Source organism: Vombatus ursinus, unplaced genomic scaffold (assembly GCF_900497805.2).
Source record: "Vombatus ursinus unplaced genomic scaffold, bare-nosed wombat genome assembly UNPS02013010.1, whole genome shotgun sequence".
Classification (NCBI taxonomy): Eukaryota; Metazoa; Chordata; class Mammalia; order Diprotodontia; family Vombatidae; genus Vombatus; species Vombatus ursinus.
In genome coordinates, this window is record NW_020952788.1 from 6,668 (window position 1) to 59,401 (window position 52,734).

At 47.0% G+C, this 52,734-nt stretch overlaps 3 protein-coding genes across 3 annotated transcripts in view; 1 reads left to right on the forward strand and 2 right to left on the reverse strand.

The window, feature by feature from the left end:
- LOC114040374 (claudin-19) overlaps nucleotides 1–4,776 on the reverse strand; it is an 11,088-nt gene extending 6,312 nt beyond the window's left edge. The window contains exons 1-3 of the mRNA XM_027858466.1: nucleotides 4,554–4,776; nucleotides 1,487–1,651; nucleotides 1,165–1,249 (exon numbers count right to left, since the gene is read on the reverse strand). Coding sequence (XP_027714267.1) covers nucleotides 1,165–1,249; nucleotides 1,487–1,651; nucleotides 4,554–4,776 — 473 coding nt within the window. The remainder of the gene's footprint in view (nucleotides 1–1,164; nucleotides 1,250–1,486; nucleotides 1,652–4,553) is intronic.
- A 9,534-nt stretch (nucleotides 4,777–14,310) lies between these two features.
- Nucleotides 14,311–35,035, reverse strand: LOC114040373 (prolyl 3-hydroxylase 1-like). The gene is made up of 15 exons (XM_027858465.1): nucleotides 34,507–35,035; nucleotides 31,371–31,523; nucleotides 30,420–30,609; nucleotides 29,919–30,050; nucleotides 24,982–25,121; nucleotides 18,863–18,952; nucleotides 18,525–18,577; nucleotides 18,206–18,327; nucleotides 17,073–17,200; nucleotides 16,799–16,894; nucleotides 16,214–16,364; nucleotides 15,978–16,095; nucleotides 15,787–15,862; nucleotides 15,333–15,473; nucleotides 14,311–14,852 (listed from the first exon to the last, which is right to left on the reverse strand). Exons 1-15 carry the CDS (start codon nucleotides 34,996–34,998, stop codon nucleotides 14,694–14,696), a joined length of 2,241 nt encoding a protein of 746 aa, XP_027714266.1. The 5' UTR covers nucleotides 34,999–35,035; the 3' UTR covers nucleotides 14,311–14,693.
- Nucleotides 35,036–35,786: 751 nt separating this feature from the next.
- On the forward strand, nucleotides 35,787–44,537 carry LOC114040372 (uncharacterized protein C1orf50 homolog). The gene is made up of 5 exons (XM_027858464.1): nucleotides 35,787–35,859; nucleotides 35,944–36,077; nucleotides 39,853–39,939; nucleotides 40,869–41,000; nucleotides 43,200–44,537. Exons 1-5 carry the CDS (start codon nucleotides 35,793–35,795, stop codon nucleotides 43,380–43,382), a joined length of 603 nt encoding a protein of 200 aa, XP_027714265.1. The 5' UTR covers nucleotides 35,787–35,792; the 3' UTR covers nucleotides 43,383–44,537.
- Nucleotides 44,538–52,734: the final 8,197 nt, after the last annotated feature.

The following is a 52,734-nucleotide window of genomic DNA, read 5'->3' on the forward strand; positions in this document are numbered from 1 at the left end:
AAGTTTGGATTCAGTCAAAGGGCCGCACTTGAGGACCTAGAGGGCCACATGTGGCCTCGAGGCCCCAGGTTCCCCACCCCTGGCTAGCACATAGTAGGAGATTAATAAATTATTGAATCAGCCAATCAACTCAGAAAAGGCTGGGCTGGCTGAATTAGAGACAAGATCTGTAGGACATTGATAGTCATTCAGGCTGTAGGAGGGAGGCAGCAGTGTGTGTGTGTGTGTGTGTGTGTACATATATACACACATATATGTATACATATATACACACATATATTTTTGAAATCACATAATTTATTATTAGAAAACCTGAGTTAGAATTCTGGCTCAGACCTATTAATCTATGTGATCTTGAGCAAGCTCTCTTTCCTCTCCAAGCCTCAGTTTCCCCATCCATAAAAAGGGAATAATACTTGCACAGTCCCCCAGGGTAATTTTGAGGGAAAGTGCTTAGCAATCCTGAAAGCACTATAGATATGTGAGTTGTGATTATTATTGAGGGGAGGCCAGGATTAGGGTCAAGAACTCCATCACTCTGTGACTTTTCTCCAGCGTTTGTTTCTTTCCAGCCCTGTCTGTTTCCCTGCAGCGATTAGCAGTAAAACCTCTTAAAACCTCAGGAAAGGTTGTGTGCTGAAGTAGGGGGAGAGGTGGCAACCAGGCGTCCCTCCCTAGAGACAGAGAAAGGTAGGGCCAGAAGGAGGGAGGGGTGAGAGCAGCAGAAATCCAGGCCTGGGGGCCAACAGCCAAGTCTGACACTTGTGGGTAGAAGGAAAGAAAAAAAAAGATGGGGGAGATGGGACAGTGGCCTGGGAAATCTGGGGGGTGGGGAGAGGACAGAAGCTTTGTGTGTGTTAGTCTGAACTCCCCAGGGAAACTGAATTCTACTATATTTTCTTTTTTTCATCCAGTAAATACAGACTACTTGATTGATTGAATAGAAGAACCACCTAGAATGGGGAGAGGCCCAGGGCCCAGATCCTTGACCAGTCCTGGGAATAGAAAAGCATGAACATAGGGGCTGGGAAGGAAAGGACTGTGGGTTCTAGGTGGACACAGACTCCCCTGAGGCTAACAGGATCCTGAGCCAGCATGTTCTCCTCCTCCATCCACCTCCCCCCCCAGTCTACCAAATTCCCTCCCCTATCCAGGCTTCCTCACCTGGCATTGACCGGTGTGCTGGGATTGAAGAACTCCTGGGTTACCAGAGTGGCGTACCAGGAGACTGCAGTCATTGTGCAGAGCCCTGGGGACAGAAAGGCCCAGCTCAGTCCTGTTCTGGTTTCCTGGTGCCTAGGTCAAGTCCCTCTCCCCACCCCCCAGGGAGCTCCTGTGGGACTCCAGGCATGACACGGTTTGCCAAACACAGTCCAGAGACCAACTGCTTCTCTCCAGTGGGGGCAGAGAGGAGGGGGAGAGGTCAGGAGGGGGCCATTGCTCAATGCTGGGCATGTGGCTACACCATGGGGGAAGCAGGACTTACCTGCCAGGACGAAGAGGGCACCTCCCGAGATGGCGACCCGGTCCTTGGTCACGGGGTTATTGTCTCCTACCCGGGTGCATTTCATGCCCACCACACTGATGACCACCCCAATGAAGCCCAGGAGCACAGAGACCACCATGAGAGCTCGTGCCGTCTGGATGTGAACTACAAGGGAAAGAGATCGGTGATGCTAGAGGATTCAGCCTGGTTCCTGTTTGTCCACATCCCCTGCTCTAATCCTCCACATCCCTTATCCCTATCCATGCCCTGTGCAGCCCTGCTTCCCACCCAGGGTCTTCCACTCCCTTCTTCCCCTCTCTGTTTCATTCCTTCCATGGGAACACTGCTCCAGCCTCAGAAATGCAAAAATGCACGTCAGAGCTGGAAGAAAGCTTAGAGATCATCTAATCCAACTCATTTAACACATGAGGAAACTGTGGCCCCCCCCAGGAGGGATGTGATTTACCCAATGGCTCACAGTGAGTGATCGGGACAGTGGAGATTTGAACCTGGGTCTCCAGACTCACATACGGTAATCTTGCCAATTTCCTCCCAAATCCTATAGAAATGGGGCTTTTGGAGGTAAGCCACTCTCTCCCTCTCTGTTTCCCCTCTGAGGGCTCTGGGGTAGGACACAGCCAGTAAAACACATGGGGGATAGGGAGTCATCGTGATACCATGCTCATGTATGCGGTCACATGGCTATGACATCACGTGCTATTTTAGGACTTTTCTTTTTCTTTGTTTGTTTGTTTGTTTGTTTTTTAAACTCAATCTGTTCAGCCTCTTACACACTTGACTCTTGGAATCACCCTCATCGGCCAATAGCTCTGCCCTCAACAAGGACAGCTGAGATTGCTGGAATAGTCGAAGGTCTATGAAACCCTTTACATTTATTATCTCACTGGGTCATCACAGCAACCCTATCAGATAGGTATTATCGACAGAGTACTGTTATCCCTAATTTAGAGATGTGAAAACTGAGGCTCAGAGAAAGCAGAGGCCCAGACTGACCCACCAAAGGCTTTTCAGAAGTCCTAGTGACATGAACACAGTTGCATCAGACACACAAATAGTGGCCAGTTAAGTGGCTAGCTCAAGGTAGCAGAGCTAGTGGGTGATAGGGGTAGACACCGGACCCCAATCTCTCTTGATTTCAGCTACAGTATTCTACACACACACACACTCACCAATGGACCTTTCTACCCTCTGCTTCCTTCTTTTGATCTTTTTAATGTCAGCTGTCAGAGACCTGGGAAGGTCATTGACTTTGGAGTCCAAGGACCTGGGTTTGAATCCTAACTGTGCCATTGACTCCCTATGTGACCATGGTCTAGTAACATTAGTTCTCTGGGGCTCAGGCTCCTCATCTACAGTGGGTTGGACCTCTAAACCCATGATCCTTTAAACACCTGTCCTGTTTCCCTTCTTTCCTTTCTCCCCCGTTAGAGTGGCCAGCCACCTTTTCCAAGGAACCTTTCTAATTTATACAGATGAAGCAGACAGATTTCCCTGCCCCAGCACTGTGAGGACAGAGGACCAGCACGGCTGTGCCCCCCACCAAAATACCCCTGCCCTTTAATGGAGCTGTTTGTATGTCCTATACAGCTGTGTTCACATCACTGGGACTTAAAAAAAAAAATCCTTGGTGGTCAGTCTGGGCCTTTGTTCAGAGCACAAGAGCCACACCTAGGCCTGAGCACAAGCATTATGTGTGGTGGGTAAGGACAAACGAAAGGGAAGCCAGCCCTCAGGTGGGTGCCTCCCAGGAGAGAGGATCAGCACCCAACCCCACCTCCCAAGTGTTTTCATCATTAGGGCTAGCAGACAAATCCCAAGGGGAAGAGAGCTACCCTGGGACCAAGCCCAGAAAAAGCTGAGGATGCCCTAGGGGCCAAATGCTGGAACCCTGTCCTTGTCTGACTAACAGGCACAACTCCAGGGTGCGAAGGGCCAGGGAGCAGCTGCCAGTACTAAGGGAGAAACTAATTCCTCCCAGTCTTCTCTGACCTCCACTCCCTCTCTCAGACCCTGGCCTGCTCCCCCAATCTTCAGGACCCCTGCACCCCTCAAAGAGCCCACTTAGCACCAACACCATCACTGCCTTCTCCTCCAGGGCCTCTGGAGGAATTAAGGGGCTGGGGAAAGGGGAGAAATTGTGAGAGAAGTAACTCATGGAATGGAGACCGTGCATGTCTAAAGGGACTGTGTTGGTCTGGGTGCACCTAAGAGTGGATGCTTGCTGTGGATGGCAAGATGAGAATCCACCTTTGCCACCAACCTGCTCTGTGATCAAATGAAGAAAGTCACTTGCCCAATCCAGATCTTGGTTTCCTTCTTGTTAAAATGAAGTAGGTTGGAATAAGCCCCTTTCCAGCTCTGACCTTCGAAGTTCTAAAGGTTCTTCTAGCTCTGACATTCTGTGTTCTAAGGGCCCTCCCAGCTCTGACATTCTGTGTTCTAAGGGCCCTCCCAGCTCAGACATCCTGTGTTCCAAGGTCCCTCCCAGTTCTGACATTTCGTGTTCTAAGGACTCTCTTAGCTCAGATATTCTGTGTTCTAAGTTCTTTTCCAGCTTTGACATTCTGTGTTCTAAGGTCTGATGTTCTATGTTCTAAAGCCTTTGAAGGCTCTGAAATTCTACACTCTCACTTTCTATGTTCTGTGTTCCAGGGTCACTTACAGTTCTAACCTTGTATATTAAATCCCTCCTAGCTCTAATAGTCTCTGTCCGAAGGTTATTTCAACCCTGGCTTTTTATGTTCTGAGGGCCCTTCCACACTATTCTACAGCTAGGAATATGTATGATTATGAATCTTACATATGTAAGAATTATGAACGGTGGGGGGCAGGAATGTCTGATGCCAGGGGCACGGGGACGGCAGGGGGCTTGGGGCACTGCTCTTTTAAGCCACACAGCCTCCTCCCATCCCACCTCAGTGAACCCCACCAGGTACCCCAAGTTCGGTTTTTGCCCCCCTCAAGCCCCACAGCTGTTTGGGATGTCAGATGCTGGGGCCAGAAGAACAGGGGAGAGAGCAGGAGGAGCAGGGGAGGGAAGTCCTACCGTCCAGGGCGAGCAGAGAGTCATAGAGCTTGCACTGCACCTGGCCGGTGCTCTGAGAGGCACAGGACATCCAGAGTCCCTCGTAGAGGCCCACTGCTGTGATGATGGCATCTCCCGCATACGAGGACTGTTTCCATTGGGGCAGGGCTGTGCTGGCAATGATGCCCACCCAGCCCCCCAGCGCCAGGAAGTAGCCCAGGAGCTGGAAGCCAGAGTTGGCCATGGCCCAGATCGCTCAGCAGCCCGAGGTGATGGCTCAGAGCAGGGTTGGGGTCCTTGTGGGGACCGGGGGCATGGCCCCACGGGGCTTCTCTTCTGGAGGACAGCTGAGGAACTCGAAAACACTTAAATGGCAGTGAGGGAAGGGGGTGGGGGGCGGAGGGCAGCGGTGGCAACAGCAGTAGCTGCTCCGGGCTCCGTCTCCAGAATGCAGGGGGAGGTGGGGGGTTGGCAATGCCGAGGCACCGCCCACTGCAGCCTGCCTGGGACATAGCTGAGTCCCGAATCAAAGTGGAGAACTGCCCCAGGTCCCTGAGCAGGGGGATGGAGTGGAACATGCGGCCATAGGCAGCTTCCTAGGGAGGCAACCCTAAGCCCCCACCCCCAGTCACTGAAGGAGAGGTAGGGGCCCAATGCACCATCCATACTCTCCTACCCAAAGGGAAACCACTCTGGGGCTCACAGGACCATACATCTGGAGCTGGGAGGGCGCTTAGAGTCCAACCCCCTGATGTTACAGAAGAAGATCTGAGGCTCAGAGAGGTTGTGCCTTGCCCAAGTGCTAGTAAATGGGAAAGAGTAGATTGAAACCCAAGTTTTCTGGCCCTAAATCCACTGTAATATCTTGGTTCTAGAATGTTACAAAGAACCGTGGAACCACCTAGTGCAAACCCATTAGTATACAGACGAAGGCACCCAGAGGAGAATGACTTGCCCAAGGTCACATAGCTAGTAAGCGATTTGAACACAGGTCTTGAGGCTCCAGGTCCAGTGTTTCGTTTGTTTTTTTCTGGTCATGGTGGTTGTTTTTCCCTACCGCACCGCACTGTGCTGCCAACGATTGCTGCTTCTAGAATTCTCTGACCTTTGGGGTTTCCTATCCTCAGAATCTAGGGGCAGGAAAGAAGTTGCATTTCTTCTCTTTGCAGGAGGTAAGACTGGAGATAGGCATCCTGGAGAACTTCCTTGAAGCACAAGCTGCTTGGAGACCTCTAAACCTAGGCTCCCCATTCTTGGGTTAGGGGAGTCCACCTAGGAGGGCCCCAATCCCTCTGAGAGTATAAACTGGAGAAACTGAGGTGCAGAGAAGAGGGGAAGGCCCCAGAGCAGCCAGGAAGGAGGATGGCCTGAGGCTTGGCTCTTAGCCAACTTGAGGCCTGGTTGGGGGTGGGGGGGAAGGCAGCACCAGTCCTTCCTGGCATTAGTCTGAAGGTGGATTGTTCCAGCCCCCTAATCCCCTCCCCAGCAGCTGGATTAGCAGCTCCTGCTGGGACCCAGGCCCAAGCTGCTTCTGCTCACCAATCCAGGGATGGCCTGGGGGAAGGGGAACCCTGACTGCGATAAACAGCCATAACAATTCCTCAGGCTGGAGGGACGAGAAAATTGAGGGAATCTTAAAGGGGGGTGGGGGGGGTGTTGTCCTCAACGCTCCTCCCACCCCACCTCCAGGCTGGGCATCACACCTCCAGCGGGAGACTTGCCCTGATCCAGAATATCTGGAGTCGAAGACCCCACAACCAGCCTGAGCTTGGAGGAGGGGGCAGCCACGCCCTCTCAGGCCCTGGAGTCTGGGTTAGGAGCTCAGCAGTCCTGCCCCCCTCCTTTCCTCCCACAGCCGGGGAATGTTTAACTGCCCTGGGCCTCATTAGAAATCCCCTCACGCTCGGACTCAGAGGCTCTATATCCATGCTGTTGGGGGTTGAAATGTGGGCCCCACAGCCTGCCACCCATTCCTGGTAGCCTCTACCAGTAGCCCAGTCCTGGCACTGGTCACCTCTTAGCTCCACTTCATTCTCTAAAGTTTCTATCAGCTGCCTACCTCACCTTGCGTATGCCAGCTTGAGATTAGGGTAGATAGTCTCTTCCCCTTGTACTGGGGGGCAGGGAATAGAGGTCCTGAGATATTTCTACCTGAAGAACTGGGGGAGGATGGGTTTGACTCAGCTCCAGAGCTCTCTCCCCACCCCACCCCCCAGGAGCTCTGGGTCCACAGAGTGCTTGTCTACAAGGCCTGCTCCCTGACATTCCTCACATGACTATGCAAAAGAGGAGGGTGCCAGGCTGTTGCCGGACAATAGCATCAGTGTGCCCAGGACCCAGGCGTGGGCCTTGTGGTATGGTCTGGCGCTCTGGCCCAGCAGGCAATGAGAGTGGCCCACCACCCACAAGGTCAGCAGCTGTCCTCCAGCTCCCCAGCTCTCCCATAACCTCCCCCCAATCCAGGATGGCCCCAAGGTAGATTCCCTGCCCAGGCAGCACAAGATTAAACAAATGGGGGTCCTGGAGGTCCTCAAAAGGCAAGGTGAGGGAATGAGCAGGCTCAAGGAGTAATTCTAGGCACCCATCCACCCCAAACACTAAGGCCAAACCTATAGGGTCTGAGTGGTGCTAGGTTCCTCACACTTCTAAGAAAATCCACTGTGAGGTAGCAAGAGTGTCAAGCACTATTATCCCCTTCATGGATTAGAAAACCAAGGCACAGGGAGGCCCGGTGAAAGTCACAGACCCAAGGTCACCCTCCCAGCCCCCTGCGTGTTGGAAAAACTAGAGTTTGGCTTCTCCCAACTCCCAGCACCAGGGCTGGTTCTACTATACATCCCTCAGTCCCGTAGGTCATGAAGATGGGGTCTCACAGGACCTACATTTTACACTTTGGATTTATACATTCCCCAAATCCTGCTTTCGCACCCTCAAATCAGCATGGCTTTGTGCTTAGCCATCCATTTCCCATTTTGTCCAGTGCTCAGCACAGTGCCTGGCACAGAGTAGGCACTTTTTTAATGTCCGTGAACTAGATGTCCTTGTGGTTTGTCTGTCCTGCGTAAATGTAAAATATTTGTCCTTCATACAACTAGCCTCTACATATCTGTGCATGTATACGTATGTATATATATATATATATATATTTCTCTCTATATATACACACACACATACATGTATACACACACACACACACATATATATACACATGCACATATTAATGGATATGGGGGCAGCTAGGTGGCACAGTGGATAGAGTGCTAGAGTCAGAAAGACCTGAGTTCAAATTTAGCCTCAGATACTTACTAGCTGTGTGACCTTGGGGAAGTCACTTAACCTCTTTTTGCTTCAATTTCCTCATCTGTAAAATAGGAATGATAACAGTACCTAATTCCCAGTGTTGTTGGGAAGATCAAATGAGTCATATTTGTAAAGCTGCTCTGCAAACCTTAAAGTTACCTAAATGCTAGTTATTGGTATCATCACTTCTGACCAAGTCATTCTGAATTTACAAAGGGAAGCAGCAATCAATAGGAACCAGAATGGCTCATCAATCATGCTGTGTTTACCCAATCTCCTTTTTGCTCTGATTGCTAAATTGACAGATGAAGCATCATTGTCATAAGTAGCATTTATATAGTGCTTTAAGGTTTGCAAAGTACTTTACATATTTTATCTCATTTGATATTATCTAGTTGCCAGATGAGGAAAATAAGGGAGACAGAGGTTAAGTGACTTGCCCAGGATCACACAGCTATTAAGCATTTGAAGTAAGATTTGAACTCAGATCTTCCTGACTGCAAGGTTAGTACACTTCCCACTGCACCACTAGCTGCCTGGATTTTGGCAAAACATTTCACAAAATTTCTTACAATGTCCTTGTTGAGAAGGAGAGAGGTGAGTATGGTAGGGCAGAGCAGGAACTAGTTAGTTGAGGACCAGACTCTGAATCAATGTTAATCTAGAGGGAGGTCTCTGTGGAAATGTTCCAGTTGGCATCTGTATTTCCTTAAGAAGCAGTGTGGTGTCATGGAAGGAGAGCTGGCCACAAAGCCAGGAAGACCTGGGTTCCGATCTCACCTCTGTCACACTCTGGTTGTGCTGGAGAACTCTCTAAGACTGTAAGTTTTAGAGAAGATGTTTTGTCTGCACTGGTTAAAGGGGTTTCCTCCCCAGGGGATTTCCTATATCAATGAAATCCCAGATCCAGTCCCTGTCTTCATCAACGACTTAGACAAAGACACAGAAAGCAAGATTACCCAAATTGCAGATGTATAACTGGGAGGGATGGCCAACAAACTGCATAACAGAATGGAGAATCACAAAGATCTTGGCAAGTGAGCACAATTGGTCAATGCTAATTAGAATGAATCTAATTAGATAAATAGTTTAAAGGAAACTCATGTTAAGTCTCATACTTGGGTCCAAAAATCAGCTGTACATGCACAGGATGAAGGACATATGGCTAAGCCGCAATTCCTGTGAAAAAGATCTGCAGATTTTAGTGGACTGCAAGTTCAATGAACCAACAGTGGGACAGAGCAGCTGAAGAAAGTGCAATTTTAGGCTGCACTAATGGAAGCAATATTTAAAAAGGGAGCAGTGATAGTCCTGGTCTTTGCCGTGATCATACCACACCAAGAGCGCTCAGTTCATTTTGGGCACCATATTTGAGGAAGGGCTGGAGGAGGTCTGGAGCAGGCAAGTAGGGGTGAAAGGACTTCAAACCATACCATGAGAGAGTCCAACGGAAGGAACTGGGAATATTTACCACCTTCGTAAGGAAAGAACTGAGGGCACGTTCTGTCTTCAAACATTTGAAGAGTTCTCATGGAGCAACAAGATCACATTGGCTCTGCCTGGCCCCAGAAGGCAGAATTGGAAGTGCAGGAGAAGGGGAAGAGAAACAGATTAAGCCAAGTGACGCCAACACGTGTTTATCGAGCACCTGCTATATTCTGGCCATTTTGCTAAATGATAGGGATACAAAGAAAGACAAAAGCAGTTCTTGCCTTCAAAAAGCTCACGTTCTAATCAGGAGACGACATGCAAATCATACATACCTACATACATACATATATGTTTTACACACACGTATGTTTATATGTAGGGGGAAGAGGATATTTGGAGGCAATGTCAGAAGGAAAGCACTAGCATTAAGGGAGACTGGGACAGGCTTCTTAGAGAAGGTGGGATTTTAGTTGAGGCTTAAAGGAAGCTGGGGGGCCAGCCAGGAGGCAGAGACAAGGAGGAAGGAAGGAGACAGTCAATAAAAATGCAGAGTTGAGAGGAGGAATGATTGAAGAGTAGTAGCAAGATTAGTGTCACTTGATCATATATGGAGAGGAGTAAAGTGTCTGAAGTTGAACAGATAGGAAAGGGCCTGGTTATGAAGAGCTTTAAAAACCAAATATTTTATTTTGGTCCTGCAGATAATAGGGGACCACTGGAGTTAATTGAATAGGGGTGTGGGTGACATGGTCAGACCTGTGATTTAGAAAGATCCTGTTGATAGTTGGATGAAATGTATTTCTGTACCCAACTCTGTGTGTGTGTGTGTGTGTGTGTATTCTTCCTTCTTTTGACCAGTTCAAATGAGAGTGAAGTTCAAGCGTTAGCCACTACCCCACCCCTCTTTTCTGTTTGTTTAGATGTCTACTTGTAGGTGCTGATAATGTGAGATAATTTCCCCTGACCTTCCTTTCACTCACCCTCCACCATACCTCTTCCCCTCTGTTCTTTTCATAAGATCAAGATCGTCAAGACACAAACCATCAAGACAGAACATTCTCAGGCCTTGTCTAATTAACCTCCCTCTATGAACCCTGATGATGATAATGGAGTTCTGAGGGGACACATGTATCAACTCCCATTATTTCAACTTATGCTACTTATCCTTGTTTAGCTCTTTATCATTGTTCATTCACGTTTATTTTTAATCTTCCTCTTAACTTCTGTGTTTGAACTTTATCATTTCTCTGCAGCTCTGATCTATTTATTAGGAATGCTTAGAAATCCTGTATTTCATTAAAGGTCCTTCCCCCCCCCACATAGCATTATACTTAGTTTTGCTGGGTATGTTATTCTTGACTGAAGCCCATGTCCTTTGCCTTATGGAATATCAGATTCCAAGTTCTCTGTTCCTTTATAGTTGTGGCTGCTAAATTTCGTGTGATCCTGACTGGCTTCTTGATACTTGAATTCTTTCTTTCTGGCTGCTTGCAGCATATTTTCTTTGACCTGAAAGTTCTGGATTTTGGTTATAATATTCCTGGAAGTTTTCATTTGGGGGTTTCCTTCAGGAGGTGAGAAGTGAATTCTATTTCCATTTTGCTTTCTGGTTCTAAGAGATCTGGGCAGCTTTCTTTCAAGATTTCTAGGCTCTAAGATGTCTAGGCTCTTTTTTCATTTATGACGATCAGATAGTCCAATGATTCTTACATTTTTTCTCCTTGATCTGTTTTCGAGGTCAGTTATTTTTGCTAAGAGATAACTTACATTTTCTATTTTTTCAGCCTTTTGACTTTGTTTTAGTATTTCTTGTTGTTTCATGGAGTCATTGGCTTCTCTTTGTTCCATTCTTGGTTTTCAGGGAGTTTGTTGCTTGGGCAAGGTTTTCTACTTCTTGTGCCAAGGTATTAATTCCTTTTCTATTTCTTTCTTCCATAGCTCTCATTTCTTTGCCAATTTTTCCCCTCAAGTGCTCTCATTCCGTTTCTAAAAACCATTTTAAAGTCTTTTTAAAACTCTTGTTTTTAGGAGCCAAGATGGTGGAGAAAAGGCAGGGGCTCACCTGAGTTGTCCCCCAAACATTCCAAACACCTTTAAATAATGCCTCAAAGCAAATTCTAGAATGGCAGAGCCCAAGAAAAGTCAGAGTGAAGCAATTTTCCAGCCCAAAACAACTTAGAAGGTCAGTAGGAAATGTTTGTTAAACCAGGGTGAGAATGGAACATAGTCAAGTGCAGGCAAATCAGCAGTAGGTGTTGGAGGTGACTGAATCAGTAGGGGCAGTGGCAGTTTCTGGATCTCTTGACACACAGATGCTAAGAGGGTCAGACAACTGGTAAAAGGAGATTAGAGAGGTCCTTTTGCTGGCACTGGGGGCAGGACTCTGTTGCATTACCATATCTGGATCTGCATTACAGTCCTGGGTCTCAGTCCCAGGGCAAGGAGGAGCACTAGCACACCAGAGCTTGTAGCTGCTGGGGAGTGGGGACCCTAATCACAGTTCCAGGATAGAAAAGGGTACATGTAGTCACTCACAGACCAGTGTACAGTACAGGAGAGTAGTAAACACACCTCTCCCTAGATCACACCATTTTGGAAGAACTGAAAACTTACAGGTCCCCTGAAAACAGCTGCCCAAAAAATCTAAAGCTCAGGAAGGTGCCTCCTCCACTTTGGAAGCAGAGCCCCACTTTAGCATAAAGTTAAAAGTCAAGAAATAGGCTGGAAAATGAGCAAACAGCAGAAAAAATCCTGACTATAGAGTTATTATGGTGACAGGGAAGATAAAAAACACAAACTCAGAAGAAGACAACAAGTCAAAACTCCTACATCCAAAACCTCCAAGAAAAATACGAATTGGCCCCAAGCCATGGGAGAGCTCAAAAAGGATTTTTAAAATCAAGTAAGAGGAGTAGAGGGAAAAATGGGAAGGAAATGAGAGTGATGCAAGAAAATCATGAAAAAAAAGAGTCAACAGTTTGGTAAAGGAGGCACAAAAAATACTGAAGATCAGGATTTGGTCTGGTGCATTTTCTCATTAGGTTTGGAGGAATTTGTGGTCAGGAGCTCACTGCACTGCTTTCTTTCACTGCTCTCTTGGTCCTACCTTGAATGGTCTTCTTTCTTTAGGACACCCTCAATGCTGAATCTAGTTCAGGAAGAACCCTGGACTGGAAGTTAGGAGACCTGGGTTCTAATCCTGGATCTGCCACTTCCTGTCTGTCTGAAAGGCCCTTCTCTCCCTGGGCCTTGGTTGCTCAGCTGGACACTACACCTGCAGGCATGTTCCGAGGATCCAAAGGTAATGGATGTGAAAGCATTTTGGAAAGCAGAATGTTCTGCAAACTCGAACAACTGCTAGAGAGATTTATTCAAAATAAAACAAACAAAAAACCATAGACTCCTAGATATTCTCTATGTAACATCTAATAATAATAATAATGTAGTAGCTAATGTTTATATAGTGCCTACTATGTGCCAGGCACTGCATTAAGTACTTCACAAATATTATCTCATTTGGTCCTCACAACAACCCTAGGAAGTAGGTGCTGTCATCATTCTCATTTCACAGATGCGGAAACTGAGTCAGGTAGTGGTGAAGGGACTTGCCCAGGGTCACACAGCTAGTAAGTGTCTGAGGCCAGATTTGAACTTGAGTCTTCCTGACTCCAGGCCCAGTGCTCCATTCCCTGGGCCACATAGCTGCCCTGCGGTGGTAAGAAAAGAACTAAAAGGATTGAACAGAAAGATGGAGGCTTTCGGGAAGCTTTTCCTTCTTCCTCTTCCCTCTCACCACTCCTAAGTGCCTTTTACATTTATCCTTTTGTGACGGTTTCTTTCCCTAACGCCCCTTTTGATGTGCACCACCTACTGCCATCATCCAAAAAGCTTCAGTGAGTGCCCTGGGGCCCTGTGTTCTGTCTGAGTCTGGGCTCTGGGTACCTCTAGCCTCAGAGGTCAGGTCTGAGGAATGATGAAGCTGAGGCCCAGAGGTTAAATGATGCACTGAGTGCCGGACTTAAGAGTCAGGAAAGCTGGGCTTGAGTCCTTAAGACACCAGCTCTGCAACCCTCTTCATCTTGATAAGCCTCAGTTTCCTCACCTGCAAAATGGGTATAATACTACTTGCCCTACCTACATCACAGTATAGTGAAGGAAAGACTCTGTAGACCTTAAGGCATCATGTGAGTGAGAGCTATCCTCCTCCAAAGAATGATAAACAAATAAATGTTGATTGAGCTCACCTCACTCCCCTGCCTGAACAGCAACCTGTCCCTAAAAGACGGACCCTCCTCCCCTCATTCAAACAGCTCCCAGATTCCACCTGCTCATACTGCTCTGAGAAAGGCTGACCACTTCTTCTGGCCCTGTCCTCTCACGGCCTTCAACTCTGGGAGCTTCTCTCCCCACCACAGCTAAGCACTTACCCATGCATGGCCTGTGTCTGATGCAAAAGCTTCTTTTTCCCTTGTATCTCTCAGTCCGGCTGACTCTACAGTCCTCACGTGCCCACTTAAGCGTGGTCCACCTTTCCAGGGGAGGTCCTGGGATGGGTCCATGTCCAGGCACGTATCTTGACACAGCACCATGTACAGCTGCTGCTGCCTTGAGCCAGACCCAGGCAGGGTCCATGGCCAGTTGCAAAGTCTCCTCTAGGGTAAAGGTGTCCACACGCCTTTCCTACACTGGCTTAGGTGAGGATGGGGGTTGCCAGCTGCTCTGCTAGTCAAGGAACAGACAAATGGCCCAGATGGGCAAGCCAGACGGCAGAAGCAGGCTTCAGATCTCCAGTTCCATTCTTCCTGGAAGCTGCTGCCCCCCAGAGGAGTGGAATTGCCAGGAGGTTCCAGGGGACTTTGGCAATGCTCTCTGACAGCAGGGATGAAAGCACGTGGCTGGCATCAGACAGCCAACGCCAGGGACGCTGATGGCTGCTTCCCCCCATGCTGGGACAGGATTAGTATAATCCTTACCAACTGGGGCCTCTCATGGGGTGGGGGCGGGGAGGTAGAGCATAGTTCCACCCTCCAAAGAACAAGCCACAATATAGAAAAGGAAATCTTTATTCTTTGGTTGTCTATATAAGGTACCCAAACACTGTAGTGTTGTTGGCCTTGCAAGCCGGTGTGCACCAGGACTCCTGACAGAATGGGGATCCCCTGGCATAGGGGTGCCCTGAGCCTCCAGGCCAGGCTGTAAGGGCAGCAGCAGGCCGGCCCTTCCTGCCAGCCACTCAAGTAGTAGCACCAAGTTTCGGGGATGTGTCCAGTCACCCTGGCTCTGCAGCCTGGTGCAGGGTGGCAGACAGATGTCACCCCCAATCCTCCAGCCCCTAGGCACTCGAGGGGGCCAGAATGACCTCAGTGCAGGCCCCTCCTTGCCCCGCCGCCCCATCAATCTGTCAGCCAGTGCCCTTCCTCCTGGACGCTGTCATAACTCATCCTTGTCCCCTGACTTGGTCACGGAGGGAGGCTCCTCGGGCGACGTGGTTGAGGCCTGCTGAGCCTCACGATGGGGCTGCTCCTGGGGCAGGTCTGGTTCTTCAGGGCTGAAGAGCATCTTCACCAGGTCATCTGCCTGCACCCGATCCTGTGGGTGCACAGGGGCACAATGTTCTCTTTCCTCTGGTAGGGAAGAAGCCCCCCACTACCTCTCCTAGCGGCCATGGGCTCTCTGGCCTCTCTCGATGACCCGGGAAGTCATTCTCTCCAGAACCCTCTCCTGTTCTGGAGGCAGGGGCAGTCAAGGGACCCCAGCCCTCAGTTCTGCCCTTGGCATTCTGGGGCTGAAGACAATGAGTCACTTAAAACCACCGTCATGGTATCTAGTCTGGTGAAATAAACAGGATCCCAAGAGCGTGAAGGGGCCTGACTCATCTGGTCCAATCTTGTCCCTTTACAGATAATGGAAATGGAGGCCTGAAGAGGCCTCAAGGTCATTAGGCCCTAAGCCTGTCTCTGGTGTTCCTCCGCCCACACCACGGTCAAGGGATCAAGGGAAGGATGGCTGAAGCAGAGAGGGGAGGGTCTTCCGAGAAAGCAGCCAGGGAGGCATCCATTCCGCACTCACCCGCTCACTGTGCCTGGGGTCCAGGGTGAACCACAGAGCGATGGCACAGCGCTGCCCCCTGGTGACGGCCCTTACGCCATGGGGGTTCTCTGCCCCCGAGGTGAAGCCCACCGCCCGGCCACACTGGGGCTGCACCTCTGCCTAGGGAAAGGAAACAAGGAGAGCGCTCCTACTCAGGCTGGGTGTCTGGGATCAGAGCCGCGGGCCAGGGCAGGTGGCAGGGATGCCAGCTCAGAGGACCCAGGGACCCAGCAGGGCTAGAGCTGGCAGTTACTGCAGGTACTCCCACTTAAGCCAAGGCTCCCAGGCTGACAGCTCCCCGGAAGAAGGCAATGGAAGGAAAGGCAGCCTCCGGAGGCCTTCATTATGCCCTCCTGTCCCCTGGCGCCTCAGGGACCTCAGCTCAGCCCTGCTCCACTATGCCTGCCCAGGCTCAGGGCAGAGGGTCACTCACCGTCACTGTCTTGGCATCTAGCTCAGTGAAATAAAAGTTTCCACCATCAAAGTCTCCATTTAGATAAAGAATAGCACTGGAAAAGACACGAGCAGATGTTGACTACAGGCCCTTCCTCACGCAGCCCCCCAGTTCTGGCTCCTGAAGCCAGCTAGCTCTTCGAGTAGGAAGCCAGGAGACAGGCATGATACCTGTAGTCCCGGAAGGTGTAGGCAGGGGGCTCCTTGATGCACACCAGGGCCTCGGCATTCAGGATGCAGTTGTCCACGTGCACTGGATGGCTGCTGTCGGTCCTGTCTTCTTGGGCTTCTGGAACCCAAGCACATCAACGATGCAGCTGAGACCCCCCTGCCCCGCATCGGGGCCCAAAGCCCTCCCCCTGGAAAAGGAGGCAGGGAAGGAAGGGGGCTCCAGCGGTGGGGCCTACCTTCAATAGCCGTGCGGCACACCAGGTGGGAGTAGGAGAAGTAGAGGGGCGTGTCCAGCCGGAAGTAGGACTCCATGACGCGCCTCACCTTCTCTGTCACATTGTAGTAGAGATAGGCACTCTGCAGGGACACCTTCCCCTCCTGGCCCAGCTGCCCGAGAGGTATGGCCCATGGTAGGTTAGTGTCCAACATGCCTTGCCCTTCACCTGCCCTTCCCAGCTAGCCCCCAGGGTGCCTAGTCCTCAGCCCTCTTTGCTGTTCCCTATCACACCCAACACCTCTTCAGGACTTAGCTCCTTTACCCCAATCTCCGGGTGGCTTTCAGTTCCTCCTCTGGGGCCCCCTTAGTTTTCTCCTCAGAAAACAATCTTCTCCTAATCCTGGAGGTGGCCCAATCTTGTCCTCCCTCTTCTGACAGTGACCCAATGCCCAGGATGAGGACCCCCCAAAACAAAACTCCTTAAATACAGTGCTCCTTCTCTCCAGAGGAAAGGAGAAAGGATCGGGGCGGGGGAGGGCTTGCTTTGAACACCCTCCTTCTGAGCCAATCTCTCGCTCTCCTCCCCTCTCCCCATCACACTCACCTTGAGGGCTTTGAAGACAGTGACCCCATAGAACTTCTCACTTTTGGTGTGGGGGGAAGTATGACCACGATACCCATCCCCAGCAGTTGCCGCTGCCTACAGGATAGAACCCACAATATCAAGAAAGGGTCACTGCTGCTAATGCCGGACTTTCCCACCCCGCAGCCCAGAGCAGTGGAGGGATCAGACTGAAGGGAGATCACCGGGCCTCTTGGGGAGAGGGACAGAGCTTAGATCCCTCCGGTAAAGCCACAGTGACCGGCTTCCCACTCACGTTGGTGAGTCTCTGCAGCTCCCGACACTCGTCAGCAGAGATGACTCCATCCATCACCACCCGCTGGGAGCCATTTAGCACCCTGGAGTTCATGGTGAGGCTGATTCCATCATAGAGCAGGGGGCCGCCTACATCCAGGAGTGCGAGGATGGAGCCCAGCTGGGATCGAGCTGCACCTCCATCCAGCTGTCCTCAGGGCCCATGGCCACTGAGGCCTAGCAGTGCCTGCTCACTGGGGATGTTTCCCTCCCCACCACCCCTAACGTGTGGCTGTGAGGGAAGAATGAGCCTCTAAAAGTTAGGAGACCCGGGCCCTCCTCATGGCTCTGCCCCTAACAACCCTCTGGTTATTCTATTCTGTTGGGCTATTCTAGCCTGCAAAGAAATGTTTCCAAAAGTGTCAAACAGGAACAGCTCATATCACCTAAGACACACTCAAAGATGCTTTCCCAACAACCCCAGGAGGCAGGTAGTCCAAGTGTCCGCCATGTCACCGTGGGTGAGGCTCTAGTAGAGGGCATGGACTGAGCCTCCACTGGGGCACTTGGTGGTTGTGGACAGAGAAGAGCTGCCTTGAAAGAGGTGACCTGACCCCAAGGCCACGCAGCAAGTAAGCAGAAAACTCACAGTCTGAAGTCAGGGCTCATGACTACGGGTCCAGGGGCTTTTCCCATCAGACCACCTCAGGCCCTGCTGGATGCCCTCCATTCTGGGGGTCTGTCTGGTTTTCCCAAGCAGCTAATAACAGAGGGGAGGGCAGGGATCATGTCTCCTCCCTCCTGGGCTCTCCACAGTGCCAACAAGGCCTTGCTGAACTGAATGGCTGTTAAACACTTAGGTGTCTTATTTTAATTGGTCTGAAGAGGACAGTGCACAGCTTTCTATGTGTTGGGGCTCTCCTCTATGAGCCAGGAATGATCTGGGCCTCAGGTCAGACTTCAGTTCTCCCCGGGTTACTTCAGGCCCTCTGGGCCTGCCTTCACCCTGGGGCCTGCCCTATTCCTGCTGGGCAGGGAGGCCTGGGGCCTGATACTACTTTAGCTACTTTACTGTAAGGCAGTAAAGCCCTCTGGGCCTGCCTGGCACCACCAGTCTGAAGCCCCACGTTCGTTCCGTAGCCATAACCCTCTCACCTTCCCGAGCCAGGAGGCTGATGTCCACAGCCTCCTTTGTCTTCTCCTCAACCAGAGTTTCGATCTCCTTCATGAGGTGTCCAATCTCTTGAGAAATGCGCACAGCTGTCTCCCGTTCTGTCCTGTTAGGACAAGTCCTCTGAGGAACCCCACACCAAAGGCAGCCCTAGGGCCCCAACCCCAATATCCTGGGCCCACCACTCTGACAACCTGTCCATCCCTGGATGGAATCCAAATCTGGCAGGGCCAAGAGGAACCTTGGCAAATCAGGAGTCATCCAAGGGCCCAAACCCAACCAAAGACAACCCAAGGTCCTCACTTCTGCTTCTCTTGCAGTCTCTTGGGGATCACCTCCTCTGGGGTCCATGTGTCCTAAAACACATAGGAAAATGTTAAGAAAGGCTTGCTGACCACTTAATCCACATCTCAGCTTACAAAGTAGGGCTAAGACACATTCCAGGGGGAAAAAAAGGCTGATATTGCTTTCCTAAGCCCCAGCCAGATACCGAGAATGACCTATTTGCACGTCCATTCCTATCTTCTTGTCCTTGGGTTCCACCCTTGACAATCAACGCCCTTCCACCTTCCTCCTGAACACCATCCAGCCCAGTACATTCCACCCTCAGGCTCCCCAGGCTATCCTGAGTTACTGCTTACTGGGTCCACAAAGGGAATTCCAAATACGTCGTAAGCAAAGAAAAGTAGCTCCTTCTCCAACAGGCTTCGGTGTCGGTATCTCTGGGCATTCTGAGGAAGGAAGAACAGTTACTAATTACTTGTTGCAAGCAAAACACTACTAGATTCTGGGGGAGAGGATACAGATCTTCAATAAGACAGTCCCTGTTTCTTCTGGAGCTCACACCATGTATGAAACTAAGGTGCAGGATAGAAATAACCCTAATACTTAAGAGTAAAGGGCTATGTGAGGTCTGGGAGGGAAGGTGCTGAAAAGGGGGAAGAGCAGAAGGTGAAATCCAAGAAAGTTTCCTGGAAAAGGCAGCATTTAAATTGAGCTCTAAAAGATGTGCAGACACACTCACTCAGTTTGGTATAAAAATCTCTCTTACTCTACAGGAAAGTAGGAGGAAGGGGATAAAAGAAGGGAGGTGCTGATAGGAGGGAGGGCAGATTTGGGGATACAGTATTCAGATGCAAAAACACTTTTGAGGAAGGACAGGGTGAAAGGAGAGTGAGAGTAGGATAAATGGGGAAAATAGGATGGAGGGAAATACACAGTAATCATAACTATGAAAAAATTTTTACGGCACATTTCTCTGACAAAGGTCTCATTTCTCACATATATAGCGAATGGAGTCAAATTCATAAAAATAAGAGCCATTTCTCAATTGATAAATGATCAGAGGATGTGAATAGTAATCAAAGCTATCTATAGTCACATGAAAAATGCTCTGAATCACTATTGATTAGAGAAATGCAAATTAAAACAACTTGAGGGACCACCTCACACCTATCAGATTGGCTAATATGACAGGAGGGGATGTAGGAAAATTGAGACACTAATGCACTATTGGTGGAGTAGTGAACTGATTCAACCATTCTGGAGAGCAATTTGGAACTATGCCAAAAGGTCTATAAAACCATTCATACCCTTTGACCTAGCAATACCACTACTAGGTCTGCATCTCAAAGAGATAAAAAACAAAAAGGAAAAGGGCCTATATATATAAACATATTTATAGCAGCTCTTTTCTGGTGGCAAAGAATTGGAAATTGAGAGGATGTCTATCAATTGGGGAATGGCTGAACAAGTTGTGGTATATGATGGAGATGGAATCTATTGTGTTACAAGAAATGAGGAGCAAGATGCTCTCAGAAAAACCTGGAAACACTTACATGAACTGATGCAAAGTGAAATGAGCAAAAAGAACATTGTACACAATAATAGCAGTGCTGTACAATGATCAACTATGAAGGACTAAGCTAGTCTCAACAATACAATGATCCAAAGTAATTCCAAAGGACCCATGATGAAAAATGCTATCCACTCCAGAGAAAGAACTGATAGAGTTGGAATGCAGATTGAAGCATACTTTTCTATTCTTTTTTTTTGGGGGGGGGATCTTTAACTTGATTGATATGAAAATGTGTTTTGCATGACTGCACATGTATAACCTATATTAAATTGCTTGCCTTCTCAATGAGGAGGGAAGGAGAGAATTTGTAACCCGAAATTTTTTTAAAAGTTAAAAATGATTTTTATATATAAAAATAAAATATTTTTTAAAAAGATATGTAAGAGTTCAAGGAAAGGAAAGACATTTCAGGTAGAGGGGAGAGAGTAAGCAAAGGGAGGTTTAGCCCAGAGAATCAGTGACTCTCCGAGTTGTGAGTGGCCTTAGGAGACAGAAGCAGTCCATCCCCTCTCCCACATGCCAGCCCGGCCACCTCTTTAAGACAGCAGGCCTTCTTCACTGGACTGGAACAGCTCCAGTTCCTTCTACTGATCTTTGTATGGTGTGACCCCAAGGCCTCCACTCTCTTGGCTGCCCTGCTCTGGATACCCTCCAGTTTGTCAATGTTCTTTCCAAAGTGTGGCACCCAGAAATGAGTAAATACTCCAGCTGTGATCTCACTGGGGCACAGGCCAGCAGGGTGACCACTTCTCCAGTCCTGGACATTACCTTTCTCAATATGGCAGTCTTCCATTGTGTGAGCTTTGTTGGCTGCTATCTCACACTCATATTAAGCTTGCAGTCCACTACAACCCCTAGATCTTTTTCAGAATTGTTATCTAGCCAAATGTCTCCCATTTTGTACCTGGAAAACTGTTTTTTGAACCCAAGTGTTAGTTTATTTATATTTTATCTGTATTAAATTTCACCTTATAAGAGGCAACATGTTAGACAGATAGCTGGCCTCAGGTGCCACCTCTCACACATCCTGGCCGTGTGACCCTGGGTAAATCACTGAACCTCTCTGTGCTCTAGGGATCTCTCTCAGACTGTAAGTTGCAGAGAAGATGCCAGACTGCATTGATAGAGGAAATTCCTCTCCAGGAGCTTCCTACAAAGCTAAGATCACAGGCCTAGGTCCAATATCACCATATTTCATTAAGCCCAATGTTCTAGCCTATCAAAACCTGACTGCTCCCATTGTCAGCTGATGTTAGCCATCGTCCCCGGGCTTGTTTCACCTGCATGCCATCTATGCCTTGGTCCTGATGACAATGTCAAACAGCACAGCTCTATGGGGGCACGGCCCCCCGAGACTTCTTCCCAAGCTGATGCTGAATTGTTTATGACCAGTCTTGAGGCCCTATCATTCAGCCAGTTCTGAAACAATATTATCATCCACCCACCTTTCTCCATCTTTTCCCCAAGAGTAGCATAAGATGATGCTTAAAAGCATTTTGTCAAATACTTTTACAGCTTTCCACTGATCTATTAGTTTGGCAGCCCTGTCAAAAAGGGAAATAAGATTAGTTTGGCAAAACATATTCTTGATGAAGCCAAACTAGGTCTGAGATCTCTGCCTCCTTCCTTTTCTAGAGAGATGCTTATTAACCGTCCCTTTAAGAATCTGCTCTAGGGGCAGCTAGGTGGCACAGTGGATAGAGCATCGGCCCTGAAGTCAGGAGGACCCGAGTTCAAATCCAGCCTCAGACCAAACACTTGACACTTACTAGCTATGAGACCCTGGGCAAGTCACTTAACCTCAATTGCCTAAAAAACAACTTAAAAAAAAAAAAGAATCTGCTCTAGAATTTTTCTAGGAACTGAGTCAAGCTCCCTGTACAAACTCTTTTTTTTCCTGTCTTAAATTCTTCAGTCCTGTGGCATGGGTCCCTCTTCTCCACAATCTTTCAAAGACCACTGACAGGGTCTCAGTCATCGCCTGCACCCAATAACCTATCCATCTGGGCCAGATGGTGACTTGAACTCATCAACTGTTCTCTTATTATCTCCTTTTAACCTTAGGTATCAACTCCCCATTAGGCATTTTTGTTTCCAAAAATCATTCTCCTGGGCAAACAGAAGCAAAATAAATGGAGCACCTCTGTCTTTTGTCATCAGCGTTATCACTGTCCCATCTGCCTTGTCTTTATCCCTTCTGCCCTCAGCCTTCTTTGTGAGTCTTGGCTCATTCTGAGATTTAGCACCCTGGCCACTCACAGGGGACTGAGCTGTACTCTTTTATTTGTCCTTATGGCCCACCCTTGATGATACCTTGATATTGAAGTTGTTTGGCAAATTCCCTGTGCATAGATATCAGACTCTTTAATGTTAAATTTTAAATTCCTTCTTTTGTTCCTAGTCAGAATTGTTCCTTTGTCTTCAAAATTTCATTCTTCATAGTTTTCCTCCTGGACTGAGTTCTTCTGCAGAATTTTAGTCTAGAGGCTCCTACATATATATCCTTTCTCTGAATCCTCTTAGGCTCTCCCAGAAATCTAGGGTATATATCAGACTGAGTTTCTTTATCTTCTTTGTCACAAATTCTAAGAGAGAGTGGTCACTTTTTCCCCACTTTTTTCCACCTCAGTTATCTCCTCATTGGTATTAATTAAATCCCAAAGAGAATTTCCTTTTATTGATTCTTCTCCTATTTGAAGGATAAAATGATCATTAAAGCAAGTTAAGAAATTATCAGTTTCTTTGCTTTTGGCAGACTGGATAACTGAAGTCCTTCATCCCTGTTATATCTACTTTCTATGCCAGGCTTGTGATCTATTTCTCTTTCTGTCTAGGGGGGCCTATAATATGACTTTGATGATAACATTGCACCTGTTTCTACCTCCACTGGTTTTCATCCAAATACTTTCCACCCTGCAGCCCTGTTCTAGTTCCTAGATTTCCTTACAAGAATATGTTATTTTAATTTACAATGCTACTTTTCAATCCAGTCATCCAATTTTTTTTCTTCTGAATATGGCATACCTTTTTACATTCACTTTAATCATGAGTCTCTCTCCATTCACCAAACTTCCAAGAGACTTAAAAAAAACAAAAACAAAACTAAGGGGCAGCTAGGTAGTGCAGTGGATAGAGCCCTGGCCTTGGAGTCAGGAGGACCTGAGTTCAAATAAGGCCTCAGATACTTGATATTTACTAGCTGTGTGACCCTAGGCAAGTCACTTAACCCCAACTGCCTCACCAAAAAGCAAAAACAGAAACAAAAAAATAACTAGACCTGTGATTTCATCAGTTAAGAGAGATCCTTGTGAGGAATTCTCCCTAACAATACAGACTGATAACTGCTCTGCAACTTGGAGAGGTGCGTGGGGCACTGGGAGAAAGTGAGCTACCCAAGGTCACAAGGCCAGGAGTCAGAGGTAGGATTTGAATCTGTGTCTTGCTGACCCCAGAGGCCAGCTTTTGCTCCATTACACCACCAGGCCTCCTTGTGTTAGGCTCTTTCAGTCATCTTGCTTGTTAGCCACACTCTGAGCACATGTGTATATCTAGATTTGGGGTCCTCTGAATTTCTGGCTGGTCTCTACTACTATTCCTCCCATAGTGTAGTATCTACTTGCTAGGCTGGAGGAGGTAAAAAAGCAGTTCTCTTCCTCTTCCCTTCATTTTTGAAGCCTGAATAATTAGCAGCATGCCAGGCAAATGCCCCCTCATCAGCCCTTCTTAAGAGCACTCTCTTCCTGTTCTAGAGCCTATAATCTAAGCCATGGAAGACTCGGGAGAAAATGATGACTGTCTTCGACATTGAAGGGCTGTTATGTGGAAGAGGGATTAAAACGGCCCTGCTTGACCACACAGGGCATCACCAGTAGCAGTGGGCAGAAGTACAAAGAAGCCAATTTTGACTTAAGAAAAACTTCAACAATTTGAAGTGTCCAAAAGTGAAGCAAGCGGCTGTGGGCAACAGTAGGAGGGGCTGGCTGACCTTCTAACTGACCCTACAGAAGGAATTCTTGGTTAAACTCAGTGGGCTCAGGAGTCTACAACTCAGACACAAAGAGCAGCATGGCCAGTGTCTAGAAATGTCCTTCGGGTGGGGAGAGAACAGAAGTGAGGGACAAACCAGAATGAGATGGAGGGGAAGAGGGAAAGGGAAACATCGGCATAAAACAACAGAGGAGCTCTTGGAGGAGGATGAGAACGATCTGTTTTAGCCACATGATGATGCCGAGTCTGTCTTTGGTAAGAACGGACCCCATTCCACAGCAAGGAACCAGCACTACCACTCACACGGTCCTCTCAGCTTCTTCAAGCTGGCCGACCCCACATCCAGCCAGAACCCTCCGCTCTTTCACCCGGCCCAAGGCGGGCCCTTCCACCAGCACTGTCTCAGGAGAGCATTCCCAAGGGCGAGCCAGATGGTGAAAGGCTTGAGCTTATGCCATGGGAGGCTCTGTGAAAGGAACTAGGGGTATGCAGCTTGGAGAAGAGAAAACTCAAGGGGGCCATGAGGATTGTTCTCAGGCATCTGAAAGACTATCACTTGACGAGGGGTCAGAAACGTTCCGTTTGGCCTAACGGGCAGAATCAGGAAAGGTGAGTGAAAGCCACCAAGAAGCAAACTTAGGCTTCATGTCAGGATAAGCTGTCCAAGAGTGGAATGGGCTGCCTTGGAAGGGGTGGAGGGGGGGTGGTCTTCTCTTACTGCAGATCTTTGCATAAAGGCTAGATTGCTACTTGGGGACGAGTTTGTAGTGGGGATTTTTTTCAGGTTTGGTTTGGACTAGTCCCTTTTACTCTAAGAATCGATGACCTGCCACAGGATCCGCCCCCTCACCAGCCCCACCTCTGGGCCTGGACCCACCTTGCCAGCCACCACCATGGCTAATGGAAGTCACTCACCTCCCGGGGCCTTAGGAGCTTCACCGGCTCTTCTCCCAGCATAGCTGTGTAATAGGCAAGGTTCTGATTCATCACCTCGTCATTGGGAAAGAAGAGCAGATATGTCTTGGCGCATTCAATAGCTTGGGTATAATTCCCAACTGCAAAGAGAAAAACAGCTGCAAAAGGAGGGCACCCCCACAGCCCTCAGGGCACATGTCATCAGGACCCAACTCTCAGCTGGGGACCCAGGGTCATGACCACATGAGGACCCAAGGCGTGGTAGGCTGGCTGACTGACATGCACCTGGCTTCACCGGGAACAACCTTCAGGATCAGTTATAACGGCATCCATGTTTTGTTAATAGAACATGCAGATTATTCAGCAAATGGTAAGAAAGAAGGTAAAGACAGAACAAAGCTCAAATCCCTCTAATATTTTAGTTTACAAAGTGCTTTCCTCTCCCCTAATCGGGCAAGGTAGATAAAGCAAGTATTTTCTCCATTTTATAGAAGAAGAAATTGAGGCTCACAGCTAAGGCCTAGTCCATGATCACATAGCTGGCAAGGCTTAGAGCCAGGACTCATTCCCAGTTTCCTGTTCCAAGTTCAGCATCCTTTCCCCTGCACCACACACTGTCATGGCAATGAAATATCAACCCGAAGTGGAGGGTTAACCTAAAAGGGGGGGGTGTCCTCCTCACATAGCTAAGCTCATCACACCAGGCTCCTACCAAACAACAAAAGGCAGATTCCCAGCATGTCTCTCCAGAGCTTGAAATTTCTACACATCAGCTCATCACTAAAGATGGAAACACCCCTCTGCTGATTATCTCCAGTTCAGCCTGTCTATGGCTTCTTCGTACACAGCTGTTTGCATGTTGTCTCCCCAGTTAGACTGGCAGCTCCCTGAGGGCAGGGGTTGGCTTTTGCCTTTCTTTGGAACCTCAGTGCCTGGCACATAGAAGGCACTTGACGGCTTATTGACTTGACCTCACATCTACCCACCCACCCCTCAAATCTGGGATGGCCAAAACAGGCCAAAGACCAGGCAGTTTCACACAAAGCCAGGTCTGTGCTGCCACTACTATCATTGTTGCTGCTGCCTCCATGATCAGCATTTTCCCCTGTTCTGCCACTGATGACAGCACCATGAAAAGACAATCCCAGGCTTATCCTTCACTATTTAAATGCAGCTGTACTGGAAAGCACCACACATCGTTAGACATGCCCCCTCCCCTGCCCCGCCAGCAGCCCTTGACATCCTCATGTTTGTGGCACCAACAGTCTCTCAGGGAGTGAAGGACCAGAGAGGCAGCCCTTGGCTAAAGCCCTTGTATCACTAGGGGGATGCCCTGAGCTCATTCCCTAGTTATAACTGAGCTCACTGGGAGTAGCCTAGGAAGGGCCCAACCATTCTAATTAGAACCTTGAGGCTGATGAATTCCATGAGCTTTTCTTAAAGACCAGCGCATAGCTGGGTCCACCCCCCAAAGTGAAATGAGCTGTCTCCCAGTAGGAAGGTTAGCAAGGTCCTCAAGTCTGTCCCCTAAGTTCCCCCCCTCCCCCCCGATCCCTGTCATGCATGTCTTTGTTCAGCCTGTCCCTCGTGCCCAATCTCCCTCCTTACCTCTGCCTCTGGGAAGCCCTGGCTCCTTTCAAAGCCCAAGTCATATGAGCCTTCCACCATAAGGTTTTTCCTGATTCCCCTATTGTTACTTCTCCTCCCGTTCCAAATTTATTTTGCATGTGCTTTGTATTCACTTTTGTGCATGTGTTGTTTCTGCCCTACTTCCTGTTACCTCACAGAATGCACAGGGCCCTAGAGCACAGGGGCCGGTCTAGTCCTCTTTACATTTCAGGTGCCCAGCACAGTGCCTGGCACCCAAGAACAGCTGAGCCAGGACCATTCCCTGCCTGGGTGTATGCTTCTTTGCCCTCTCTGCCTCAGCTCTCCCTCCCCAGGTCTTACCCTCCTCTAGCCGCCAATATCCTCCCACTCTCCCGTTAAAATTCCCTGGCTGTACAGAGTCCAGCTAGCCCTGTTACACGCAGGTTGGAGGACTCCCAGCTCTCCAGAGAGATCCAGAACGTGAGTGAGAGGGTGAGACTCTCAACGTGGGGGGAGGAGTCAACCTTGCCCATGTGCCCTCCTGCTGCTTCTGACCCTCATCTTTGTTCCTGGCACATTCCTCTCTCCACAGTGCTTCCTCTTCCACGTTCTCCATGACTCCATCCCCTTCTGTCACCCTCAGTGACACTGATGGTAACTCTGATGACAGATGATCCCCTTACCAAGCAGGTCCTTCATTTTCTGATTCCTACCATGGCTACCTCCACTGGCCCTTGGCCACCCTTTGAGACCTCAGGGGCATTCACAACCACTGCGAGAGCTGGGACTCTGAAATGCTTCCTTCTGACTGCCCCCTCACTCCCAAATGAACCTGTTCTCAGTCTTCCTCATAACCTCTGGCCCCTCAAATCCACTGCCTCATCTGGCCTCCCCTTCATGGTCCCGAGCCTCTGGCTCACTACTTCAGCGAGGTACTCTCCTTCACTCTGGAGTGCCTCTCCACCCCTGAAGCACCATTAGTTTCCTCTGTTCCCTCCTCCTGAACTGCTGAGCACTGCTGGAGGAAGTGACACTGACTGGGCTCCCTCCATAGACACTGGGCCTTCGCTACACCAGGCAATCCTTTATATTCATCATCTCCAAGAGGCAGCCCCCACGGCTCTTCCGTAGTTCTCCCTCTCTTAAACTGCCAACTTCATCCCAGCTACCTTCTCTCTCATTTTCTTTTTCACTCAGAGACCAAGGCCAATCAACTGGTGGTTCCTCAGCCTCCTTCCTCTACTTCTTCAAACCTCTCTCTATCTTTGCCTGGTCTCCTCCTCCTTTCCCCCAATCACATGACTGACAGAGTTGGAAGGGACCCCCCTTCATTGTATAGATGAGAAGAGTGAGGCACAGAGAAGTTAGATTCCTTGCCCAAGATCACACAGCAAGTATTAATGGCAGGATTTGAACAAGGGTCTTCTTGTGTCCAAGTCCAGCCTGCTAATTCCTCAATTTCATTCCTTCTTTCCATCTCCAGAAACTGCCCCACTGGTCATTCCCACTCTCTTGCATTTTCAATCTCCTTTCTACTAAGTCCTGCCATAAAAAATGCTTTGGTCTCCCCTAGTATAAAAGAAAAAAAGCCTTCTCTTGACCCTGCTACCTTCTCAAGCAATGATCCCGTTTCACTTTTCCCTTTATGACCAAATTTCCTGAAAAAAAAAAAAAATCTGGTTGCCTCTATTTCTTTTCCACCAACTCAGTGCCTTTAGCAATTAAGGGCTAACACCCCTAGCACAATCCTGAAACCATTCCAAGGCCATTGATGACTCTCTAACTGCCCAATCCAGAGGACATTCTGTCCTCCTCCTCTTAACCATCCCATCCCAACCCACCCCCAACTTTCTCCACTCTTGGTTTCAGTGACACTGGACTCCCATTTAAAGAAAGTGCCCAGGCCAAGCATGTCTTCATTCCTCTCGAGGCTTCACTTCAGATTTTCTCTACCATGCCCCCAAGTTGGGAACGTCCCTCTCCTCCTTTGGCTTCTTCTTATGTGTTGTCTTTTCCCTGTAGAAGGTAAACTTCTTGAGGGCAGGGACTGTCTGTCTTTCGGCAGGTATTTGTATTGTCTCAGTGCCGAGCACACTGCCTGGCTCAATCAATGCTTGTTGACTGAGTGACACTGTTCTCATCTTGGCTCCCCTCCTGCCTGACCATTAACTCCTTTTGGGAGATTCCCTCGTCATCTGGCTCTCCTCTCCTCTCCCCCCTCTATGTGGATGGCTCCCAATTGATCTTTCCAGCTCCAACCTCTCCCCTGATCTAGAATCCCACACTTCTAGACCAGACTGGAGTTTATGACTCAGTCCTGTTCTTTCTAGGAAGCCTTTGGAGACTCTTCCAGCCTTTCCTTATCCTGTCTCTAATCTCCTTTCACATTTATAGGGTGTACCACCCCATCTAGTACTTACTGCAGGCTGATTCATAGCTTTTCAAAGTTTCAAGGGCCCTTGGAGACCCCACCTCATTTACAAATGAGGAGACTGGACGCCAGAGAGGTAAAGTTATCTGTCCAGGATCACAGAACTAGTCAGTAGCAGAGCCTGGGCCTAGAACCTGAGTCCCCTAACAATAATAACTGTTACTATTACTTATATGTCCATAATGCTTTCAAGTTGACAAAGCATATCCACACCCCACAAAACCTGGGAGATGGGTTGTTAACTCACTCTTGGTCCAGGGATCTCTCCCTATCCACCATGCAGCCTTTATAAATCAAAAAGTCATTACTGTTATATGTTAAGGTACCCTTACCAGACTCAAAGTTTCTTGAAGGATTGCCCCCAGGCAGGGCTAGACACAGAGTAGGCTTAGATAATTGTTAAGTGATAACTGTTCTGGCTTCTGAAGGTCACAGTCATCAAAAACCCTGGCATTATGACAATGGGCAGGTCTGGTGTCTGCTTTGTGGGCTGCCTAAGAAGACACTGGGCCCTTATGGGTTGCTTTGTTTTCTTTCAGTTTCAGCGCAAGCTCTAATTAAACGCTATAAAAGAACTGCAGAAAGCCCTGGAAGCCCGAGCCCCTCCCAGAGCTTTAGGAGGTGCTGATGCTGGTTCCTGAGGCCAGGTACATGGTATAATGGAGAGAACCTTGGAATCAGATTAAGGTGCTTTCTAGTTATAAAATTCTGAGATTCTATGAAACCTACAAGATCATTAAATAGGAACCATGTCATCTCCGTACTATAAAGAGCACACCTGAGCATTCCAGACAACGCTATATAAGCTGGAAACCAAATATATTCTTAACAAAGAGGTGTTAGTCCTTCTCTGTTTTCTATATTGCTTCGATGAAAGGAGTGGAGAGAGGCAGAGAAGGAGGAAGACGGCTCTTACTGTTGTAGTAGGCAAACTGCAGATAATTATAGTGGGATGGGAGGAAATCTTCAAAGGGCTTCTCTCGGCTGGGATGGGAAGCAAGCTCGGTCACACAACTCTGTTTACAACTGAGCACCTGGATATAATGATCTGCAGGGAATCAAGAGAAGGGAATGAACATCAGATCAATCTGGGAGGTTGGAAGTTGTGGACTAGATGAACAAAAATCACGCAATGGTTAACTGTTGGTCAAATGCCTAAAAGGATGCAAGCCATCAGACACTGAGGCAGAGTCTGGGTCAGAGAATGAGCTACAGTATATGGGTTCCCGCCACATCGAGCAGAAGCAATGGAAGCCTCTCACCTTCCCCCAGGCTGGGGCTCAGCCCAGAGCCCCATCCTCTCCCAAGCTGCACTGGCATCATTCCAGGACACAGACCCTACTTAGGTAGCAACCAAATCTGTCCTACAGAAAAAGATGAGGAAAAGGTCCCTTGAGTAGAGAAGAGCAGTGAGCACCTGTGATGGACTGGAAGAGGTCGGCGTTGTATTCGAGGTAGTTGTAGCCATCATAGTCATAGGGTCCCTCACAGAGGGCACGGCACTCCTCATCTGCCACAAAATACTCTTGCAGGGCTGCCTCCAAATGGGGCACCGCTTCATGGGGCTGTTCCTCCGAGTAGAGCCGCACACCCAGCCGGAACTCGTGCTTAAGGGAGGACAGGAGATTCAGCCTGCCAGGTCTTGAACTAAGCAAGGACCATTCCTTCCCCTCCGGCCACTGCTACAAGGTTCACAAGCTCCTGTCCCTATAGATTTGAGTACTAAAAAAAAAGCTCATGGAATGAGAGAAGTATGCCCAGCAGAAAAATTAGTAGGAAAAATAAAGACTTGTGGATTGATAATTACAAAAAGCTCCCATAAGAGCCTTTTATATAATAATAAAGCACTCAGGCATTATTATCTCCATTTTACAGAAGATGAAACTGAGGCTCAGGGAGGTCCATCAATTAACCTAAAGCCATGCTCCACTTTACAAAATGCAGAAGAGTCTTCAGAAAGTCCCTGTGCAGCTTTAAATTTTTTTATTCTTCAGCTTTCATAATTTAGGCTGCCAGTTTGAGAGAAACAACTTGTACCTGGTCTGGTAAGAAGCAGTGAATGCTGCCCCAGGACACCACTGACCCAGGGAGGTCTTTTCCCTTAGCCACAGGATCTGAAATCAGAACTCACTGTCCTGTGCGTCAGAACTATGTCCCACCTGAACCAAACTCAAATAAACTGGCCTTGAGATACCATTTGCAGGTAGTTTCTAATGTACCTAAAAGCAACAATTTCCCAGTTTAGAAGTGCACAAGGACTTTCAGAAGGTCTCTGGTCCCTTCTCAGGAACGGGAGGGCCTTCCCTGTTGACAGAGGGGGCAAGACAGAAAGGGTGCAGGGAAAGGGAGGCTGGGGGCCCTGGTTCACCATGTGGGGTTTGGCCTCAAGGTCCTTGAAGTCTTCCTCCTTGACCCCCGACATTGTTTGATAATAGTCCAAATTCTGGCGCATCTCCAGGTGCTCCGGGTTCCCCACAAAGAAGGTGTTTGCAGCTGCAACGGCCTTCTCCAGCTTGTTAATCTGTAAGTGAAGCAACGGAAGCCATTCTTGAGTGTGCCGAGCAGTCAGCCTCCCTTTGAATGGGACTCCCTGCCTCCAGCTCTGCCCTCCAGTCCCCTCAGCTGTCATCGAGGGCGGGACTGACCATGCCACCTCCTGCTCAAATGCCAGGGGCTCCCTATGGCCTCCAGAGTCCAATACAAACAGCTCTACTCCACATTAGAAGCCCTCTACAACTCAATCCTTCCTACCTTCCAAGTCTGCCAAGCTTTCCTCCCTGATCCACTCTATAATTGAGCACTGTGAGCCTGTCCATGTACAACACACTCCATCCCTAGACTAGATCATTGCCCAAGCCTGGGACACTCTCTTCACCTCCTCCTTCCTCCTGGCTTCCCAGGTTTCCTTGAAGACTGAACTCAAATCCCCCTTTCTTCAAAAGACCTTTCCTGGTCCTCTCTGAGATTACTACCGCTTCTACCTCTTATAGCTTGTACGTGCCTAGCCTGTGTTGGCTCCTCCATCATAATACGAGCTCCTGGAAAGCAGGTACCATGTCTCTGCCTTTCTTTTCATCTCATTCATTACCTGAGTGAATGCTGCCCTTAGTAAATCCTTACTGACCAAATGATTGATAGACGTGTCAGGGACACAGAAAAAGAGAGGCATGAACAACTACAACCCAAGAGGACAGCCAATGGTGAGCAGAAATCCTCAGGGTCTTTCTAGCCAACTGGCCCAAATATTTCCTTCTAGGAGCATGAGCTGATGCTGGCCAGCCCTATTCTATATGCTTCTGATCGAAAGGAACTAAAAGGAACAGCAGTTTCTCTGGGACAAACATAAGGTGGCAGAGATGTTTCTCTGATCAGCTTTGAGGGGCAATGCTTCACTCAGTAGTGCATGTTTTTCTTTTAAAAAGAAAAATAAAGGTTATGTTTATAACTGCTCAATCTTCTAATTCCAGGACTCTAATCAGGAACAGACGACCAAGAACAGAAACACTGAAAGATGGGTATAGGGCCTTAAAGAACGACATTGGGCTTAATAAGTACTTTGAAAAACAAAATGGGGGTGGGGAGAACTAAATGATCAGGGTATATCCAGAAACAGGATATGTTACTGACAAATCTTAAGCTCCTTGACAAAGTTAAGGGCAGCTAGTGTCATGGTGGGAATACAGCATCAGACCTGGAGTCAGGAAAACCTGAGTTCAGATCCAGCCTCTGACACTTACTAGCTGTGTGACAGTTAGCTAAATCACTTTACCACAATCTACCTCAGTTTCCTCATCTGTAAAATAGGCATAATAGGGTAGTTGTGATGATCAAATGAGATAATTGTAAAGTACTTTGTGAAGCTTAAAGTCTTATGCCAATGTAAGCTATCATTATGATTTCATGTTTTCTTTATATCTCTAGTAACTAGCACAGTGCCTGGCACATGGCAGATGCTTAATTGGCTCAATGGATTCCTACCCCAAAATCCATTCTGGAGAGGAGTTATACTTCTAGCTCCATCACTAACAAGCTTTGTGATCTTGGAAAAAACACTTAAATTCTTCAGGCTTCAATTTCCTCATATGTCTTCATATATTGGTTGGACTAGATGTGACCTCTAAGGTTTCTCTTTGCAGGGCTAGGATTCATTTTTATTGTTAGAAGTAACTGATGAACTCTTCCTTATATGATGGATTTTTGTTTGATTTTCTGCCAGCCTCTCTCTCTTTTCTTCCTTGTGCACTGAAATATCCCCCCCATGAAGCAGCAGTTGTCCTTCCTTCCTATGGTTATGGTGTTACATCATTAGGTTTTCGAAGGGATGTGAGTTTGGAGAGGAATTCTGTGTATCTTGCAGAGTTTTGTATTATCTATAAGATGGGGGGGGGCAGTGATCCAGGAAAAGAAGGAAAGTTATTTTTTCAGGGTAAATATCGTGGGGAGATGGACATTTGAGTCCAAATTCTTTGTGCCTTATCTGCAGGCTGAGTTAAAAGTCTGTTCTTTAAAGAAGAACTTTGGAAACATATAAGCAGGACTGCTAGCTCTTGTCCAGAGCCCCAGACCTCCGTGGTTTTTTGTTCCCTCCTCATAGAACCACTCCTAATATTCTGCAGAACTAAACTGAAGGGTTGGCACTACTGAATTAACCCTTCAGGGCTAGCCTAGTGAAGTCAAAGCAGCGTGATTGAATAGGGAAGGAAATAAACCATACCTCTAGCCCAGAAACAGGGCTAGTAGTCTGTAATTTCTAACTGTATTCTAACTTTGCGCAGAAACTTGAGAGGGTCCCCCCAACGGGGAGGAGTCTGAGGCCCCCTGCCTGCTACGTGGCATTCCAGGCCCTGAAACGGAAGACGCTGGAGTGTTAGGAAAAGGAAGGAGTGAAAAGGAAAAATCAAGAAAAGGTCTGCAAGATACTGTTCTTGTGGTTCCTCTACCTCTTCTAGGCTTGCAAAGAGATGGGGCTGAGAAACTTAGGGGGAAGCACTGGCCAGAAACCAAGCCCTGCAACTTTGTCTACAATGCACCATCAACTAAATTAGCTTTAAGGCCAGTAGGCAGATAGCTCAGGCTGGATCTCTGGGTTGGGGCAGGAGCTCGAAGTGACAATGCCCCTCCAAGCTCTAGAGACTTAAGTCTGGGTCACACTTGCATTTCATCCTCAAAACCCTCATCATTCAGGCTCTGATACCGTCAGTTTCCTAAGGTAGCCTGGAGGGAATGGGGGATCCCGTCAGCTAAGTCCACAGACCCTCAGGAGTGGGAAGAAACCTTGGAAACAGACAGTCCATCCTGTATCTGAACAGCAGTCCCCTCTGTAATATGCCCAAGCGGTTATGCAGCCTTTGCTTGAAGACCTCCAGTGATGGGGAGCTCACCACCTACCAGGCCGGCGCATTTACTTTGGAGCAGCTCTCTCTAAGGGTTGGGGAGCTCTTTCTCCCTCGGGGCCTGACCGTGGTTCCCCCCCCCCCCAGCTCGGCCCCCCGCCGCCGCCCCACCTTGAAGTAGGCCACTTGTAGGTAGTTGTACGGGCTCCGCTTGCGGAACTCCAGCTCCAGCTCCTCGCTGAGGGTGTGCGCGGCGGGCGGGCCCAGGCAGCCGCGGAGGCAGGCGGCACGCCGCAGCAGTCGCCCGAAGAAGCGCAGGTCGTGCAGGGCCGCCGCTGCCCGGCCTGCCTCGGCCTCGGGCCCCGGCCCCGGCCCTGGCTCGGGCTCCCAAGGGTTCTGGGCGGCGCACTGAGAGCGGCAGCGCAGGCGCAGGGCGCGGAGCGCGGCCCGGGAGCGCAGCGCGCGCTCCATGTGGAGCACCACCGCCGCCCAGTCCCCGCGCGCGTAGGCCGCGGCGCCCGCCGCGAACAGCCCGTCCGGTGCCTCGGCCGACTCCAGCCCCGTCGCCGCAGCCGCCGTCCCCGGGTCCGCCGCAGTCCAGAACCAAGCCTCGGCCCCCGCCCAGGCCAGGGACAGCCACATCCACAGAGCGCACCAGGCCATAGCCGACCATGCACACCTAACGGACCGGCCGGCAGCTACTCACAGCTCGCCTGGAGCTCCGCCCCAGGATGCTAGCCCCGCCCCTAGGCTCACGCACCGCCCCCACAGGATAGCCCCGCCCCCCGGGCTGCCCTAAAGGGTGAGCCCTGCCCCTAGACTCACGCACCGCCCCCACAGGATGAAGCCTTAGACCTCCCCAGAGTGAGCCCCGCCCCTAGACTCAAGCACCGCCCCCACAGGTTAGCCCCGCCCCCAGACTGCCCAAAGGATGAGCCCTGCCCTTAGACTCATGCCCCAGACTGATTCACCACCCCCAGGTTCCTCTTTCCTCTCTTTGTCCCTTAGAATGGAGGTGAAATCTTAGACTAGAGCACCATTGTCAGAAGTCTTTCCCCAGAGCAGAGCCCCTCCTCAACCTAGATCGTAGCTACGACCGCCTGTCAGGACGGAGGTAAGCCTTCAGACCACAGCTCTCAGAACGCAGCTCCGCCCCCACGGTGGAATCCCACCCCCGGCCTAGATAGAAAGACCATTCCTCTAATCTTCTCCGTTCCTCGGAATGAAGGCGACACCTTTAGAGCAGAGCCCTGCCCCTGAGGGCTTCCTAAATGGCACTTTCAGCCACCAGTCCCTACAACGAAGCCCAATTTCCTTCCCAGGACGTGGCTAGCCTAGTCCCGTCTGCCCCGCCCTTGGAGGCGCGACCTCAGCTCAAAACCACGCCCCCTGACGAACCCCGGCTATTAGGACGCAGCCGCCTCTTCCTCACTGCGCATGCGTCACCTGCAGGGAGCATGGCGGCTGCTGAGGCGGCGGTCTCCGAACAGGACGTGGGGGGCGCGGGTAGGGAGCCGCTGCCAGGTGAGGAGGGCTCGGGGCGGCTGGGTAGAGGGGAGTGCCTGGCGCCCGTCGCCCATGTGCTCAGGGCCCATGTTTCGCCCGCAGAGACTCCCGTAGAGTGCCACTGCGGCCCCACCGTCTCCACCGAGCCCGCTTCCCTCGGCCTGGTGAGCCCCTACCGCGCCCGCCGCCTGGGGAACCCCGAAGACCTCGTGGAGCTCGCCCAGCAGGTTCAGAAGGTGAGGGGGACCCGGGCGGGAGGACCTGGTTGCCTTTTAGGGGAGTGGAGAAGGGAGGAGAGAGGACCTGGATAGGGAGGGAGAGGGGAAAGTAGGTGGAGTGGGAGAGAGAATACCTGGGGAGGTGGGAGGGAGGAGAGAATATGGAGGTGGGGTGCAGAATACCTGGGGAGGTGGGAGAGAGGAGGAGAGAGAATACCTGGGGAGGTGGGAGAGAGGAGAGAGGGGAGAGAATGTCTGGGGAAGTGGGAGGGAGGAGGAGAGAGAATATCTGAGCGGCGGGGGGGAAGAGAATACGTGGTTCGTGGTGAAAGGGGGATGGGAGGGAGAGAAAATACTTGGGGGGTGGGAGGGAGGGAGGGGGAGACAGAAGACCTGAGGTGGGGTGGGGGGAGGACCTGGCCTGGCCTTTGTGGGAGAGGGAAGGGAAGGACCTGGCCTGGGGGAGGGGGAGGGAGAGGACTTGGACTTTGGCAGGATAGGGAGGAAGAGAGGAGGAGAGACAGAGGACCTGGCTTTTAGGGTCAAGGCTAGAGAGGACCTGACTTTTTTGTGCGGAGAATGGAAGGGGAGGACTTGAGCTTTGTGGGGATAGGGAAAGCCCGTAGCGTTTTTTGGGAGGAGAAAGAGGGATGGAGGAAGGTGTCCTAACCTGTGGCAAGATTAAGGAGAATCTGTCCTTGGGAGGTTGGGGAGACCTTTGTCTGTTTCCTGATGATGGTGGGCAGAGCTGATGTTTAGATATTTATATATCTTGTTTATACTTAGCGGTTTGCACGTTTCCCCCATTAGACAGCAAATTCTTTGAGGGCAGAGGGACTATTGTTGCCTTTTTTTGTATCTCCAGCGCTTAGCATGGCGCCTGGAATATAGCAGGTGCTTAATAAATTGCTTGTTGATAATGATCAGAGCCAGAAGGGACCTCACAGACCTTCAAATCCAACCCTTTCCATTTTGAGGAAACTGAAAGAAGGTTAAGTGACTTGCCCAAGGTTGTACAGATAGAAGTTATTAGAAATGAGATTTGAATCCATAGTTTTCTGACTGGAGCCAATGTTCTTTTCATAGTATCATTGTTGCCTTCAGTTGTGGGTTCAACTAGATGATCTCACTCAAAAAGTCTATGAAATGTCTTAGTATGGGGCTACTATACCTATGGATAACAGTACAATAGGTGATTTTCCCAAATTCCCTCAGTTTTCAGTCTCACATGGATTTGCAGTGGAAATTTCATCACACAGTGTTTCTTCTGCACTTTACCCCTAAAGATTTACTTGTGTTTTATAAACACCGTGTTACTTGACCATGGTTATGAAAACTGTTCTTTTTTTTTTCATCTGCCTTACAGAGCCTTAATGATAGTAAATACAGGTAGCCAATTTCCCCACCTGCACCTTTGATATATTCTTGGCCCCTTTTTCCAGTGAAGGAAAACTCATGATTTTCTATGATTCATATCTTCTACTTTCTATAGTGGGAAGAAAAGTATTACTGTGGGTCAAAAGATGGTCATTTATCCAGGTAGATCAGTGGTGTAGTATCAGACTAGTGTACAGAAAACTGGCCTAGAATAGAAGGCACAGTTTTTACCTTCCAAGCTTACATGCTAGTTGTGTAAATATTCTATGGACAGTCAATGGCAATTATTGAGTATCTACTATATTCTCAGAATTGTCTTATTTGCTACTTGTGGGGAGGAGGAGGCAGAAATAGAGAATATAAGACTTGGTCCTTTTATGGGGGGGTTAGTTGGGGAGGCAAGACACATGCAAGAGATATGCAAGGAACAATTAGGTAACATTGAGTAGCATATAACATATATGTGTGTATGTGTGTGTAATATGTGTATATGTATATATCACATAAACAGTTAAAATTGCACTTCATATTCCTTGTGTGCTTATATATTCTAATTTGTAAAATGCCTTTATACCAATAATGATCTCCATAAAATAAGTAGTTATAAGAGATATCATCAAAGAAATGTGAGATCAGAAAAGGAAGCAGGCTGATTATATGGCAGGAGTGAGGGAACTTAACAGCCTGAGTAACCCACTGGTACACAGGAGAGCTTTACATTGACATTTTATTTACTTTACATTTGCATCTTTATTTTAGAGGGAAGTCTCTAGAACATCAAATGGATCCTACTAGATTGTAAGCAGAGACTAGTCTGTTCACTCATCAGTTTTTCCTAGCACAATGCATTGCCTGTAGCAGGTGATTGAAATGATAAAGGATTGAATTAAATGATTTAGGAACATAATTGCTGAGGAAGCACAGATTAGGGAATCTAATTGGAGAATTCAAGTTACATAGGAATGCTTCAGAGTTCTTCCTGTTTACTTTGAATATGTATAGAATGTCAAGGGATCTGGCCCTATTGGAGTTTCCCCTGGTGGCTATATAGAGTTTGTTAGGAGGTCCCCAGTAGATCTTTAATATATCGCTCTGTGCTAGGGCTAATCCTTCCATATTTTCTCATACTAAAAAAAAAAATGCAGAGTATGTGCTTTGGAAGGGATATAGTATTCCTCTGGCAGCTAGGTCAAATTGAACAGTGGGCCTGGAATCAAGAAAACCTGAGTTCTGACCTTGGGCAAGTCACTTAACCTCTGTGCCTCAGTTTTCTCCAACATTATCGGGGGATTATAAGAACACCTACCTCTCAGAGTTGTGGTGAGGATCAAATGAGATAATATTTGTAAAGCACTTAGGACCATGTTGGCACTTAATAAATGATGTAATAAATGTATATTGTCTGGTTGATAAGTGACATAACCAGGATTAGAGCATAGATCTGATGCCTGTGGCTATTTTTCTTTCCACTAGTGAATTGTTAGGATAACTTTAAGTTGTAAGAACCTTGAGGGTATGAACTGTAATTATTTTTCTGTCTTTCTTAGTGTCTAACATAGTACCTTTCTCTCTCTCTCACACACACACACACACACACACACACACACTCACACGTCACCCCTGCAGACCCTTATCACCTTATACTTGAACTATTCCAATAATCTTCTGGTTGGTCTTCCTGCCTCATGTCTCCCCACTCCAGTCTTTTCTCCACTCAGCCACCAAAGTCATTTTCCTAAAGTGCAGGTCTGAGCATATAACTCCCCTACTCAGTTAATTTTAGTGGTTTCCTGTTATCACCAGGATCAAATATAAAATCTGATGTTTTCTTGTCAAGCTGTTCATAACCTATATCCTTCTCATGTTTCCAGATTTCTTATACTTTTCTGTCCTCCACAGGCTTGCTATTGCATGAGCATGACACTCCATTTCCTAGCTCCATGCCTTTTCAGTGATAATATGCCATTCCTGGAATGCTCTGACTCTTTACTTCTTCTTCTCTTGGCTCCTTTAAGATGGTTCATATCCCACCTTCTGAGGGAGGTCTTTTCTGGTGATCCATTCTCCCTCCTCCCTATCCCACCCCCACCCCCACAACTGCTACTGCCTTCCTTGTGATGTTACTATGTATATCTTGCATGTTTTGGGTTTTTTTTGCATGTTGTCTCTCCCATTAGAATGTGAACTTCTCTAAGGCAGAGACCATGGTTTGTTTATTGTTGGTCGTGGTTTTTATTTATTTATTTTTTGTCATTCTTTGTATCCCCCATTCTTAGTATAGTGCCTGGCACATAGTAAGGACTTATAATAAATGCTTATTACCTGCCTGCCTGATGAATAGATGTATGTTTATATAAGGGTTCTCTATGAGTTTTAGCCCTTTCAAGCCTTTGGTGAGTTTTCTTCTCTTTCACAGGCTGATGAATTCATCAGAGCAAATGCTACCAACAAGCTGATAGTTATAGCTGAGCAAATCCGGCATTTGCAAACACAGGCCAGGAAGGTAAGGAAAATATTGCTTTTGTTCCCAGGGTTTGGGGACAGGCTTCTTATTTTTTTATGTTTATTTTCCAGGCCGGAGTTGGAATTTTTTTTTATATATATATAACTGACAGTCTGCTCGAGCAAACCAAGTATTAACCATGTAGCTTTGTCAGATCAGTAGGCAGTGGAGTGAGGGTGAGGTGGGGAGAAATTGTGACATAGTCAATTTAACAGTTCAGGCCAGAGTCTAGTTCTGTAGGTCAGGCCTTCATCCAGTTTGGGAAGCTCTTAGGAAGAAAAGAAATGACACAAAGGATAAAGATTTTGATACAGTTCAAGTAACCTAATCTAGCAAAAACCTCCGTCCTCAGCGTTACAAAGTAAAGCCTTAAGTGTTACAAAGTTGTGTCCTAACATGGGCAACTATTGCATAATTCTCTAATAGGGTTTCCTATGTTAGGGCATGCTCTTCCAGTTACATTTGCAAACAAACCTGTTAGAATATAAACATGTAAGTCGGTCATAGCTCATCTCTCTCAAGGCAAGGTAAGCACCATCTGTGGGTATGGGCAGGAAGACTTATTTGGACCAGATAGGGGATGCAAACACAAAAAGGATCCTCCTAATCCTCCTGGGAAGTATATAGGTGGGGGCATATTTAATGAAAAAAAGTATTACCAGTGGAAACTAAGGGACCATAACAGACAAAATTGAGAATAAGGTAGTATTTGATTGAGAGAAGAGTCAGGGTAGTGCTGTGTATTAAAAATAGTCTAGTTTTCAGATCTTCAAAACTTCCCAAATATTTCAGTTTGATATTCACTATTGTGGGAAAAGCCAGAAAACCAAAGCCCTCTTCAGATATAAAAATATGTAGAATTTTAGCTGGATGACTGTGAGTACAGATTCTGTCCATTGTTTCTTTTGTTGTTTTTTTGTGGTACCCAGGTATTGGAAGAGGCTCAGAGAGATGCTGAACTGCACCACGTAGCTTGTAATGTGGTGAAAAAACCTGGAAATATTTACTACCTCTATAAACGAGAGAATGGACAGCAGTACCTTTCCATCCTTTCACCCAAGGTAGGAGGACTGCATTCTTGGTCAGTGTGGGACAGGATCCTGCTGAGCAAACAACTGAGTCAGTTTGTCCTTTAAGAAATATCTTTGTGAGACCCACAAGAAGGCATTTGTGGAACTGCCAAAGGCAAAGGGCTGTTCACATTTTGTGGGGAATTTTTTTTTGGGGGGGGAGGGAAAGGTGAGCCTAAGTATAGTCCTAGCAACAGACTCTGATTTCCAAGGATCAACTAGCTATGTATGTGAAGGTTTGTCACAAGTAGGCTTTCCACAAAGTGATTAATTCGTTAGCTATGATAACTTAAAAAAAAGAAAGAAAGAAAGAAAAAGATGTGCTCCTGAGTCTTAATGTGGCCCCTTTTCTGCTTTTACACCATCTATAAACATTAAGCTTTGTATGAGATCCAGTGACCAACAAATAGACCTGGTACTGGAGGAAGAAAATCACATCAATATTCAGTCTTTCTATAAATAAAACCAGGAGATAGAAGGAAGTGGCAGCGAATGGAATGATCATAGGGTCATAGATGCTGAACTGGAAGGGACCACAGAGACTGTTTCCTCCAGCCCGCTTATTTTAAAGATGAGGAAACTCGGGCCCAGGGAGAATAAGTGATTTACCTAAGGTCACACAGGCAATAAGCATCTGAGGTGGAATTCTGACTACAGAGCTAGCACACTGCGCAGAGACCCCCCCAGACAGATAAGGCTTTGGCAAAGTTGGTTTTATGGTTCATTCAAAGATAACAAAAAGCATCATTTCCTGGGACATTTGACCATCTGTTGAAATGCTTGTGAACGTTTGTAAAAACACCATAAAGGGAATTGTAGCTTATGTGCCAACACATGTTGCAGAGAATGAGAAGGTAGAGAACTCAATAAGACCCTCTTAACTCAGTGACTTCCATGGGAAGGTGGGCAGTAAGAGAAGGTGATGAAAATACGTTAGAAAAATATATGCCTCAGGAGTAAGAAATGAAGGAGGCCAAAGGCATGTAAGACTACATGCGTGTATCATGAATATTTTGTTTAAGGGGAGAATCGGGGCACAGAACATGGCAATCATTGAATAACATCTTGGAAAATGAAATTGATTACCTATTAACCAATAGGAAATAACTAGGAGGAGAATTCCAAAGCAGCTGTCCGTGTCAGATTGATGACTTGTTAGAGACAACATCAAAATCAACAGCAAATTAGAATAATAAAAGTAAGTAGGAATTTGGTGCAATTAAAGCAATTTCAGCCTGACATTTTTAGACAATCTAATGATGATAAAATATGGAAAATGGATAAAAGACCAGACATTGATAGAAACTATCACCATTTCCTAAGGAAATTTGACTAATGTAAATCAGTGTCATAAGAGACCAAAAGAAACCCAGAAACTACTTTACTCAGCAAACAAAACCTGGATCTTGCCAGGCAGATATGTTAGCCAAGGGTAACACTAGTTTAGGACATAAACTCATTTGTAAAATTTTATTGAGGATTGTGGGAGATGGTGAATTGCATCATCTCAACAGCATGAAGTAGTGAAAGGAGAAGCACGTTTACAGAAAGCAAAAGATAACTTATGGACACCATGTGTGCTATATTAGTACCCATGCATTGTCAAGAGATCTAGGGGAAGGGGTAGCTAGGTGGCTCAGTGAATAGAGCTCTGGCCTTGGAGTCAGGAGGACCTGAGTTCAAATCCAGCCTCAGACACTTAACACATAGTAGCTGTGTGACCCTGGGCAAGTCACTTAACCCCGACTGCCTCACCAAAAAGCAAAAAAAAAAAAGAAAAGAAAAGAAAAAAGAGAGAGAGATCTAGGGGAAAGTTCAAAATTTAGCTTTATACATGGCATATGTACATATATACATGTGTGTATATATATATGTGCATATTTACGTCTATATCCATGTAATGTAATTTCAGTGTTTTAACTTAATTATTATTAATTTAGTTCATTCCCTATTTAATGAGCCATGCCTGACCAGTCCTGGGGGGTTCTTGAATTAAAGTCTTTCCACCTTAGAGACAGATGAATGATTCTCATACCTTAGCATATAAATATCAGACTTGGACAGTTTCTCAGGTAACTGACTTTTACAACTATAATAGAAATCTCAGCATGAGAATGTAGTGAAGTGGGGGGCGGGGAGTTAAACATAGAAATGTATAGTACATTTATCTGACTTTTTTGCCTTCTCTAGGAATGGGGAAAAAGTTGTCCACATGATTTTCTTGGTGCCTACAAGCTTCAGCATGACCTCTCCTGGACTCCATATGACAACATCGGGAAGCAAGATGCTGAAATTAGCATCATGGACAAACTTTTGAGCCAGCAGATGGCCCTGCCCCAATGTACAGAGCCCAATTTCCAGGGCCTCACTTAGTGACCATGGACAATTGCCAAATAGCATGTGGGCCTGGCTGTTCTCGTCTCCTTAACTTCCCTACTTTGTAGGAGTTGTGAGAAGTGAGATATGATGTACATATATGAGTACCTTGGATGGAGACCCCATGTGTGAATTGAAGTATATTTATCAACTCTATTTTGGAATCCACACTCCCTGCTTCAGAGAATCCCCAACTAAACAAACATGGGCCAGTAACCATTACTACACATCTCAACTCACCCAGATGGACAAAATCCATCCCCATGGTTGAACTAGAGACTTTATAGGAAAGAGAGGAAATGTCACTTCCTTGAAAAGGTTGTAGACTATTCTTTATACACAGAGGAATCTGTACTGCCACCTCTTTTTAACTCCTGAAGTTTAGGAATGGGACTAGGGTCAAGCAAAGGGCCTGACGTTTCTATTTCTATAAGTGATTCTACCCTGTTCCAGAGAACTTTAGGCTCTGAATCATCATCCAAGGTCTCAGGAATATGTATTATGCAGAATGGCAGGTAGAGGAATGTGGCTGACCAGAGAAGTGATTCTAGTTTCTTTAAAATGCTGTCTGGTCTGGATTTTCCCTAGCTCCTCAAGCCCTTCTTGTTCAGCTGGAAAATTGAGACAAATGCAGAAGAGTGGTGGCTGCCTTCCCTTAAACGCCTTGCCTTCCATTCCTAATCAGAGTTTTAGAATCAAAGATTTAGAACTGGAAGGGACCTTCAGAAGCCATTGAATCCAGGCCCCTTCTTCTACAGATGGGGGGAAACTGAGATATTAAGTGACTTGCCTGGGGTTCCCCACAGCTGTTAAGCCATACTGCCTCATGGAGGAAGATACTTGAATTTGTGTTAGCCTGGTTTGTGGGAAAGGTCCAGGGCTAAACCATCATATCAGTAGCATGAGTCCATTTAAATGGCTATTTCCAAATATCATGAAAGAGACAGTTGAAACAATACAATGGGAACGAGAACTCTGACGTTCTGTTTGCATGGAAAAACTAAGACTAGTAGTTGTTAAGTGACCAGCTACACAGGTAGCAAAGCCAGAATTCCAACCCAGGTCCCTGATTTCTAGTCTTTAGTATACTTTTAATGTTGTACCAGGCTTCCTCTTGTATTGATGACAGTAAACAGCAAAGGAATTCCTGAAGTAAGGAGCTAATTGCCTTCATTTATCTTCAACCACATTGCAATTATATGGGTAAGTCATATAAACTGTGAAGTATGGAGAAACTAGTGGTGAAGTAGGATATTTTTTTCTGTGAATTACCCAGCTAATTGTCCCAATTGTTTTGTCCAAAAAAAATCCCCACAACTTGTTTGGCAAATAGGATTCTCCTGGGTTTATCCCTAGCTAAAAGGCCCCATGAGTCCCCAATTCAATTTATGTTCATTCCGTAATTGTTAAGTGCCAACCAGGGGCAAAACACAGAAACTTCAGTGCTATCCTGTGTGATGTGGTTTGCTGTGAAGAAACTAGGTTGTGTTTAGCCACAAGGGCTGCCACAACTCCTTGGGAAATAGTACCTATACTCCTAAACCCATGTTGGGCTGTAGGGTCTTTCCCTCGGAGCTGTCTTGGCCAGTGAGTCACACGTGGTCAGCCGAAGCCTAACAGATTCATCTGGGCACTTGGTAAGATGAAGGTACACAAATCAGAGTTGGGACGAGGGGGAAGCATGGGATAGGATGAAAACATGGGCAGAGAGCCAAAGTGGTAGAGAAGAGATGTTCTCATTCCTCAGTTCCCAAAGGTAAAGTCTGATGGAGCTAGCTTGGAATCCCATTTAACATAGCAGTGGCTACTGTTGGTTCTAGGTTCCAGATCGAATCTGTTGGAAGGACTTTTTAAAAATAGTTCTGTTCATAAGGCTCAGTTTCTGGAAACTGGGAGGGAAAGCAGGTAGTATGAAGGGGGAACTATTTTGTATCCAAGGAAATGCAGTGAATTTACCCTTCTCAGACAGCATACATGGGCCATTGACTATCTCTCTGCTCTGAGCACTGTAATAAGGAAAATTAAGAGAACACCTGGACTTTCTGTTATGACAATTCTTTGCCTGGCTGTGCCTTTGCCTGATTAACCTCTTGGGCCATTCTATCTACTGTAAGAATTTGAGGATGGAAGCAGCCAGAGAAATTTGGTGTTTACTAAGTTCTGACTTCTACAGCACTGTGCTGGGCTGTGGGATAGATACAGGGATTAGATGAAGTCTTATCAAGAAATACAAGACATATTGCTAAAATAAATATTAAAAGGGAAGGGACTCAGAAAAGAAAGATCAGGGAAGGGGGAAAGAAAATTTAGGAATAATAGACCCTTAGCCAGATATGAAATACATCTAAAAAGAGCTAATTAAAATTGATTTCTTTGGAGTCTATTGAATCTGATCAAAATGGCTTTAAGGGGAAAGAAAAAACCTGCCAACATTTAGGTACGAAGCTTGATGCTATATACAAAGTCCCTACAAGAATAGAAGAGAGAACCAGTAATCCATAGGAGACTATATCTGAGAAACGATAAAACTGATAAGCCTCAGGTTACTCCCATAGGAATGAGTGCATTCCTTCTGAATAAAGTGCACCCTTTTACATTTGTATATACATATATATACATTAGTATACAATATATAATTTTATATATACATATAAACATTTTTGTATTTATGCAAGTATATATACATATAAATGTATATCCATTTTTGTATGCTATAGCTAATCCGCAATACTAGAGATCCTGACACAAGAGGTAAATTTGATGTAGGTATCACTCACTGAGCCTTAGTGGGATGAGATTGGACTAGAATGTGGCTTCTGAAGGAGGGTGCCCTTTATTCAGAAGGAATGCAGTCATTCCAATGGGAGTAACATGACATATAAAGAAGATCCATGAGGAGACCTGGGAACCCAAGGGTGGAAACATGGAAAAGAGCATTTTAGAAAGGTAATCAGTGAAGGCCAAAACAGAAGCAATATTTTAGGAGTATATTATAGATACTGGTCAAAAGATGAGTTTGACTATCAGTATGCATTAAGTGCTTACTAAATACTTGAACCATGTTAAGTGCTGAGGAGACCAAAAAAAAGACTCTATCTGCTCTCAAGGAGCTCACATTCTGATGGGGGCAAAAAATGACAAGGTACATAAAAGATATAGGAGTAAATGCAAGTTAATCTGAGAGGGGAAGGAGGAAGTTAGGGAAATCAGGAAGTGGGGGTGATAGGGCAAGAGGATTCCAAGTATAGGAGAAAGCCAGTGCAAATGTGTGGAGATGAGCAATGGAGCATTGTGTTCAAAGGCACTGTAAATAGGGAAGGTATTAAGTGCCTACTATGTGCCAGGCACTATCTCATTTGATTGTCACAACAACCCTGGGAGGTAGGTGCTATTTTTACATATAACGATGTTATTACAGCTAAGGAAACTGAGGCAGAGGTTAAGTGACTTGCTCAGGGTCACATGGCTAGTACATGTCTGAAGCTGGATTTCAGGTCTTCCCGACTCCAGGCTTAGCCTTGTCTCCACAGATCCACGGAACTGCCTCCTAGGCCAATGTAGGTAGATCGTAGAGTACAGGGAGGGAGATAAAATGTAAGAAGACTGCCCTAGTAGGAAAAGGCCAGGTTGTGAAGAACTTTAAAGTTATATTTGATCCTGGAGGTGATAGAAGATGGTTTGTAGGGGAAAAGATGAGGCAGGGTGCCCAACCAGAAGACTACTGCAATAGTCCAGGAAAGAGGTGATGAGTGTCCAACCTAGGATAGTGGCTCTGTAAGTGAAGAGAAAGGGAGCTGTAGGAAGGAGGTTGTGGAGGTACAAACAATATGATTCAGCAGTGAATTGGATAGCTGAGATAAGGATGAGAAGTTTAGTATGACACTAAGGTTCTGAGCCTGAACAATTAATAGCATTTATGTAGCACATGAAAGTTTGCAAAGCTTCTTACAAAATGCTGCATTTCATCATCACAATGACCCTTGGGCAGGTGCTATTCCCATTTTATAGATGAAGAGAGCAGCTTGCCCAGAGTCCCCCAGCTAGTATGTGTCTGAGGCAGGATTTCGACTCCACGGATTCACCAGTATCTATTGTGCCACCTAGCTGAGTGACTGGGAGGATGGTGGTGGTGCCCTTGTTGGTAATAGGGAACTTTGGGAGAAAGATAATGAGTTTTGTTTTGGACATGTTGAATTTGAGATGCCTTTGGGCCATCCAGTTCATGTTATCCGAGAGAGTTTTGGTGATTAACTGTAGGTCAGGAGAGAGAGACTAGGGCTGGATATATAGTTTGGGAATTATCTTGCATACAGATGATCATTGAACCTAAGGGAGCTGATGAACACAAAGGTGACAGCTAGGGTTGGTGGCAGGGGTGGGGGGGCGGGGAGGGAGGGCCAGAAAGAGAACAGGACATGACTAAAGGAGCTAGCAAAGGAGACCAAAGACTGGTCAGATAGATGAAAGGCCAATTATGAGACAACAGTGTCAGGAAATTTCAAAGAAGAGAGTATCGAAGAGGAGAAAATCATCAGCAGTGTCAAATGCTGAAGAAAAGTCAAGAAAGATGAAGATTTGGGAAAAGGGCCAGTATATTTGGCAGATCATTGCTACCTCTGGAGAGGACAGTCAGTCTCATCACTTACAGTGATCCAGAGGTCCAGTTGCCATACTGCAAAAGATTAGAAGAAAGAAATTGGAGACAGCTAGTACAGATGACTTTCTCATGATCAGATTACAAACCTGAACAGAAGGCAATTTGACTGTGCAGATGTCTGCTGGAGTTCTTTTTCTGCTGAAAGTAGAATAACTGATAAAAACTCTTGGCTTGTCTTATCAATATTTTCATCCTATAAAAGAAAGAAGCAAAAGGGGAATTGATATTATGGACTCGATTCTGATCAATAAGGAGGAACATTATTGAAATAAAAATGATAGGCACTGGGCAGCTAGGTGGCGCAGTGGATAGAGCACTGGCCCTGAAGTCAGGAGGACCTGAGTTCAAATCCAGCCTCAGACACTTGACACTTACTAGCTGTGTGACCCCTGGGCAAGTTACTTAACCCCAATTGCCTCACCAAAAAGCAAAAAAAAAAAAAAGAAATGATGGGTACCTTAGGAGCAAATGATCATTATGGAGTTTATGCAGTAGGCAAAATTTGTCATGAATCGTAGACTTTGAGAGATAGATTACAAAGTATTCATAGAAAGGTAAGGAAGGATTCCACATATGAACAATTGGATGAGAAGATGGTGTCTGAAAACTATATTTTGGTGTCTGGACACAGCTTCAAGTATAAGGGAGTGATGGGCTCTTAACCAGGCAGTCAGTAAGCATTTGTTAAGAGTTTAACTATGTGCCAATCACTGCTGAATACTGGAGATACAAAGAAAGGCAAAAACATAGTACTTGCCCTCAAGGACTTCACAGTCTTAGAGGAGACAGCATGTAAAAAACTAGGTACATAAAGATATGTACACAATGGAAGGTATAGAGTACCACCTAAGAGAGGCTAACATCTTTGCCTGGATTCTTGTCAATTTGACCACGAAGTCTTTAAAATGAAAAGGACAGAGACAGGAGAAAACTGCACTCCAGGAAATCATCCGAAGAGAGACGAGAAACACTCCAGAAGGACATTGAGAAGACAGATGATTGCAGTGAGGAAATATGGTGGGAAGAGAGAGACTTCTTAAAGAGAGCAGTGTGGCTGAACAGGAAATTAACTCAGGATTTTTAAAAGACATTTTGAGAATGGAAACAAGAGTAGGTAAGTAAGGACAAAAACAAAAGTATCCTCTGGTTTCACTTCCCCTGCCACATTCACATGCTTCCTCCCCACTTCCTATTTCTGTTGGTGGAATCCTCTAGCCCGGCTAGAAAGCTTCGATTTATCTTTGAACTCTTCCTTCTCCCTAACATCTAACCAGACAATGGCCTGGTTCACATCTCATTTCCTTCCCCCATATGTTTGTGGCAAGGGTTTTTCTTTTATTCTTCATTCTTGGGGTGGGTGGGAGGGAGAGAAGGTGGATTTTTGCTGATTGACAAAATAAAATACAATTTTAGAAAGTCACCTCCTAATTTCTTACCCTGTCTCCAGTATCTCTCTTTACAGGACTACTGAAATATTCTTAATGTACAAGCCTGATCATGGCACACTCCAGTTCAGAAGTTTTCAGGATAGAATAAATTGCCTCTGGGAGGAGGCTTTCTATGATTTGAATACAATGTGTTTGCCCTACCTCAGTCCATAAGATTACACTTCCACACATTCAATTTCCAGCTAAACTGCACTATTAGGTTGTTTTTTTTTCTTTTTTTTATCTTACTCTTATGTTCCCATATTCCATCTCCTGCCTCCATGCATTTGCCCTGGCTGCTGCCACGATACATTGTCTTCTTTCTCCTTTTAAGACTCAGCCAAGGTGCCTATTTCCCCTAGCTGAAAGCATCCTCCCTACAGTTTCTCTCCCTTTCCATCAGCACTAGTTACATCCTACCTGGTACTTTACTTATCTTTGGACTTGTTCCCACCGCCCTGCTCTTCGGAAGGGCGGAGACTGCTGTTTTCCAGGGTCTTGGAGCCAGGAGTAGAAGGAAGAATTCCAAAATCCAGGGAACTTGTCTCAATTTCCGCTGCCGGCCCATGACTCTCTGTCCACTTGGAGCTTTGCCACAGTCTATAGGACTCTTCCTTAGGCTGGGAGGCATGTGTAATGGGAAGGGTGGTCCACATAAGCCTCGGTTTGTGCATCTCTGAAATGGGTAAACTCCAGTAGACCGTCTCAAGACTCGATCGTCTTGCCAAAATATCGAAAGAAAAGAAAGCAGAGAGAGACAGAAGACGGAAAGAGAGAACGAAAGGGAAGAGAAGGGAAGGAAGGGAGAGAGGAGGAAAGAGGAAGGGAAGGAAGGAAGGAAAAATGAGCACGTCAAAGTACTAGTTCTCTAACAGGTTACTAACTGTCCCTCTCTGCGACCTCCGCCCTCCGGGATTGTGAGCTCAGCTCAGCGGTATGTGGGAGTAGATAGGGAGGCCAGTGCCCAAGCTGGGAATGCCCCAACCCCCGCTACCCGCAAGCCGCGAGGCAGAGGAATGCCGGGTCCCCCTCCCCCTTTTCCTTGGTATGCCCTGGCCCCAGGTAATCCAGGAGGGCAAGCTTCCCTTTGGCCTCCAGAAAACAAAAAAAGGGTGCTTCAAAGCATGATTTCCCAGCTCTCATCCTCAGCTCCTCTAGGACTAGGGGGCTGGGGAGATAGGTTGGGGGAACATTCCAGAATGGGTCAGGTGGAAGGGATCAGATCTGAGCTGGAGATACTACTGGAGGGAGGGCGTGAGAACCTTAGAACCCAAACAGAGGAAATAGCGTGGTAGACTCTGGATCTTTTTTGGTCTAAGCTCCAGAATAAGGGCGCTGGGGTCCTTGCCAAAGTATTCAGAGTCCAGCTTAAAACCGGAGTAAAGGATCAGGGGCAGGTTGATCCTGAACTCTAGGTGAAGCAAATAACCAAGCTTCTAGAAGATCATCAATGGATATTAGGTGTGGAACTGGAGGGGCCCTCAGGGCCATCCAGTCCACCCCTTATCCCCATTTTATAAAGAAGAAAATGAAGACCGATTGAGAAGAAGAGATTTGTCTAAGGTCGTCTGGGTCCAATGGGCACAACTGGGATTTGAACCTTGGACTTCTGAGTCCAAAGGCAGACATCTTTATGTTGCACGCCTGGTAGCTAATTTGCAATAAGTTTTTTTTTTCCCCCAAGCTTGGCTAGGCTGGTTCACAGGTCACACACACATGAGTGGGGAAGTGGCTCTAAGGAGACTGACTGCCAGCACCAGTACAGGGCCCTTTTCTCTATCTAGTTTTTCCTCTACATCAGCTTTGCCCATAAATAAAAATTCAGCCCCATTTTCTGTGACTTTGGCTGTGCCATTAGGAAAGTCACTCTTCTCTATTCTTGAAACTCAGTTCTCCACCCCCACACCTGGGAGATTGGATTAGGTGATTTCTAATATTACCAGCTTTGACAGTCTGTAGGTTCAATGATCACATTTTGGCTGTGGGGAGATAGGTTTGTTTTTTTTTTTTTTAGCAGCTCGCAAGAGCAGTAAGAGAGGAAAAAAGCAGAATCTGATATTAGGACTGATTAGGAGAGAACTTCCTAACAATCAGAGCTGTCCCAGAGTGGGATGGACTGCCTCCTAGTGATGGGTTCCCCTTCAATGGAGGTCATTGAGCAGAGCCTGGATAGCTCCTTGTCACACACATCATGGAGAGGATATTCCGATTCAGGTGCAAGGTGGATTAAATGGCCTCTGATACCCCTCTGGCTCTGAGATCCTGTCACTCAATGGTCCCTTAACAAGAGGTTGTGCAATTCTACTTAAAGACCTCTACTGAGGTGGAACTGGTCTGAAGGCAGCTCTTGTGGTTGGGGAGCTCCAAATGTTTGGCTAAAATCAGCTAAAATCTGCCACTTTGCAACTTGCACTCACGGCTCCCCGTTCTGTTCCCTTGGGCCAACCAACCACAAAAGGTCTAAATGTCTTGACCAAGAAGTCATCCAGCCTGGGTTTGAAGTCCTCCTGACCATTCTCGCTTTTACATGAGAGCCCTTCCAATACTTGAATGCCAAAGTCTTGTCCTTCTTAAGTAATCTCTTGTCCAGGATAAATTCGTATGTTGATAGTATTTAGAGTTGGAAGAAGCCTTAGAGATCATCTAGCAAAACCCCCATTTAAAAAAAAATTTTTTTTTCAAAACAAAAATCTCCCTCTCCCTCCTGCCTTCTCTTACTCCCATTGAAGAACAAAACACAACAAAACAAAATAAATTCCTACATTGGCCACATCCGAAACACATCTATCTCAGTCTGTACATTGAGTCCATCGCCGCCCTCCCTATCAGGAGGGGGCACCATGCTTCATCACGAGTCCTTTGGAGTCGTGGTTGATCATTGCATTGATCACAGTTCTTTAGTCTTTCAAAGTTGCTTGTGCTTACAGTGTTGCTATTGTTGTGTACATTATTCTCCTGGTTCTGCTTACTTCACTCTGTATCAGGGCAGTGTACCAGTCTTCCCAGGTTTCCCAGAAACTGTCTCCATCAGTCCTTATAGCACAATAGGATCCTATTACATTCATATATCACAATTTGTTCAGCCATGCCCCAATGAATGGACACCCCCTTAGTTTCCACTTCTTTGCTACCACAAAAAGAATAGCTATAAATATATTTGTACATAGGGAACCCCCTCATTATACAGAGGAGACATTGGAGGTTTGGAAAGCTAAATGACTTGCCCAATGTCATATAGTTAGCAAGTAGCAAGGCTTGGGCCCTG

Excerpts from the sequence above, each read along its gene's own strand:
- LOC114040372 (XM_027858464.1), top strand. The coding sequence starts at position 35,793 with ATGGCGGCTGCTGAGGCGGCGGTCTCCGAACAGGACGTGGGGGGCGCG. Across the intron at positions 36,078-39,852 it reads TCGCCCAGCAGGTTCAGAAG|GCTGATGAATTCATCAGAGC; the intron begins GTGAGGGGGACC and ends TCTCTTTCACAG. Across the intron at positions 41,001-43,199 it reads TTTCCATCCTTTCACCCAAG|GAATGGGGAAAAAGTTGTCC; the intron begins GTAGGAGGACTG and ends TGCCTTCTCTAG.
- LOC114040373 (XM_027858465.1), bottom strand. The coding sequence starts at position 34,998 with ATGGCCTGGTGCGCTCTGTGGATGTGGCTGTCCCTGGCCTGGGCGGGG. Across the intron at positions 18,578-18,862 it reads GAATTCCCTTTGTGGACCCA|GACACATGGACCCCAGAGGA; the intron begins GTAAGCAGTAAC and ends TATGTGTTTTAG. Across the intron at positions 14,853-15,332 it reads ACCCCAGGCACAGTGAGCGG|GATCGGGTGCAGGCAGATGA; the intron begins GTGAGTGCGGAA and ends GTGCACCCACAG.